The sequence below is a fragment of the Zalophus californianus genome, chromosome 2, assembly GCF_009762305.2.
Source record: "Zalophus californianus isolate mZalCal1 chromosome 2, mZalCal1.pri.v2, whole genome shotgun sequence".
Taxonomy (NCBI): Eukaryota; Metazoa; Chordata; class Mammalia; order Carnivora; family Otariidae; genus Zalophus; species Zalophus californianus.
This window is the reverse complement of record NC_045596.1, coordinates 165,210,301-165,281,838: the sequence shown is the minus strand read 5'-3', so window position 1 is coordinate 165,281,838 and position 71,538 is coordinate 165,210,301. Positions and strand designations below refer to the sequence as shown.

At 48.2% G+C, this 71,538-nt stretch overlaps 1 protein-coding gene across 1 annotated transcript; it reads right to left on the bottom strand.

Moving 5' to 3' along the window:
• Positions 1 to 16,782: 16,782 nt before the first annotated feature.
• SFRP1 (secreted frizzled related protein 1) lies at positions 16,783 to 62,219 on the bottom strand. Its single transcript, XM_027600354.2, has 3 exons — positions 61,423 to 62,219; positions 56,306 to 56,383; positions 16,783 to 20,659 (listed from the first exon to the last, which is right to left on the bottom strand). Exons 1-3 carry the CDS (start codon positions 61,964 to 61,966, stop codon positions 20,337 to 20,339), a joined length of 945 nt encoding a protein of 314 aa, XP_027456155.1. The 5' UTR covers positions 61,967 to 62,219; the 3' UTR covers positions 16,783 to 20,336.
• Between the last annotated feature and the right edge of the window lie 9,319 nt (positions 62,220 to 71,538).

Here is a 71,538-nt window from a genome sequence, read left to right as displayed (position 1 = left end):
AATGGCCTCAAAAAATGAATAGGGAGGGGCGCCTGGGTGGCTCAGTCGGTTAGATGTCTGCCTTCGGCTCCTGGGAGCCAGCCCCGCATTGGGCTCCCTGCTCAGTGGGAGGCCAGCTTCTCCCTCTCCCGCTCCCCCTGCTTGTGTTCCCTCTTTCGCTGTCTCTCTCTCTGTCAAATAAATAAATAAAAATCTTTTTTAAAAAAACGAATAGGGAAGTGTCCTTCCTCCTTTATTTTCTGAATGTGTACAAGATTCATATAATTTCTTCCCTAAAGTTTGATAGAATGTTCCCGCAAAGCCACCCAAGCCTGGAGCAGTCTTCCTGGGAAGGTCTTAAATTATTAATTCCATTTCTTTCATTGATTTGGGTCTATTCAGATTTTTATCCCTTCTGAGTAAGTTTTGGTTATTGGTGATTTTTACTGCACTGTCTCTTCTGTCTAGGATGTCAAAGTTGTTGGCATAAAGTTTTAAAAATAATATCCTCTTAACGATCCTCTCAATGTGTGGTACCTCTAGTGATGTCTTCTTTCCATTCTAGACGTCGGCAATTTCTGTCTTCTCTCTTTTTTTCTTCACCAGTTCAAGCTAGACGTTATCCATTTTATTCCCTGCAGAGAACCAGCTTGGAGTTCATTAAATATTTCACTTTTTTTTTTTTTTTGTCCTTTCTTTTTCATCAACTTAAGCTCTTTGCTTAGGGACTAACTTGCTTCTCTTTTTCTACGTTCTGAAAATGGACACTTAGATCCAGGATTTGAGACTGTTCCATCTTCATCTAAGTATTTAAAGCTATACCTTTTCCTCTAAGGACTTCTTTTGTTACATCCACAAATTTTGATAATTTGTGGTTTTATCTTCATGCTGCTCCAAACCTTTTCTACTTTTCCCTTGTGACTACATGAAAGTGTATCTCTTGTAGATAGCATAGAGCTGAGTTCTTGCTTTTGTATCAGGTGTAATTACCTCTGTATTTTGAGTGGAGCTCAAACTATTTACATCTTAAATAATTATGGTTAGGTTTAAATCTACCATCTAGGGTTTTTTTTATATTTGTTTCATCGTTATTTGTACCATTTTTTACCCTCCTTTCATGTCTTCTTTTTGATTAATTGGATTATTTTTTAATATTGCATGTTATCTCTTCTGTTGGCTTCTTAGTTATACCTTAATTATTTTGAAGATTGCTCTAGGGTTTATAATGTGCATCTTTATTATAGTTTACCTTCCAGGGATATCATAGCACATCACATAGCATGTAAAAGCCCTACAACAATATTCTTGCATTTCCTCCTTCTCATCCTCTGTGTGATTATTGTCATATATTTAACTTTTACATATATCTCGCAATACATTGTTGCTGCATTTGCTTTAAACAGCCAATAGTCTTTTTCTTTAAAAAATTATTTATTTATTTGAGAGAGAGAGAGCATGTGCATGCATGTGAGGGGGAGAGGGGCAGAGGGAGAGGGAAATAATCTCAAGCAGACTCCCCACTCAGCATGGAGCCATCTGAGGCTTGATCCCATGACCCTGAGACCATAACCTGAGCCAAAATCAAGAGTCGGATGCTCAACTGACTAAGCCACCCAGGCAGCCCCAGTCAATAGTCTTATTAAAAAATTCAAACCTGAAAGAAAGTACTTTTTATATTTTATCATATGTATACCATTCCTAGCACTCACCATGCTTCATGTGTATCCAAGTGTCTGTCCAGTATTGTCTTTCTTGTTCCTGAAAAGCTTCCTTTAACATTTCTGGTAATTCAGGTCTTCCCCCTACAAATTCCTTCAGCTTTTGTTTGTCTAAATAAGTCCTCATTTCTCTCTGATGTTGGAAGACGTTTTCACTGGCATAGAATTCTAGGTTGACAGACTCCCTTCTGCCCAGAACTCCACTGTCTTTGGACTTGCATAGTTTCTGACAAGAAGTCAAACTGAATTTTGCTCATTTGTAACTAAGGTGTCTTTTTCCTTTGCTGCTTTTTGAAGATGTTTTATCATGCATTCTCAGCAATTTTTTTTATGATATGCCTTGTTGTGCTTTTCTTTGCATATCTTTTCTGCTTGAGGTTCTCTGAGCTGCTTGAATTTATACATTTCTAGTTTTCATAAATTTCCAAAAATGTTGGCCATTCTTTCTTCAAGTATTTATTCTGTCCTCATTTCTGGGACTCCAATTATGTGTACGTTGACCAGTTGATACTTATTGTTTTATATGTCACTGAAACTCTGTTTAATTTTTTCAGACATTTTTCTCTTTGCATTTCATTTACTTTGTTTCTGTTGCTGCCTTCAAATGCACTGATCTTTTCTTCGCAGTATATAATCTGCAGTACTCCCATGTAGTATATTTTTCATTTCAGTTATTGTATTTTTCAACTCTAGAAGTTCTATCCAGTTCCTTCCTTTGTCTTCCATTCTTCTCATTATCCTCATATTTTCTACCAGATCTTTGAGCATATTCAACCTATTTATAATAGCTGTTTTATTTAAATGAACTATTCATTATGGAACAATTTTAAATTACAGAAAAGTCACAAAAGAGTACAAAGTTCCTGTATATCCAACCCCTAGTTTCTCCTAATATTAACACCTTACAGAACATTTGTCAAAACTAAGAGATTAACACTGATACAGTACTATGAACTAAACTCAAGACTTTCCTTGGATTTCACCAGCTTTTCCAATAATGTCCTTTTCTCTTCCAGAATCCAATCAGGATGCCACATTGCATTTAGTCATCATAAGTCCTTATTTCCTCTGGACTGTGACTATTTCCCAATCTTTTGTTGCTTCTGTGATCTTGACAGTTTTTTTTTTTTTTTTTTTTTTTTTAAGATTTTATTTATTTATTTGAGAGAATGAGAGATAGAGAGCACGAGAGAGAAGAGAGTCAGAGGGAGAAGCAGACTCCCTGCTGAGCAGGGAGCCCGACGTGGGACTCGATCCCGGGACTCCAGGATCATGACCTGGGCCGAAGGCAGTCGCTTAACCGACTGAGCCACCCAGGTGCCCCGATCTTGACAGTTTTGAAGAGTACTAGTCAAATATGTTTTTACGATGTTGCTCCATTAGTGTTTCTCATGTTTAGACTGGGATTATATGGAATTTTTTGGAAGAATAACACAGATGTGAAGTGCCCTTCTCATGATATCATGTCAGGAGATCAATGACATTAACATAGTACTGATATATGAACCTTGATTATTTGATTAAGATTCTGTCAACTCTCTCACTGTAAAATTCCTATATTTCCCATTCTATATTTTTTCTTTGGAAGTGAGTTACTCAGCTCAGCCACACTCTGGGGGTAGAGATGGGAAAATTAAAATACATTTTTGGCATTTTCATCATGTCTGTTTCCGCATGTTTCTTTTGAGTAATTTTTTTTTGTCCTAGTTGTGAGTTATGCATTTTCTTGATTTTTTTGCAAATCTGGTGATTTTGTGAATTTTACATTATTGAATGCTGGATTTTATTTCATGTCTTTCAAAGGTGCTGAACTTTATTCTAGAAGTCAGTTAAGTTATCTGCATATCAGTTTAATCTTCTGTGCTCTTATAAAATCTTTTGTCAGGCAGGTCTAGAGAAGGCTTTGTTCTAGATTAGTTAAGTCCTACTATTAAGGCATGTCCAATCTGGGGCCTTCGTGGTATTGAACAAGCTTTCTCCCCACAGTCTGGTAGAAGGATTCCCAATCCTGTGTGAGTTCTGGGAGTATTTTGGCCATAGCTCCTTAGTAATTATTCTTTACTTAGGAGCAATCTTCTCCCAGTCTCTTGAATGGTCTCCCAAAGACTGAGGAACCCTTATGCACATTTCTGAAGCTCCTTCTCTGTGTAACTCTTTCATCTCTGGTATCCACTGCCCAAATTCCAGCCACCTGAGCCTCTCTGAACCCCAATTTTTGCCTCCTAAATTCAGCATGACATTGGGTTCTGTTGGGGTTCCCCCACCCCCCTTGTACCACAGTCCAGAAATTAACTCCCAGCAGAAGCCAGGGAAATTGTAGAGCTTGCCCCTTTCCTTTTCCTCCTCTCAGAGATCACAGTCCTGAGCTGCCTGTTACCCAGGGTTCAACAATGGCTAATTCATCAATTGCATCCAGTTTTCTAGTTGTCTATGGCAAAGGGACCATGACAGATCTTCTTGCCACTTGTGGTGGGAAGTTCTTCTAAATTTTTACAATTTCTACTTCTTCCCTCAGTTCCCTGACTGGGGTGGCAGCAGGGGGTAGCTACTTACTAGAGTTACCTTAGTAGCTGGTTCCCTAATACCTTTGTAGCTGGTTTTGCTTTTTCAGTTCTCCAATAAAACTGGAAGATTGTATTGTTAATAATCATTTACATTATATTCGCTCCATTAAAATAATGTGTTTTCTCTCTTCTATCAGGACCAGTCACCTCCCTTTGGTTTAAAAGGTAAGAAAAAGAGAGGGGGGGAGAGAGTTGTTAAGACATATTTCTTGAAAGAGGATTGGTAGTTTGGTAATGGTAGCTGTGGATGTTCTCTGTGCCTCTCCCCACTTCTAGCAAAGGAGCACTGGGACCAGAGCAAAGGTTGGTAAAAAAAATTCTTAGGAGAGCATTAAAAAGTGTCCCCTGGAGTTGGAGGTGCCAAGGTCATGTGTCTGATTCTCCACAGAAGACCTCTGAGTGCAGAGGGTAGGTAGTTATGAGGAAAGGCACCATGATGAGAAGTTGCCCAGGGAGTGGCCTTCCAGGGCTTCACAGGGCCAGAGTGCCAGGTTTTCCCTCTGGGCCAGAAATGGTGGTTAGGCTGAACGATCTAAAGAGTACACTCACGAGAGCTTCCTCCAGGACCCTGACAGACAGCTTGGGTTATATACTTCTAGAAGCAGGAACTGAGGAGTTTGCTTATCAGTTGAAGGATTAGTGTTCTCCATTGGGAGGAGAAGAGGACTTCCAGTAATTCATGAAAATCCCCATGAGAGAAAGATCCTAGTGTTGGGCACCAGTGAAATTAGAGGGCACCTATTCCAGACTACTGTGATCTTGACAGTTTTGAAGAGTACTAGTCAAGTATTTTTTTGAAGTCACATTAGCTAAAGACACATTAGCTAAAGACAAGAACTTCACCCATTTTTGGCTCCCTTGACCCCACCCACTACTCCCAAAAAACAGGAAAGCCAGTGGGGGAGGAAGCAGGACCACCTACCCCTTCTCTGCTGTGGGTTGCAGTAGATATGGGGAGAGAGAGAAGGAAGAGTTTAACTTGAATAAGAACTTAAAATTTTGTAGACAAGTCTGTACCATCTGGTACATGAAAATGAGACTGATCCTTCCTACCTACAACGGACCAGAAAGCTATGGCAGCTACATGAGTTCTCAGGCTAGGGATCCAGTTGAGCAGGTAGGAATGGCAATAGTTGGAAAACAGAGAAGTATTTCATTATTTCAAGCCAAATCCAGTTCGTTCAGTAAATTAGGTACAAATCCTACACATGTAAAAATAGTTCATAGGAAAAGAGATGGGACTCTAGAGGTCAGAGACGAAGAGCAGGCTGCTGCCAGCCCTCTCCTAAGTCCACATCCATGGCGTTGCTGTGGTGGGACTTTGGTTCAGGTCCTCCTCACTACCTGTGGGTGTGTCCCCACAGGGATGGAGCCCGAAATACCAGCCCCTGCTCTCACAGACACCTTAGACTCCTGTCCCTGCCCCACTACGTGGGACTCCAACACCGCAGTGCTCTCGAGGTCCACCAGGAGGGAGGAAACAGATTAGTCTTCAGACACCAGGCCTCAGCCAACAGTGTGAGGCTGGAACACATGTTGCCAAGGGAAAATGGAGCCTTTTTCAGGAAGAATGGCAGGGAGAAGCTAAGGTGGTTGCTACTCAAATTAGTTGTTTTTTCTTCTTTCCTGTCTGTCATGGAACTCTGTTTTATAAAATACAATAAAAACAAATTACCAGAAAAAAATTGAAGACAAACAGAGCATGCAAAATACAAGCTCAAAATTTGCATTAGATTCCATAGACACAAAACAATTCCATTAAATTGCAATTTCTGCATGAATTTCATTGTGTGGATCATGCTGTGAGTGGCACTAACTGGGCTCAGTTAAATGGCAGCCATTGCATCTCCACGTGGCCTATCATTAAAACTTGCAGGATTTTGACAGATCCAGGCTGAGAGACCTTTAGTCTCTCCAGCCTCCTTGAGGCAACTTCTGATTGGGTAAATCTCCAAGCATCAACCTTCTGGGCCCTCCATCATCAGCTCCATGCCCTAAATCTCTCTCTCTCAAAGTTCATGCTACTCCCTGTGCCCAGCATACCCTCTTCCTGACGTGGCATATCCAGCCCTAACTGTTCTGTGAGGCCCAACTTCAGTGCCACCTGCCCCATTTTTCCCGTCCTCCTGGATAGCATTGCCCTGAGACCTCTCAAGGGGGCTGAGCCATACTTCTCTTAAGCACACTTCACATCTTGCCAACACTGTGGTGATTTATGTCCATGTCTCACCTTCCCTGTGAGACTGTAAGGTACTTGGGGACAGGACTCATTTCTCCTTTATTTTTGCAAACTTCATAATAGTGGCAGAGTGGCTACCTCATAAAGTTGGGCTTTTATCAATGATTGAGAACAACAGAACCCTCTCCCTCAGTCCGGGTGGAGCCGGCTGGGCAGAGATAAATAGCTGTTTGTCTGTTCTTCCTACCTCAAGTGCCAGGAAGTTCCAGGCCCTGATGGACCCCAGCCAGAGAAATCCCAACAGCACTGAGGAAAATGGCTGGTTGCTAAGTGGACCCTTTTGAAGGGCTCTGTGCCTCTCTAAGCTCTTCAGAAAATGAGGACACCAGCTGTCTCCTGTCTCAGGCAAGCAGGCGCTTCTTTTCATCTCTCCCAGGCCTCTTACTGCCCAGCAGGGTATCAGAGCCCAATGCCAGTTGTCCCAAGATGGGGAAGCAGACTTGACAGATGGAAGATAGGTTAGCGTTGTGTGAAGGGAAACCACTTTTGTTTAGACCCCCATGTGCATGGCGGGCACAAGGCTTGATTACGGGGTGAGGAGCTGTGGAAGGAATGTGCCTACCAGCTGGAAAACAATCGTGGGCTGTTTTTGTTCCTGCATCCCAGGGTACACCAGGATGGATGGCAGCAAGCAGGCTCAATGTGCCACAGTTCATACCTGCAGGAACCAAACCCACGTCCCTCCAGCCCCTTGTAGAGGCTGCCATGCCTGCAATTTCTCCACGACGTTCCTGCCATAAATCAGGCATGGCTACCCCCCAAGTCACCAGCAGTCTGAGCTCGGCAACTGAGAAATGTGAGGAGCAGGGACAGCCTCCTGTCTGGCTTTGCCTGAACCTCTACGGCAGGGACAAATTCCCTGAGAGGGTCTCTGAGCTAGGCCCTGCCATGTCAAATCTCAAAACAAGAGTCCCTGTGCCGAGGATTGTATCCAGCTATGAAAGAGAGCCGAGGAAGAGAAAAAGAAGGAGGGAGCTAAGAAAACAGATGCGGGTGTGGGGCTGGGAGGAGCCAGAGGGAAAGAGATGAAGAAAGATGGTTCTTAAAGAAACAAACAACAACAACAACAACAAAAAACAGAAAAGAGAAAAGACAGAAAAAAGTAAGCAGGGGAAAAAAGAGAAAATAAAGAAATCTTAAAAGCTGGGGAGAAAAGAGATGGCAAATAAGAAGTAATGTGAGCAGTAACAGTTTCGGAGAGCCTTGCTGATTGATACCAAAGTTTCTTGAATACACTTCCCCTCCAAGGTGGAGCCCTTGAAACGTGCTCCCTCTGATGGTGCCAGGAAGGAGCAGGGCCACCCAGGTAAAGCTGTGAGTCTCTCAGTGAAGCCCAAAGAAGTCCCTTCCTCTCGCTCCTAGGCAGCCCCAGTCCTAGGAGGCCCTGGGAGGTGAGTTCAGGGCTAAGCCCAGGGCAACAGGGAGCCTGAGAAATGGTGTCATCTCACGGAGGAGGTCTGCTGAGCTGCTGGAAAAGCTCCTGCGTCCGTGTATCTGTGCGTGTGCACGCCTACGTGCCTGTGAGAGAGAGAGAGAGAGAGAGTTGAGGGACAGATGAGGAGCTCGCCTGCCAGGGTTGGAAAATCTTGCCACTGCGAAGAGAGTTCTGATCACTTTTGATTTGGGTGTAGCTGTTTTCCTCTTGTAATCCCCAGTGTGGTGAGCAGAAGGAGGTGGAAAAAACCCTCCGTGAAGTCTTTTTCCATTAGGAGGCCACTAAACTGCGTAAGTAATTCAGAAATAAGGGTCTGCTGCACACAAAGCTTCCAACTCATATATTCCTGCCCTTTGAAGAACTTCTTTTGTCCCAAAATGCCCAAGAGAGAAGGGACAATATTTTTTTAAATTATTTTTGTGATAAATGCACATAACAAAGTTTACCATACTTAGCATTTTTAAGTGTACAGTTCAGTTGTGTTAAGTATGTTCACATTGTTGTGCAACCAGCCTCCAGAACTTTTTTCATTTTGCAAGCTTGAAACTCTATACCTATTAAACAACTCCCCATTCCCCCTCCTCCAGCGCCTGGCATCCACCACTCTACTTTCTGTCCCTATGAATCGGACTACGCCTGGCATCTCATATAAGTGCAATTTTACAGTATTTGTCTTTGTGTGACTGGCTTATTTCACATCACATAATGTCCTCCAGGTTCACTCATGTTGTAACATGGGTCAGAATTCCTTCCCTTTTTAAGACTGAATAATATTCCATTGTTTACCCGCTCATCTACCTTCTGGCTGTTGTGAATAATGCCTCTATGAACGTGAGTGTACAAACACCTCCTCAAGATCCTGACTTCAGTTCTTTTGAGTATATATCCAGAATTGGAATTTCCAGATCCTACTGGTAACTCTATTTTTAATTTCTGAGGACCTGCCATATTATTTCCCATAGCGGCCATACTACTTTGCATTCCCACCAACACCGCACAAGGGTTGCAATTTCTCCACATCCTGGCTGACCCTTGTTCTCTTCTGGTTTTTTGATACAAGTCATCCTAGTGGGTGTGAAATGGTATTTCTTTGCAGTTTTGATTTGCCTTTCCTTCATGATGAGTGACACTGAGCATCTTTTCCTGAGCTTATTAGCCATTCATGTATCTTCTTTGCAGAAATGTCTATTCAAGTCCTTTGCCCATTTATTAATCAAGTTGTTTTGTATTGTTTTTGACTTGTGGGGATTCTTTTTGTATTCTGGCTATTCTGTTATCACATATACGATTTGCAAATTCTTCCATTCCATGGGTTGCCTTTCACGGCTGATCCTGTCCTTTGATGCACAGAAGTTTTTAATTTTGAAGTCCTCCAATTTAATTTTTTTCTTTTCTTGCCATTAAGGAGCAGTATTTTAACCCAGCTTCAATACTATGGCTCTTCTCAAGCTGCCATTAAGAAAAAGAGCAAGATAAAACCCTGTCCCAATGAATGCAATGTGTATACCCCAATAGCTCAGACTGGCCCCAAGGGAGCAGGCATGGACCAGGTTAGGAGCTAACCTTACATTCTGTTTCTTTCCGTGTCAGAGTTTGTATGTGAGGCTACAAGAAATTCTTTCTTTGAAGACCCATGATGAATTTAGGGTTTTGGTTTTGGGTTTTGTTGTTTTATTGCTGCTAGCTGGGTCCTACAACAAGGAATCTTGAAGAATTCACTACACATAAAAGATCCAAGAAAATGTCTCAGGTTTTCTGGCCAGCTCAGATCTTCACTATTTTCAGCAGAAGGGAATCATCCTAAAAAGTCAATAAATGGTCCCAAAGGAAGTGAGCCAATTGTAGGCATTTAACTGTTCAGAAAGATAAGGAGTTGAAAGCATCTTATGAGAAGGTGCTCAGCATTCAGGGTTCTGCCTCTGTGCTTCATGAGCCCTAATTCAGATCCAGTGTCAGTTGTTGGGTCTTCTGCCAAAGAAATACGGGAAAACCAGCTTTTCCCTAATTTCATTGATTATGTCAGCCGCTGATGGACACCATCTGTGAACCCAGACCAGCCTTAACACATTCAAATCTACTGGCATGAATTCATTTTCCTCTTCTCATGGAAAAAACAAAGCTAGTTTGTTGAAGACACTTTCAACCCAATAGTGCCAATAGGGGATGAGAAAGGGCCTCGCATGCAGGGAGGGCAAAGCTGTTGGAACTCTGCCAACCTCATCACCTGGTAGCAGAACGTTCCTTTCTCCTGGAAGGCCCCACGTAGGCCACAATCTACAATGCTATGATGTCCAGTTGTTCCCCTCCATCCCTCTTCTTTCTTAACCAACCAGTCCAAGTTACTTGAGTGCAAAGCCATGTGCAAGGCACCATGCTGAGGGCCACGGCAGGGGCGAGGGAGAAGCAGACTAGAATTACACATGTATAATACTAGTAGAGTGTGTTGTAATACATAATGTGTATGCCACTAGTATTAGACTTCCTGGTGCCTACAGACAGGTTGAAGTTATTAAAAGACATCCCTGGAACAAGAGTGATCAATATGAGACAGACTTGGCACCACACAGCTGAATATTCCATAGTACATCAAGTATGGTGAGTGTTGCAGACGAGGGGTCTGTGAGGAGGGGAAATCCCAGTGGCCAGCTATCAAAGCCACGCCACGCAAAGACACCAACACAAACTCAAGCACACATATCCCCAAACCATCACCTGTACAATCTGACCCTGATATACACCCACACCCACACACACACATCCGTACACATCCACACCCAGAAAAGAGATGTGCTCTTCACACGCAAGGTCAAGGATAAATTATTTTTTAAGTTCTCCATGCAAGAAGTGAGAAATGGACAAAAGCCCAGGGCTCCCTAAAGAGGTTTGGTGACCAGAGAAGTCACTTGCAGCTGAATTTATAATGTCATCATCCTTTGCCCCATTCCAAACAGGTTTCATGTGCACCCTGTAAGAAAACATACCCCAAGTTCCTATAAGGGTTGGGTCTATTGAAAGAGTAAATTAGTGTTCGTGGGAGGTGGTTGCTGGAATTTCAGGTGAAGAGAAGAGGCAAGCACGGGTGTTTATCCTAGAATTCCACATGTTCTCCAGAGACATGCATTTATTTGTGTAAACAGATAATGGTCTTTTAATTGAGCTCTGGCTCATTTTCAGCACAAGTCAAGTTCAAGTGCTTTGTACTGTCTGGACAGAGACTGGGCCTTGAGGAAGTCCAGGTGGTTCTGCCTGAGACTAGAAGCACATGACTTGTCCAATGGAGAGCCCAACTGATTCCAGAGGTCTGTGTTCCTGGACTCCCAACCAAGTTTCATTCCCAGTGGAAAGCAGCTTCGTGGTTCAAAGATAAAAATCTTTGATTCCTTCCTCCCACCTACCCTAGTCACAAAAGGTCATAAGAAAAAGAAAGGCTGGCTTGGAATAGAAGCTCTAGCAGTTTATTTGGACATCACTGGCCCTTTGCAAATCAACTCAACGTTTGAATGAGTTAAGTGCACATGAATCAGAAACACAAGGGTCACATTACATTCCCTCTCAAATACTTGGGGTGCACAATGCACTCCAAATTTAGCCTAATCCCAAATTAGGAGTCAGGCCAGACCTTTGTTAAGTCCCCCTTGCTCCGATGTTTGGCCCAGCAACTGGGAACCCCAGCTGGTCAGGACAGGACTGGAGCTCCCAGCCCTGAATTCCTGTGGCTAGCTCGTGACAGCCGCCTGACGGCCTGCCTGGGGTTGGGGGGGGCGTTGCAACCGGGCTTCATAATCCATACCAATAATACCAAAGTCATTGTGATGGGTCTTCCCCAGCAGGCAGAATGTGAGGCAAGCGATAATGAGAACAATGAAAGGGTCTGACGTGGAAATTTCAGTAGGAAACAAGCAATTACATGAGAACAAACATTCCCAACGCCACTCACAATCATCAGAACACGTAACAGTGATTATAAAAAACGATAGCAACAAATTTAGACCCGGAGCAGTTTTGTGCTTTGGAGAAAGGAGTCCTGGGGTGGAGCTGTGACCTTCCCTGGCACATGTGGACAGTGTGTGTGTGTGTGTGTGTGTGTGTGTGTGTGTGTGTGTGTGTGTGTGTGTGTGTGTGTGTGTGTGTGTGCGCGCGCGCGCACACGCGCACCTTTTGGAACACATGAATTTCATTTGACTTGATTTAAAGCTGGATCTCTTTTCCCTGCAGTTGAAACCACTTCTCTTGAACAAACACATTTCCATCCACCGGGCAGGGAGGAAATTGTGAGTCAGAAAAGAGGACAGGCTATTCTCTGGACCTGCTGTATGTTCAGTCTGAGGACTGCTGGAAAATGTTCAGACCTGGAGAAAAGAATGGTCCCCTAACTGTAGAGCTGTGCTCTCCAGCCCAGGACTAGAGGGGTAGGGTCACAGTGAGGAGGGTCTAGGATGGAAATATCTTGCTAGGATCTAAACTGACTAGGTCACACCAGCTGTCCTTTTCTCATCGAGATTCATGTCACCATCGATCCAGTATCTATGGTTTTGAAGGTGAGTTCTTTCCTTCCGCTGGGTGCAAATAAATGCAAGTCTCTGGGTTGTGACGCACCTCTGCACTATCCCTGCTTAGTCTCCGTCGTGAGATGCCTTTTTCACCCATCTCTAGCCTCCATATCATAAACAGCCCTTGGTCCGGGCTCTGCAAGGAGGAGGCATCCAAACGTAAGGAGACAGCCTGAGAGAATCATGAAGGTATGCAAGGAGCTTACTCGTGGTGGCGGGTCCACAAATGGGGGGCAGAGCTAGGAAGGCTTCATGCTGACATTAATTACAGTTTAGGGCTGGTCTTATCTTTTCCTCTAGGCAACTACAAGCTGCCTCCTCCTCCCCTTCCTCCCCTGGGGTCTCCCCCAGGCCTGGCCCAGGTCAGGCCCCAATTCACCATGCTGGAGGGGCATACTGCAGCTAGAAGTCACGGAGTCACCTGCCAAGACTAGCAGCCAAGTTTCGATTCCCGGTGGCCTCAGCTGCCAGCCTTGGGAGGCGTGCTGACCCCAGAGGAATCCAGTTAATTCTGTGCAACCCACCCTGGCTGTCCATGGGCCACGTTGTGAAATCGGCACTTGGGTTTTGGCACGTGTCACCTTTATTCCTTCAGATTACTCTTCCAGGCCAAGAGGCAAAATTACTCAGATCTGCACAAACTCTCCAGAGAACTGGAGAGCCAAACTGGAAACTGAGGTCCTTACCCCACCCCCACCCCCCACTCATTCCCAGTACAGACAGTGGCAGTGGATGCTGGTGGGGCTTATCCAAACGTGCAACAGACGTGAGATCGTGTACAAAGCACTTCGACAGGGTCTCTTCTTCATGAATCTCTTTTTTGAAAGGAAATCTAAGAGACAGTTTGGGGTTTTGATTGCTTTGTCTTTCAGCCCTGACACCTAAGGAATCTCTGAGAATCCCTGGGGCGAGGGCGGATCCCACCTGGCTGGCCAATGAACAGGCTTCCTGAGCCAAGTGGTTCTAGGGCCCAGGACTCAGGCACCCCGGGGAAGGAGTTGATCTCTTTCCCCAGCAGTTGAAAGTTTGCTGGGATCCAAATGGCCTGGGACCCACCAACCGGTGCCCTTTTTTTTCATCAAGTCACAGCACCATCAACCCAGGTTTCTGGGTAAGAATTTCTCCGTGGAGCTCACACCGCCCACGGCGTCGCTTAGCTGAAATCCCAAGGACAGGGCCGTGAGAATTCCAAAGCCTTCACCTCCGCCCGCACCAGCCGGCTCTGGCGCTCAGGTGATGGGCAGGTCATCCTAATTAAAACCACGTGGTGGGGTTTCAGCTGTGGAAAACCGCTGGATCCTTTCTCCTTCCTCCCACCTCCTCTTTCTCTCCTTAAACACACACATGCCACTTTCTCTCCCTTTATTTAAGCAAACACTTCTCTCCATGATTAAATACAGTTCCTTCTTATCTAAATAGTCCACAGATGTATAGAGACACAGGAGCTTTCTGCTCCTATTTGGAGCTTGTTCTGGTACCCATCTTCTCCAAACCTACAAAAAGGCCCTTGCTGACAGAAATTCCTAATGCCTGTTCCTCAGTAAATCAGCCCGGCTCGGCAGGCTGTCCACAATTTATCAAAGAGGTGGGATTTTTCCCTCCAAATACTTCAGTTTTCCCCTTTTCTTGGCCTCTCCCATAACCTGAGCTTGAAACTGCCCAGATGTGAACAAATGGAACATGTAAAGTCCCGATTCTATTGTCAGATTCTGACAGGACTTCAGCAGCCGAGGTAAATACCACCAGTTGGTCAACCTCAATGACCCCTGGTGGCCCAGGCCTGGGAACTGAGAGAATTCGGTAGAGGGCAGAGGTTGGCCGTGCTCATGGTTTGCTGAGGAAGAAAAAAGGCAGGGATCTGTGAGTTTCCATAATGAGTGGAGTGTGTGTAAGAAGAACCAACCCTCAAGGCCTGGGACAAAAGTGAAATCGAATGAGTGGAGGGTTGAGAGGGTTAGTCCCCAGCTTTGGGTTTCTAACTGGGGCTCCCCCACAGACTGATTTTCTTTCCAACCCAGAGCACTGTTAATACTGAGTCCCGAGGAGTTGGGCTCTACATAGGGATCTCAGATGTGGCATTATTACAACAGGGAGCAAAGACACTGTTGAACCCCGCAGCCCTTCTCACTTGCCCCTTCCAGCCTCATCCTCAAAGTGTGCTCAGCAGACCTGTCGTGGGCCTCTCCCTACAACCAGGAGCCACCCCCTTACCCCATCAGAATCTGCATTTTCGGTCCCCAGTGGCTGGTGTGCATATCAAAGTCTGAGAAGCACTACTTGGGAAGCCAAATGTCCCTAGCTAAAGGAGAAAGGTTCATTCCTGCCCTCAAGTCTCTACACCCCTCTTTTATTGACTCATACCTAGTAAGAATAACTCAGAACTTTAGAAAGGGCTGCAGTAATATGGAATATGTGGGTAGGGCTAAGGGGATACCAAAATAATAGCCTGCCTGTCGTTCCCAGGCCACTTATGTCCTACAAAAATGTTTTGCCAAGTAAGATCCAACAGACTGCTGGCATCTGAGAAACCTAGAGCACTAGTTCAAAGTTCAAATCCCCATGGCAAATCTTTTGAATCCGAATTTACAGGTGGAAGTCAGAAACCGCTTGTTAGCAGGCTCTCCCTTGATGATTTATGCTAAAAAAAATAAATTTTTTTCAATGAAATTTTGAGGTTTATCTATCCCTGAAGGTGTGTTACCTTAACTTTCCCTTACACCGGGGAAGACGTTGGAAACTTCCTTCTGATTATTTTCTCTCTGAAGGGCATGGATAAATATCAGGGGCTTGGAATGGGCTGGATTCCTGGGGAAATAATGAAACGAACCCATACTCGCATTTCTTGGATAGTTCTGGGGATCTATGCTAAAATTTAAGAGTGATTCCATTTCCTTTGATTACTATTGGGTGATGGGTACAGATTTCTCTTCCTCAGGAGCAAAAGTGAATTGCTGACACTTCTGGACCCATTGTGGGGAGATGGTCTTAGAAGTAAGACCCACCTAGAGGCGCCTGGGTGGCTCAGTCATTAAGCGTCTGCCTTTGGCTCAGGTCATGATTCCGGGGTCCTGGGATCGAGCCCCGCATCGGGCTCCCTGCTCAGCGGGAAGCCCACTTCTCCCTCTCCCACTCCCCCTACCTGTGTTCCCTCTCTCGTCTCTCTCTGTCAAATAAATAAATAAAATGTTAAAAAAAAAAAAAAGAAGTAAGACCCACCTAACTTGGATAACGGTGTGACCCTTCATCTCTTTCTGCCCTTTAGTAGGAGAGCACCTGTATAATTCCCTGAAGAAGTGTGGAAGCTAATGAGCTTGAAGGCAAGGCTGCTGATCTTGGTGCTACCAGCATCTCTAAGGCACAAGGCATAAGCAGTCATGACCCTTGTCCCCAAACTCCAGTATGACTCCAGCAGCAGAAACCAAGATGCCTTTGTACATACTTCATTATCTTTTTGCTGATTTGTTAAAAAAAATTCAAAACAGCAATGGGAAATTATGGGTCGCAGTGATAGGGCTTCAGCCAAAGATGACAAAGACCTCTGCACCCAAGCTAAAAGACATTTTTTTCATTAACCATGGGGGAATAAAAAGGAAAATAATGCCGATATCTGCCTTGACTTGGCTAGTGTATCACTAGCTCACCAGTCATGTACATCAGCATGGGAAAATCTTTAGATACTAGGGCACAGCTTTCATGGAATTTTCCCAAGTCCTCACACCACGCCTGAGAAATGGTGTCTCTGTGCTTCCATGTGGTTTTTGGTGACCCAGGAGTACTTACTCACTTCTGGGTAAAACTGCCAGTTGTCTTAGGCTTGGAGGTGCCTTGTTAATCAGAGAATGACATCAAATGAAGTTGTCACTGTAAGTGCTTGCAGAATTAAGTCACACTGAGGAATTCCTTGGGCAAAAGGCATATCACCTAATATGAAATGGCTTGGGCTCAGCAAGTGCCACCCTCGGGGTCCAAAGAGAAGCTCGGCAGTCACTCAGATGTTGTTCCCACATGTCTAGCGCCTAGGAGCCCTGGGTTCCTGTTCCAGCGACACCACTGACCTGGGAACCCCAAGCTCCCTGTGAAACCCCAGCCATCCCCCATCTCAGCTTCTCCATCTTTTAATGAAACAGTTGGACGTGGTCTCCTCTAAGATCTCATGCAGGTCTAAGAATCCAGGTCCCAGAGAGTTTTCAAATTTTAGTTGGTAATTTTAACATGGAATTGGCTGAAGAGGAGAGAGCATCTGAAACCCAAAACATGGAAAAGAAAGGCAGGGTTGAAAAATACATTCTTTGTAGAACAAGTATGTAACCTTCTTTCTGGTCTGAAACACAGAGCTGAGAGAAACACTTCTGGAAGTTATTCACAGGAGCAGATGGTCAACATGGGATGGAGGTGAGGAGAGTCAGCGGTGCCTCCCAGGTGCACCCCCAGCCCACCCACGCTCAGTTACCATTGCAAAGCTGTAAAGCTAAGACCAGAAAACATCACTGAAGAAACTCAAGCAGGGCATGTAGAAGGTGAGTGGTCTATCATTGGGGGTGGGGCAGAAGGCACAACTCACATTATCATTGATTAACTGAGTGATTTTAGTCAAGTGAATATTGATACATGGCAGGAAAAGCATGAAAGTAAAATGAACACATACGGGAAAATTACTATTAACATAAGTGATAACATCAAAACATCTGGTAAAATGCAGTTAAAACAACAACACAAATGAAATGGAATGTAAAACATTTTCACAGTATTCAAAGCTTTTGTAAAAGATTTAGACTCTAAAAGAGGAGTGCTACGTGAGGGGACTAGAGGAAACAGGAATTTCACCCACGCCCTATGTATCTGCTGGTGACATCAGAATAGCCACGAAGCTATTCCCAGGGGTCACCCAAGGTGTGCTTCAGAAACAGATGGCCCGAGCCCACATCTGCGGAGTTCCAACAGAGCAACTAGTTACTTGGGAGTCTGATGAGAAACACACATTTTCTAGCTTTGGGCACTGGGGTTTCTATAATTTACAGATTCAAATGAAAACTGGAGCTGCGACCAGATTTTGCCTTCAGGAGCCTTCATTGCTAGGGCACCAGCAGAAGAGCCAAGTGTTACACGGGATAGTCTAAAAGTGAAGTGTTCTTGGGATTCTCATCTCACTAAGAGAACTAGCAATCTTCAAAGATTGAGCTTAGTTCTGCCAATGACTTCACAGGATTCCACCCAGAATGATTTTTAACCTTTACAAATACGACCTTTGAACTAGCTAGACCAAATTACCAAATCACATACAGACCTCCACTTTTGGAAACCGATGACCAAGCTGATAGTCTACACATTGGTTTTGTCGTACCCTTTGTTGAGAAAAACCAAGGTTTCTGATAAAAATGCAGCTTTGGGCCCATAGCCTCTCTTTTGTGCCCTCAAATTGCCGATGTGTTATAGACAAAGATAGTGTGTCTCTCAAATCCGCGTGAAGCTCACAGGTCCTGGGACTGTCTGGTTGGGGTAAAACCTGCAGCTGCAATTCACACTTCCAGTTTACTGTGAACTCGTGCTGCAAAGGTCACTTCCTACCTGAGAATTCCCACTTAGAGAGTTGCACAACACAGCCACCCATTCTTCCGCAGTCTCTCTGCGGTAACTGCGAATACCCCTACACAAACCCCTTCCTAAGGCCCTGCTTTGGACAGAGGCCTGTTGCATGATGCTCCCTCTCAAAATGAGCAGATACACATGAGCACTGAACTCTTGAGTTCATCAACCCAAGCAATCCAAACGAAGGCCCAGATCCATGCATTCATGAAATCATTTGGAATTTCAGTTAACAATAGGGAAGTAGAATATTTCTAAGTAACTAATATATATACACATTTTTTTTGAAAAATCATCCAAAATTACAGGCAAATCACTTAAGATCCCCAACACTTTATGATTAAAGGTCAGAGAGAACCAAAAACAAAAAGTGTTAAATAGGATCACTAATTGTGAGAAGCTAATTATATCAGGATAACACTCAGGTAGGTAATGAAGTTGGCATGCTGATTTGCAGACTGGAGTCTTCAGGAGTTAACAGAATCTACCGCTGTTTCTGTGTCAATCCAGGGTCCTCGGGGGTGACACCTCGCAGCATCACTGCAGCTTCCGGATTGGTATAAACATTTGCCCAGAGGGACAACCACTAACTCTCACCACCTTCAGGTGTTACAGAGAATGAAGAATCGGGCTTGAGGAGCAAATTAACATTAATTGCTTAGAGTGACTTCCTATACACTGAACAAGAGGAGTAAAGTTGCTTATGTGAATGAGTTTATATACATCACCTATCAAACGCAAGGGTTTTAAGAAGCATCTTAGGGCACTCAAGAAAACCCGCAGAGATGTGTTGCCTTTGAAACTCACTCCTTGGATGGGGACACTTTGGGCTTAACTTTCCCTCTGCAGAAATTAAAAAAAAAAAGAAAACTTTGTTTTTAAGTGCAGAGGACAGGCAGGCTGGTTGTTCTGAATTTCTTTGATCTACCAGCAATCAGGTTGAAAGGAATCCACTTCTTCGCAGGAAAGGAAAGCACGGGGAGCACTGAGAGTTTTGACTGGCACTGGGTTGGGGCCAGGGCAATCCAGAACGCCTCAGAAAAGGGGGCCACATGGTTACGATATCCGGCAAATCCACCTCACACCCCAAATGCCCAGTGAGAGAGCTGCCCCCTGGAAAGTAGCCTCAAATGCACCAAAAGACCCTCAGTCCAGTACCCCTTTCAAATGTCAATGTAGACTTAAAAAAAAAAAGTTGAAAAGTAAATAGGGTTTTTGGGGGTTGTTGTTGTTCTTAAAAAAAAAAAAGTGAAATGAGCGGACAGATGAAATTAGAACACTAAGCTCTTCACCCAATTACAATTCACACTAACTAGCAATTTGCGGGGCTGTTCCTAATGTTTTTTTCTTTGTTTTTTTTTCTTTAACTACGTTTTTTGAAAACCACTAACCATTGCCTTCTCCATCTGAAAATCATGGTCTCTCTCATGTCGTGGGTTTGGTGCCCACGGTGTTTCCTTTTCCTCACACAAAGGCAGGCACGTGCGGCCCTTCACACGTGCTGCGATGAGATCACTCCCGGAGGCCGATGTTAACTGCCATTTACACGGCATCTGACACTAGCTGATTCATGTCAAAAGATAATCACATGGAAAAGCAGAGCAGGCATGACCTCCCTATGTTTTCACTATTATATACTGTCCTTGTGCTTTTTCCCCTGCGCTGACTTTCTGGAATTGATCTCAAGTTGTAAGTGTGGTGGTGTGTTTCTGTCTAAGGCAGACAGAAAGAGAAGCTACTCTGGAACTGAAAGCAACCCATCTTACCAATAGCAGGAACATTCTAGTTCCAAAGGCCTGGATTAGCTGATAGATCCATAAGTAACTTGTAACAACACAAAGAAAGTTGCAGAACTGAGTTTTTGCTGCTGTCTCTCACTTTTTGTCCAATCTCGTTTTTGGTTTTGTTTTTTGTTTCTTTGTTTACTGGCAAAATTTTCTTTTTTAGTGGCTGTCTCTGGTTGAAATGGTTTGCATCTGCTTTTACTCAGTGGTGTGCTATTCCACGCTGTAGATCCTAAAAGATTTCCTAATCTAAATGGTTTTCCTTACCGGGGCATGTGGCTTTAAATACTGGCTGTACTGGGTCTAAAGCATAGCTATGGAGCGGAAGGCATGGGGATGCTGCCAGAGCAAAGGCAACTGGATTACAATGTCCTCTACCAACCGAAGGAGCAACTGAGTGTGAACCCCCAGCTTCCAGGGTTGTCTGCTCAGCCCCACCCCTCACCCCAACCCACGGCTCCCTCCCCAACCCACCCAGGGTGAATCACTTAAAGACTGACTGAAAAGTGGGACATTCGTGATTTTTCATTTTCTTCATGAAGTTTTTGAATTCCTTGTTTTTCTTGTCCCACTTGTGGATGGCCGTCAGCAAGTACTGGCTCTTCACTTTCCGGCCCATGATGAGGAAATGGTGGCTGAGGTTGTCCAGCTGGTGGCACGGGCAGTCGGCCCCATTCTTCAGGTACAGGACCAGCTTCTTCAGTTCCTTCTTCTTGATGGGTCCCAACTTCAGGGGTTTCTTCTTCTTGGGCACAATCTTTTTGTCACCATTTTCTTTTTTCACTTCTTTGATTTTCATCCTCAGTGCTAGAGATGGTGCAGGCAGAGAGGGGAAGAGGAGAGAAGGAGGGAGAAAAAGGATTTTAGAACACGGTTTTCCATCTAAAACAATAACCCAAACTTAGGGCTCAAGAGGAGGCTGAAATGAAAGGCAACTGGCAAGTCAAAGAAAGAAGCAGTTTTACAGATGAACACCAAAGTCTCAGTTCATCTCTATGTTCTGATTTTGCCCCCTAGTTCCATGGTGCCTAATGGTAACTCAGTATTTGCCCTGGGATGCCGTGAGAGTCTCAAATACATTTTCAGAACCAAATCATAGGGGCACCTGGGTAACTCAGTCAGTTAAGCATCTGTCTTCGGCTCAGGTCATAGTCTCAGGGCCCTGGGATTGAGCCCCGAGTCAGGCTCTCTACTCAGCGGGGAGTCTGCTTCTCCCTCTATGCTCTCCCTCTCTCTCTAATAAATAGATAAAATCTTTTTTTAAAAAAAAACCAAATCATATTTCTTTTTTTAAAATTCAGTGACTCAAAATATCATACATACAATGCTTTAAGAGAAGGGGATCATATATTTGAATATAATCCATATACTCTAACACTATAGATCTCAGGATTCAAAGAAAACTCACCCCAAGTTTTGCTTTGTTTTTTTTTTAAAGAGAAATCCATTGGTTTAGATTTTTAACATCCAAAGGACCTAAAATTCCTTGAAAGTTGGGTCCTGTAAACCAGACCAACAAAATCTATGTGTGCACATGCAGCAATGGGGAAATTTAAACAGTGCATCAAACGGTCATGCTTGAGTGCATCAAAAATCAGTGTCCAACTTCTGCACTGGAGAAATCACAATCCCCACCACTGCACCTGTAGGGAGTTTTGACAGCAGGTACTGCTAATGTTCCGTCCACCACAAAGCGACCACTGACGGGTGCCACAAATATTCTTTCCACTGGGTAGACTCACACAGGATCAAACTCTGCTTTGAGTTTTTGACAGAGAAATCCAAGTGAGGACCTCCTGGAGTCTGACACGGGACGTGGGCACAGCTCTCCGCAAGGAGAGAAACGGCCCATCCACCAAGGCGGGCTTCCCTTTTCTTTGTCTCTACGGACCTAAGTTAACATTATTTTAATGTGAACGTATGCGCAGGAAATGTAGTGACGGCTACACAAGGTCTGTCGGTGAAGATAACTAAATTCACGTGGAGGCATTCTATAAGATGTAAATGCACTAGAAATACAGCATCACTGGGACAATCAACATCCCTCTCAGGCTGGCCAGCCCAGATAGTTCCAAAAAAGAGGAAAATCATTCTCCAGATGCTAGTCACCAGATAATTTGTGCATCCTCTGAATTCTTCTAAATTCAAAATTAGTAAGCCCTCCTCTTTTTAATAACTCAAAGCTCCCACCCACACTTCATGAGGAAAGGCTTGAATCTGAACAGAATAGCACTAGCTAACAATTAGGAGAGCATATGGCATGCCAGGAAGTGTGCTAAGTATTTTCCATGAATTTCCTCAATTAAACCTAACAACTCCACGAGGAAGGTATAATTATTTTTCCCATTTAATAGATGAGAAAGCTGTGGCATAGGGGGTTAAGTTTACTTGGCCAGAGTCACTAATCCTCAACTTAAACCCATGTCTTAAATGTGCACTTTGAATCACTGTGCAGTCCATGCTGACTCTATGGCTGCAAAATTCTTTATAATGAACCTCATATTTAGAGGCCCGGCTACAAGGATCAAGAAAATAAGGGAGAGGAGCTCAGACTCACTTCCTGGTTTCACCCACATTTCAAAATGACTTCATTTACGAAATGGTAGAAGAGTTTCTCCTGCTTGAAAGAGCCTGCTCTGGCAAAGGGAAAACTGCATTTGCAAAGGCTTTATTATTTAGTATTTAGTTGATTAGAAAACACACCCTTGGATAACCCGAGAATAAGAAGGAGGGGGGAACATCCTGGAAACAAACCTTTAATGAATGTGTCAAAGTCAGTAAATTAAACACTCCCACTGCTTTCTTTTTCTTACAAAAAGAGTTCCAGATTTTGCAGTCTACTTAATCTCATATAATACCCTAGGCCTGGGATCCCTTAAGAAATGCCTCCCTCCCAAGGGCAGCAGAAAGTTCAGGAACTGGGCACTAAGCAGCAGAAGGCTCTCGTGGAGGATTAACCTTGACCTTTCAGGCTGGTCCAGGCTTCCCAGCACACATGGGAGTGAGTTGAGCACAGCTTCCCAAAGAGTTCCTTTCTTTAAGCTCTCCCTCACCCAAACCAGCCACTGCCCAGTGCTTCTGATTATGCTTGATTCCCACCCCCAGTCTGGACAGAGGATAGTGGGGCCCAGCAGGCAGGAGTGTGGCAAACAGAGCAACAGAAACCACCCGTCCAGGGCGTCACCCCAGACGTGCCTCCACAGGCCAACACCTGGTTTAGCTTCCCTTGTGGGCTTACAAATGTGGTGCCTGGTGGTTCACTTGGGAAAAGACTTCAACTGTTCTGGTCTGTGGCTCACTGAATGAGAAGAGTTCTCAGTGGGGTTGAATAAGAGACCAGCATGAGGAGACTCACTGCCCGGACCTAAGCGAAGTCAAGTATCCACCTCTGCCTCCCCTCCACAAAATGAAGACAGGACTGGGAGAAACCACGTATCAGAGAAAGGCAGGAAGGAATACTGCAGGAAGGTAAGCAGTGAGAACAATTCTACTCCTTTCACAAGACTCTCTAAATAAAGGCGCCCCACAGTGTTAGATGAATCCCAAGGTACCTCCCAAAGTCGAAGGCTGAGAACCAAGCGTTGCTATAGAAACAATCAATTACATCACCAGGTGAGATGAGTGCATGCCCCAACTGAGAATGTGGGTCCCCTCTTTTTTTAATATATTTATTTATTTATGAGAGAGAGAGAGAGAGAGAGAGAGAGAGCATGGGGGGGGGAGGGGCAGAGGGAGAGAGGGTCATAAGCAGACGCCACACTGAGCACAAGCCCAACACCGGGCTCGATCTCACGACCCTGAAATCAGGACCTGAGCCAAAACCAAGAGTCAGACACTTAACCAACTGCACCCCCCAGACACCACGTGGGCACCCTCTTCTCTGCAGATTAGTGAGCCATCAGTTTTCGAGTGCCAGACTCTACAGATGAGCACAGGATAGGCTGCTCTGTGCACAGCTCTGGATTTAATGCTCAGAGTAATCATGTTAAGAAGGCACCGTTATTATTTATTACAATCAAGAAAAAGGACTCAGGTTAAGTAATGACAACCCAAAGCCACAGTATGTAAGAGATAGACTCAGAATTAAAACCCACACTTAACCCCAAAGACCACACTCTTTCCTACTACACCATGACTGGGTTTAAAATGATATTGCTTCAGTGGAAACTATTTCACTCTTTTGATTGTGTTGCTTTTAATCACAACTCAAATCAAAAATTAATGTTCCTTTGCCATGACCGTGTAAAGGAATTTAGTTTACATAGGTGGGGGGACAGCGAGGGGAGAGGGGAAATCAAATGATGGAAATGTGTTATGCATTAGGCTCTTTATTTCTTGCCATTTGGCTCAGTTTCTTTTTTGAGGTGGGGAGAGTAAGGGAGGAGGAGGCACATATGGCCAGAAATTACTAACATCTTTCCATCTTTTAAGGGTTTATTTTAGGGATGCAGATTACCAACAATGTTTGGATAGGCGATTAGCCGTCCAAGGTTGATTTCTCTGTGCCTTGTGGATATGTGTACAGCCCCCCACCATACAACATCCAGGGGCTTCTGGGACAGGGGTGGGTGCTGGCCCAGGAGCAGCCTGGAACTGATCACCACTTCCTCTTCCCCTACCAGGCCTCCACCATGCAGACAGAGCCTGGACCCCAGAGATTTGCCCATAGACTGTGTTCACAGTTTGCAATGCAAATGGCGGCGTGGGCAGGCAGGAGAAGCCGCAGGAGGAGGCAGCTGGGACAAGAGCTGGGGCACTGGATAGAGTCCCGGGTCCTGGGTTCTAACTGTGTGACCACAAAATCTGGTTTTGAGCTCCCTGAGTCTCAGTCTTCCATCTGTAAAGTGTAGAGTGCTGCCTGCCTTCCAGCCTGGGCAGCACTACCATCCAGAGGGCCCATGCGGGGCAATACTGGGGAGCCGACAGATGTCCTCTCTGGCACTATCCTCCACCCTGTGCTCAATCTTCTCCATCTTCACATGCTCTTCTCACCCTGGGGGAAAATGCTACAAGTACCTTGGGCCCTTGATCTCAGCTACCTGGAACACCTGGACCCTGAACTAAAACAAAACAAACAAACAAAACACTTCAGTTTTTTTTTTTTTTAGCAACAACCTAACATCTTCTGAGCGAAGAATATTACTCCCACCTCTCACCTTGCTGGTCACTGCCAGCAAGAATTCAGAGACCCAGAAATTTTGAAAGCCCAAGTTAAGGTTGCGATGAGGGGTTGTCTGGGTCTCTCTCGTCAATCTTAAAATAACCCCTTATCTTCAGGTAGACCCTTAAAATTTCATTCCACTTTTAGTCACCTGAAACCACATTTTTTGCTCAGAAAAGATACTTCCTTGGTAGGCTTGGCCATAGTTCTGAGGCTAAAATGAGAACAGGAAACTCATTACACCCAATTCAAACTCACACTCTCTTCAAAACCATCTCTTCCTCCTGACCCTCTTATACTAATGGTGCCACCATGCGTCCGATTACCTACACAGGGTGCTTGGATGTATGGCAACCCTTGGCCAAGAGCTGGCCATTCATACAAACAATAATGTGGAATTGCTCAGCCGGAGTACAAGAAGGATCCGATGCGAAAGGTGGGAAAGCAAAGTTAGTGATCAGATTTGTGACTCGGCTGATGACAGTGAAGAGTCGAGTACAGAGAAAAGAGAGAATGAGGGCCCTCAGGGAGCACCATCACTGGGGAGAGAGGAAGGGTTATTGTGAAAGTCATCAGGGGCACATATGGAAAACCAGGCAGCCAAGTTTCTCAGAAAGCGCAGGGGGAGGGCATTTCAAATAGAGGAAATGCTCCTCCATCCCAAATGCTGCAGAGTTGAAGCATGAGTGTGAGACGAGATCATTCAACTTGGTGATTTGGGGGTCACTGATGGCCTGTGGGAGGGCTGAGGGTGAATTCTGGGGAGCTAAAAACCACTGGGAAGTGAAAAGAAAAGGTATGCCATACTGGCAACCACCAAGCTTCTGGAATGTTTGTGAAGAGTTACCACTGGCTACTTGTAGCCAAACACATTAGACTTGAGCACATACAATCATTTCCACTCCATTCTGCAGTCAGTTTAAAATCATAGTAAAAAAACAAAGTTATAGGGCGCCTGGGTGGCTCAGTTGGTTAAGTGACTACTGTCGGCTCAGGTCATGATCCTGGAGTCCCGGGATCGAGTCCCACATCGGGCTCCCTGCTCAGCAGGGAGTCTGCTTCTCCCTCTGACCCTCTTCCCTCTCGTGCTCTCTATCTCTCATTCTCTCTCTCTCAAATAAATGAATAAAATCTTTAAAAAAAAAAAAACAAAGTTATAAACACATGCAAGAAAACAAGAACATATCAGCATGCAGGATAATAGAAAGTAAATGGATGGTGAACCCTGGCTTGACAGGGAGAAGAAAAGCTGAAACCTAATGGCTTATGGATAGGGATGACACTGCAGGACCCAGAAATGGTCCTGAATGGGGGCCCTGGGTACTTCTGAACTCCATTACAGAGGTTGTATTGAATATAAGAATTGGCTAAAAGTCTGTAGAAAAACACTCAGATCCACTAGCCCTGGGCCATAAATCCGGTAAGAGCTCCTGACCAACTCCAGCAACAGCCAAGAGGTTTATCCTTTGTAGAAGGTTTGAACCAGACAGACTCTGGGCTTAGGCGCACCAGACTACAAAAAAGGGCAGGACTCCCTCCACAGGATTAAATGATAGTCTGCACACTAAACAGTGAGTCCCGCAGGTCTTAGAACATTGCATTTATATCTCCCAGAGAGGAGGATGGGTTTCTATCTAAAGAAACTAGTAGCCCTAAAGAGAAGACCTACAGCTCCCCCACCAGCAAAACTCTACACCAAGGCCCTAACAAGTTACAGGCCATGCATTCCACACACAGAGCTTCCAATTTAGTCCTTCACTCTTCGACTCGAATGGCCAGCCAAGGGTCAGCAAGCATTTAAACAAAGCCTCGAAGTGTGAACCACAGAGACCAAAACATAAAAAACAAACAGGCAAAAAGAGAATTCAGAGATAACAGAGACCACGTGGGGAACACAAGAAAACTTTTTACAAAGATAATATTAGAGAAGACGTTGTATTCACAAAACTAGAATGGAAAGCTATCAGAAGAAATGTTTGGAGAACAAAAAGTATTTGGATATTTAAAATGTAAGAATGCTAGACAAGTGCTTTAAGATAAGGTTGAAACAGTTTCCTGGGAAGCTGAACCAAGTGACAAAGAGATGGGAAATGGGAGACCGAAGGAAGCCACACGGGGTCAGCCAGGAGCCTCCACATCTGAACAAGAGAGAATCAAGAAAGTGGATGGGAGAAATACCAAAGAAATCATACAAGAAAATTTCCAGAAATAAGCATGAATTCCTGGATTCAACAGTACCCTGTTCAACCAATCATGACATTTAGAAACACCAACATAAAGAGAACTTTTAAAGTCCTCTAGGGAAAAAGAGATTATACATCCGGTACAGAGGATCAGGCAAGCAGAATGGCATTGGATTTATCAACAGCAACACTAGAAGCTGGAGGATAATGGGTCAACGCCTTTAAAATTCCCAAATTCAACCCTGAGCCAAGCTATCACTCAGTGTCTGAGTGTAGAATAAAGACATCTTCTGAAGTCCAATGGTCAGAAAAAAAGTTGTCCTCCATATGGCTTTTCTTAGGAAACTACTCTATGATGTGCTCTACAAAAGCGCAAAAACAAGTCACAGGATTCAGGAAACCAAAGATCTAACATATGATAGAAGCAATGGAAGTCTTAAAATGATTTTTCCAGAACAACCATGGGGCAGGCCTAAAGCTCAATCAGTCCACACTGAAACCGGACGAAAGAGGGCTAGGACAGATCACCTGCTGTATACCTGCAGAAAAGTTCCGGGCTGAATTCCTCTTATGAACATAAGGAACTGGGAACAGAGAATGAGACAACTGCTCTCCCAAAGGAAAACAAAAAGGTACACAAGAGTGGGAATACAAATGCAGTACACTACATGGCTCAGCTGCAAATCACATTTATTCATTGTAATAAATTAAATATTGAGTACTCATTTCACGAAAAGGGTAAGATAATTATATTGTAAAGAATGGGGACAAGTGGACACATAAGACAGATAAATTTTTTTCTTCAATAATACAGTATCAGTAATAACTAAAAATTAAAATTAAAAATTAATGTTTATTTGGGGCACCTGGGTGGCTCAGTCAGGTAAGCGTCTGCCTTCAGCTCAGGTCATGATCCCAGCGTCCTGGAATCGAGTCCCGAATCAGGCTCCTTGCTCAGCGGGGAGTTTCCTTCTCCCTCTCCCTCTGCCTCTCCCCCCAGCTCATACTCTCTCTCTCTCTCTCTCTCTTTCTCAAATAAATAAATATTTTTTTAAAAGTAATGTTATTTATTGACTCCATTTTGCTAAATATCAAAAGAAATAGCTACTTAATTCGAAAATATTACCTGTGAGATGTGGGAATTAGTGGTGGGAAGGCATCACATGGAGGACTGCAGTTTTTTGTTAGAAACCTTTTAAATGTCAATTTAAAAATGACTTTTTAAATTGCATTTATTTTAACTCAAAAACCTTAAGTTTAAATAAATTTTATAGCCTAGTAAATAACTTAAATGTATATAAACTACAAATAAATGACAAAATCTGAGATCTTAAACACAAAGATTACATTTCCAGGTCCTCTATTCTTCATTCGAGTGACGCTTGGCGTTAGGGCTTCTTAAGGGATTTCAGTAAGAATTCTGCTCCCTGCCTCTCCACCCAGAGCTCTCTGCTCTGTTCCAGAGCTCTTCCAAGCATAGATCAAGAAAGCAAGGGGATGAATGAGATCCTGGCAGATCTGGAGGACAACTGGGCAATGAAAAATCATCCAGGAGCACATACCACACCACACCCTGACTCCTCGTAACTTGCCTTTCGTCCTCAATTACTTTCTCCTGCAGAAAGGGCTGAAGATCCCAGACGATTTGAGGAACACGGGGATAAGACTGGAAAACTCTTTACAAAGTGACCTGTTCTCAGCCCCTTGGATCAGGAAGGCCCACAGATGAGCACCCCATGCATCAGCCCCATGGGCTTGGCTGACGCCCCTCCTCCAAATGAAAAAGCCCGTTCAAGATAGCAAGACCTAGCTAAGCACTTGTGACAGAGAGGACCTGATTTCTACTTCCTGGCCCCATTTTCGCAAATCCTTTGGGTGGGCGACCCTGAGGCAGCCAGGGCCGTCCCCAAATCCAACAGTGCAAACAAGATTTGGTAACAGCACTGGGTGAGGGTTTGACTGTGAGAAACCACAGCATCTTTCCAACCTGCAGTGGAGGGCCTGGGCGGCAGGGCAAGGCTGGCTTTGAGGCATCAGGGCCCAGATGAGTCCTACTGACAAGAGGCCCTGCAATGGCAGCCTACCAGACCTCTCTGTTCCCAGCAGGAGCCGGTGTTTGGCATCATTCATTCGTTTAGCAAAGAAAGAAGCTTGCATTTGGTCACAACAACTCGGACTTGATCCTCTAACCACAAACCACACGCTGAATACTTACGTGTGTTTACTAACTATAGGACATACGTTACAAAAAAACAAAGAACAAAAATCAATTGAAAGCAGCTTTCTTTTTCTCTCATTTACAAAAACAGCAGATGGAGAAAATGCTCCTGAGTGACTTATTTGGGGCAAATTATTTCGTTGAGGTTTTCCTGTTTTGTGGACCCCAGACATCGTGGGGAGGTTGGGGGTGGAGGTGTCAGGCAGGAGAGAGGCGGCTACCCCCCCAACACCCTCACAGAAATTCACACACAGAGCAAACCAGCAACCGTGTCAGCCACCCCAAATCCCGCCACCTAATTGCTTGATTTCACGGATCGCGTTAAACCCCCACTGATTTAAGCTAATGGTGCAAAATGAAAACCCTACTTTGAGAGCAAAGAGCTGCCTGGTGTGGTTTTATTTGGGAAGAGATGTGCACTGGCAGCCCAGGCAGCAGAGCCAAGGGCCTCAGAGTGGGACAAAGAAGAGCTTTGGCCCTTCGTCCCAGTAGGCACCGGCTCCGTGCACCCCACCCCTGAGCAGGAGGCAGAGGAGAATAGAATTGCTTAGATGCAGTCAATCTTTAGGTTTGATTGAATCTTGGCTCCAAGTCCCGGCCAACCTGCCAAGGCAAACAGTGTTTCCTGCTGCAGGGTCACTGGGTTTCCTGCATTCCTCTCCCTTCCACCCCCCAGTGTTCGCCCAAATGGCAAGGTGGGGTGTGGAATGGTCTCTTGGAAGGAAAAAGGTGGGGAGAGGGTCTGAAAAGCCACGAGCTCTCCCTGTCTCTGAGAGAGATTTAAGAGAGAGGTCACCAGAATCACCTGGAGCACTTGTTTAAAATGCAGGTTGCTGAGCCAGTGGCCGATTCAGTAGCAGTAGGACAGGGCCCAAGAATTTGTATTCCCATTTGGGAACACAAAACGTTCCCAAGTGAGGGGCGCCTGGGTGGCTCAGTCGGTTAAGCGGCCCACTCTTGATTTAGGCTGAGGGCATGATCTCAGGGTCGTGAGATGGAGGCCCGATTCCGGCGCCACCCTCAGCGGGGAATCTACTGGAGATTCTCTCTCCCTCTGCCCCTCCCCCAGCTCGTGTGCTATAAATAAATTAATTAATTAATTAAAATCTAAAAAAAAGTTCCCAAGTGATGTTGATGCTGCTGGTCTGGAGACCACAGCTGAGAGCCACCGGTTCAAAGGATTTGAGGGTAAGGCTAGGGTAGGCTTTCTGATTTGTCACCTTGGTTATTCACAGTGGTGCACTCTGAGGACCCTTTCTCGGATGGTGTCCAAACATCCTGGAGGCCCAACACGCTCCATGCCCTCCAAACTCACTGAAGTTCCAGCTGAAGTCATCAAGTTCAACATGGACACGTCCGAGACCCAGCTGACCTTGAGCAAGCTGGTCTGGCACCATTTTCAGAATCACCAAGGTCTCTGGGGCCCCTCTCCTCAGAGGTGGATCTTGCAACGTCAGGAAAACAAAGGCTTTGGTAGCAAATGGCAGCACATTTCAGTGGAGAGGCCTCCAGCTTCCAGTGCAGACTCCCAACACCAACTTTTTGTATAAACTTGGGTAAATCACTTTACTTCTCTGGTTCCCCATGAGGCCCACTTGGACCAGTTATTCTCAATTTCCATTTCAGTACTGGTAAAAATCTTTTTAAATCATCATACTTTCTTTCTTTGTCTTGAAATCCAATACAGAAACACTAATCATCCTAGGGAAAGGATCTCCCATCTCAGACGGCAACCGCTGCCCTCACCTGCTGACATCACCTGGGGACCTTGCTTCCGTCGACCGGGCCTACAGCGAACACCTTGGCACAAGAGTCCAGTCCTGGTGGTGCAGTTGCCTAAACTCAAAGACAGCCCCAGAACACAGCATAGGAAACGTAGTCGATGAGAGTGTAATGGTTGGATGGGGACAGATGGTAGCTACACTTGTGAACATAGCATAACACATAGAGAGGCTGCATCACTATGTCATAAGCCTGAAACGAACATGACATTGTGTGCCAACTAGACTCAAAAGAATCTTTTTTAAAAAGCCCCAGAGAATCTGACCCACTCCAAGCACAGGGGCCAGCACGTCTGCATGCTAGCGCCTTCGACAGATGGGAGAGGAGGCCTAGGGTGGACCCCGACCCCTTGGCTGGCCCTGGGCCCCTGGCTGGGATATCCCTGAGGAAGCTGTGAGCCCAGGCCTCTGGGAACTGGGGCAGGCACACCTTAGCTGGTTTCCCTTTAGTGTTTTCTTAGCTGACCCCTCTAAAGGCAGAAGGTGCACTGCAGGCAAAATTCATGCTTCTTTCTCCCCAACCTCCTGGCCTAGCTATAGCCCATCTTCTCCCTGAAGCCTCCCCAGGCCGGTCCAGCTTTGACCTTCATTGGCCTTCCCTGTCTGAACTAGGATTGAGCATAGCAATGCTAATTACCCATGAGTGTGCCCTATCTGTTCCCCTCCCCGTGCCGGGCATGGACCATGCTCATCTCTGTTCACGGACTAGCATCGTGCCTAACACAGCACAGAGCTCGGTCTAACATTTATCGGATACCCAAATGAATAAAGAGACAGAAACAGCAAACTCATTGCCTTGAAGTCCACAGCCTTACTAATGAGACCGGAATTAGTTGCACACACCTCTGCCTTAGGACTGACAACCACCACCGTGGCCAACAGTCATTGAACACCTGCCCGAGCCAGGCACCGGCCTAGGCGCTTTTACACATACTAACTCCGTGAATCCTCTAACAACCCTCTGAGGGAAATTCTCTCATTATAACCCGTTTGCTGATCCGGAGGCAGAACAGTTCAAGTAATGCACCAACGGGTCAACAGCAGAGCTGGAATTTGATCCCGGGGAGTCTAGGGCACAAAATGTGAATCATATCAGAGGGGAAGCTAACTCTACCGGAAGGGGACTGAGGCAAGGTCGTCATTGTCCAACGCCGCCAGCACAGATGGTGTTCGGAAAAGGGCCACATGAACAGGCAGACCTCGAGTGAGGCCTGAGCAGGCAACCGTTGTCCTCTGGGTCTCCCTATTTCTTCTCTTGACCATGCAAAGAATCTTCTCGAATAAGTTCACCCCAAACACTGTCCCTCAGAAGTACTAAAAGAGGGGTGCCACTGAAACTCTTGAATGGTACTGATAATTAAGATGATATTAATTTGATATGGTGAAGCAATTAAGTAAAACAATCTCCACTCTTAAAAAGCCTGGGATGAGGAAAACTGCAAAGTAATTTTAGGGATAGAAATTGCCTATAATATGAGGTTAAATGCAAAGAAATCACTCTGCAAAATTGTGTATATCGATGATGTAGAGGAGAGAAAGACAGCAAAATGTTATCAGCAGCTGTCTCCGCGTGCCGAGGGGATGGGCGACATCTACCCTCTTCATGTGCTTTTCATGATTTCCCAAGTTTCACGCAATAAATATGTATATTACAATAGGGAGGGCCGGGGGGGAAGGTCTCCAAAAAAGAAGTAAGTCATTTCAGGAAAAGATGTGGTCAAATGACATGTTTAAAACCTAACCATTCATGACTCTTCGGCTCATCAGCAGTGTTCAGAGGTTATTCTCTGTTCCTTGTTAGAGGTTCTGCTGCCTCAGGGGGGGAAGCAGGTTTTCACAGAAATCCCAGGAGACACCAAATTAAGTATCTACTGATCCTGTGTGTGTTTAACCAGGATTTCCCATCCAAAAAAAAAAAAGGTTTTTTTTAAGATTTTATTTATTTATTTGTCAGAGAGAGAGCACACACGCGCGTGCACGAGAAAGGGGGAGCGGCAGGCAGAGGGGGAAGCAGGCTTCCCGCTGAGCAAGGGAGCCCAACACGGGGCTTGATCCTGGGACCCTGGGATCATGATCTGAGCTGAGGGCAGAAGCTTACCCGACTGAGCCACCCAGGCATTCCCCCTCCATAAAAATGTTAAATTCCTTGCTACCCCATGGTTTCCAGGGGTGATCACCACAGAGACACCCTGGGCATGGGGTGGGGGACCAAGTGCATAATTGAGCTTCCGAACTAGGACACTTTTGAGACAGAAAGAAGGTAACTGATTATTATGCCGAGACAAAAGGAATAAACTGGACTGTCCCAGGCCATCTAGAATATTCGGTCATCCAAACAAGAAACCGGCCCATATGTGAGGAGTGTGTGCCTGTTTTAAGGATGTGACTGGTGTAGAGCCGGTGAACAGGAGGCGACAGAGCCCTGCCTTCTCCCTCTCTGGGCTCCCAAAGCTGAGCAGCAGGTCCACAGGTCAGAGAATAAGGCACACTTTGTCAAACCCAGGAGATCCCAACCCTTCCAAAGCAGTGAAACAGACATCCCCGACTGGGGCAAAGCAGCGTCCAGTAGCACGGAACCACCATTCAGCTGGTAGGAAACTTAGGACACAGCCCAGAAGTTCCAAGCTGTCCCCTCAGTTTAGTGAGGAAACTGACACCCAGTCAGTGATTTGAGGCACAAAGCTGTTTGGGGTATAATAAGCAGAAGAGAAGCACCTGTTCTGGGGTGTCTGCCTTCCACTGTGGCAAGCTGCTTGTCAGGTGTGAGGTGAGGGAATGTTCTCACTCAGGACTCACTGTCCCCCTTTTCCCTCCCAAGGGCATTCTAGGTATAAAAGGACTCAGAAGAGAGAAGCACCTCTCTGACTCATCATAGACTTCTCCAAAGTACCAAGCTAAGAAAGCTCCAAAAAAAGAGGCCTATGACCAAAAGATTCATTCTGGGATTTGCTCTGAGGCAGAAACAGAAGCCTCATCTCAAGACCTGATGCCACCCTTCCCCTGATATTAGGTGCTTCTTAGTCACTCACATTTCTTTCTGATCCCGCATATCTACCCAACTTCCTGTGCTTAAATTTTCTGTTTCTTCCCCCAAGTGCCCCATCACTCTAGGCTTTGTGTAAACAGCAGAGAGGCCTGGAAGACCCAGCTGACCTAGCGACCTGACCAACTGTGGCCCTTTGCAGGCACCAAGGTCCAGCCCGGGCCCGGGCCCACGGTGCACACCTTCCCCACCCATCAGCTCTGTGAGCCTAAGGGGAGCACGTGGTGCAGGGAAAATGAAGGTGGGGGGCACATATGCTCCCCCAACTATGCTCCTTTCTGTTTCTTTGGGAATGCCACTTACTAGAAAGAGACAATACCAAAAACAAACAAACTTCCCCATAGCTATAAGGCTGTGGTCCCCTAGGGCCCCAGAGAAGGGACAAATAGCCCCAGCCCAATGGAGATCCACGTGAAGTCTGGTGAAAGGGCAAAGACTCAGGGTACTGCGGAGACAGAACACAGCAAGAAACAGGTGTCTGGACCACCTTCTGGGGCCACGCCCCCAACTCCCAAACACACTTCTACCATTCGGGTGGCAAATGCTATCTGGGTATTTACCAAGTCCTGGGCAGGTTTTCTTTCCATGTGCCCCAATACTCTCTACATAGATGCATCCCTGCCTACTGAACACAGTCAAAGCCCCAGGGGTCAGGGGCTGGCTGAGAGCCCCGTGGGACAGTGCTGTCAATACCCAGCTCCCCCAACAAGTGTGCCCATTACAGAGGGTCAGCAGCGCTGACCCAACATACTGACTTTGCCTAGTTCCTTTCCCGGGCTCCTGTGCACCACCCAGGCAGCCAGAGGGAGGCCTCTCCCGCAGCTAGCTCCTCCCCACCCTCTCTGGGACTGTGCCCCGGGCACTCATCACACCACCGCCCACACCCCGCCACCGCACAGGCCTCACCAGCAAGCTCTGCCCTTGTCCAAACCTGGAAAAGTCCGGGAGGCTAGGCCGGTCTTTCCCGGACTTGCTGGAGAAACGAGGTCACGGCAGAGAACGATGGATGTGACAGCAGAGACAGGGGAAGATGGAGGACAAATGTCCCCTTGCCTATAAGCACAGCTCGAGCACTTGCACAGTCACTTCGGTACACAAAATGTCTAAGCTCCTGGCTCCCATCCAAAGATTTCAGAGAAGTCGGTAAGTGGGAATGCGTCTTGTCAGCTGTCGGGTGCTATAAGAACACCAGTACCAGTTTATATCTTTTGTGGACGGATGTGCACAGAAAGGCACCACAGAAATAACGCAGTGCCAATCTATAAAAAGTGGAGGGTTTGCTGTGAAACTATCCTTAATCTGGCAAGCACGCTGGAGCTGATTCTGATCAGCAGCCTGCGTGGCTGTGGGCAGCGGTCGGAGGAACTGACCCAGTGATGCAGTCTCCAGATCTAGGATCCCTGTGCAAAGCTGCTGACCATTTGCTTGTGTTCAAGTCTACCCTGATCATGATTCCTCCACGAAAAGGCAGCTACTGTGCCTAACGTTCAACCAATACAGTTTTTCAAGGGTCTCTATTTTTCTGAAGAGCTTAACCTGAGCTGCTGGAGCAATGTGTTAGAGAGTTCCGTGCCGGGGGCACGGCTTCCTGAGCACGTTCTGGGGAGCTGAGACTGCCCTTCATGTCTGGATGTGACTCTCCCAGGTTGGGTGGCACGGCAAATGTCACCTCACCTCAGGGGCTCTGTACAGCGTACTTCGTGGCTCTCAGCTCCATTCACAAACATGCCCATAATGTTAGCAAGTAGGTCTTACAACATCCCCTGTCTCCAGCAGCTACACATCAGAGCCACTGGCTCTATTCCAAGCCGCTCCCTGCCTCCCAGGGGCTACCAGGAGCCAGGCCCTGCCACGTGGGATGCAGCACCCCTTGGGTTCCCATCTCAGGCCTGAAATTTCCTCTGCCGAGCCTAGCACTCCAGACTGACAACGCTTTCTTCAGTGGAAACCCCTCCCAAGATTCACACATCAGTACCCACTGCATGAAGCTGCCTTTGCTTCATGTAGTTGTGAGTTCATAATGCCTCTGACGACCACCCTCGACGGTCACCTACCAAGTCTGCCTTAGGGACCCCTGGTACCGACTATCAACGCCTTTTAGTTCATCTTCCCAGCAACCTAATGAACTAGGGACTACGATCATCCACCTTTTCTTTTTAGAGAGAGGGGGAGGGGCAGAGGGAGAGGAAGAGAGTCTTAAGCAAGCTCCATGCCCAGAGATCTCACGACCCTGAGATTGTGACCTGAGCTGGAATCAAGAGCTGGACATGTAACCCAATGAACCACCCAGGCACCCCTTATCAACCACCTTTTAAGACAAGCAGATTTAGGCATATAATTTCCCAAAAGACACCAACTAGTGACCTAGAGCCAGGATTCAATCTCAGGAAAGTTGGTCCTAGAACCCTATAGTGAGCTGAATAGAGTTTCCCCAAAACACCTGTCCACCTGGAACCTCAGAATGTGGTTTTTGAAAGGTAGTCTTTTGCCGATGTGATCAGTTACACCTTGCCGTAACCGGATACCTGTGCGGGCTGCCCTGGCTGACCACCAGCTCTGTTGTGTGACCTTGAGCAAGTCACTTAATCTCCCTGAGCTTCATTTTCATCAACTTACAAGAAGGGATAATTGCATTTTCCACACATCATAGGGTCATTGGTAGGTTCAATATAAAAATAAACTCATGTATAAGAAAGCAAACTGTTCCTGTTACTTTTAAATCTCTACTGTTTTGAACATTTTTATTTTATACCATGTGAGAGTATATTGCCATTTCAAAGCTGAATTACATATTCAAAAATAAATTATATGTTTAATTTATATATTATATGAGTAAGTATATATGTATAGAGTAATGATTTATTTATACTTCATTCATTCATTCACTTGTTTTATTCCCATGAACTTCTCAATTTTCAAGCACCCCTCTGCCTTCAGGAGAAGCAGAGAAGTGCAAATATGGTTTCCTACTGTGTTTAGGCCAAAATAACTCTAGCTGTAGAATTTTGATTCTTTTCCTTATGGTCTTTTAAGAAGCTCATTGTAAATGTGTATGATCTCATGCTTCTTCATCCCACTCCCAAAGCCTGAAGATTCCAACTATTTCACAGATAGAGCCCTGCTGAATTCAAATTCTTGCTTTTTATGGTGTGACCTTAGACAGCACGGGTCCCCTGCCCTGGTTCTCCCTCTCTTTCTGTCATCTAGCTTTCTATGTCTTTATCTCTTGAGTGTCAGGACACGGCCACATCTTTGCTACAACAGAAAGTACTTCTCCTTGACCTGTTGGAATTAGAGCGACTCCAGGAGACTGTCACATTTATCTCCCCCTCTGTGTCCCCTACAAAGTTTGTGGGTTCTCCACTTGAAATGGGAACGGGATGATCTCTAAGGCCTTCTCCTGGGAATATGTTGCATCATCCCTATCAGGCAGACCTGGTAGCTGGATAGGAAGCCCAGGAAAACCATCCTTGGAAAGACGACATGCAGGCACCAGATCGCTTTGTTCAGCCATTCTCAAGATTTGCTTAAAGACAATCCAATGGAGGGAACCAGAAGGTCAGACCAAGATCAGCAGGTGAGCTTATAAAGCCTCCCAGATCAATACTACTTCTTCGAGATGGAAAAAACAATGCATTCCTCCAATTTTCTTGTATCTATTGAGTAGTTCAACTAATGCACAGAGTTGATTAGCACCTGTTCCTTTGCTCCATCCAGCCTATCACTGTACACTGGTGTCCTAGCGGGGCCAGAGCACAACTGAGAGCTGTGCCTGCCACCCCCCCCCCACCTCACCCCTGCGCCAAGCCCACCAACATCGCCTCTTCGCAACTGACTGGTTACATGAGTACATGGAACTTCCTGGAGAAAATAAAACACTAAGTTTCTTAGTGAGTGAGACCCATATATAAGCAGGCCCATCTACAGGCACTGCCAGGAGCCACCATCACTGAGGGAGGACATGAAGCCACTGGAGAAGTCTAGGAGGAATGAGTGTGGCTCATTAGCACTGACTCAGAATCTGGATCCAAGGGGAGGAGGGAATTGTGGCTCCAGGTACAGCGCAGGGGCTCTTATGTGGATCAGCCTCACGGTGGGGAAAAATGTGCTATGTAAAGATATCAAACAGCTGCTCCACAAGAGGCTGTGACACATTAGGGCACATTAGGGCACAGCAAGGGTGGAGGGCCTTCCCCCTGAGAAGCCCCTCGGGCCGAGATGAGAGGAGAGGAGCCCACGTTGGCTCTCCAAGAGCCGGGAGCCTCAGCCTGACATGGAGCTGCAGCTGAGCAGAAGCCGGGCTGGCCATGCCCCGGGATTTCCAGTTCAGCCAGCAGCAGCAGGGACAGCGGGCCTCAGCCTGCAGCCTAGCGGGCTAGCACGGTTTGGATGGCATTGTCATCATTTGTATCCAGAGGCTGCTGGGCCAGGGGACATTTGGTAAAGTCCCCAATGGTCCATTCAGGAGGAAAGTAGAGCCTGAGTGTCTCTTTGGATAATCTCAGCCCTTCTTCCCTGAGGTCAGACACCCTGCCCCAGACTCCAGTAACTTCATAACAGAGTGCGTGTCCGATGTGCCTCAGGAATTTGTCGTGGCCACGCCAGTCCTCTCCAGGTCCCTCCTCTTCCAACCCAGCAGTCTGTGTTGACCGGTTCGGGGTGAGGCTTCCCTTGAGGGGAAGGTTCTGCTTCATGGCCTGGTGTGTGTTGGAAGAACACTAACTTGGGGCATAGAAGCACAATTCTTAGAGTGGAGGGGACCGAAGAGGCCACGCAGCCCAAGTCTCGCTGCAGAGGCCGGGAGGAATGAGGACCACAGTGTCGGCTGTCAGCAGCTGGTCAGGCACTAAAACCGGAGCCGCTGTCTCCCCGGGGCCAAGGCGGCTCCCCTCCCCTTGGCTCCCACGCACTTGCCCTCGATTTGGTCCCTTTGCACACCCGGTCTCAGAAAGACGGCCCCCAGCCCCTCCGGTTCCAGCCCACGGGATCATGCAGCCTCCCTTCCGGCCTCCAAATGCAAGCAACCCGATTTCAACGCCAGGACCAAGTGCCAGAAACCAGAAAACTGAGCTCCATCCAGGCTGAAAAAGTGCAACCCCAGCTCACTATCAGATAAGTCCTTTTCCTGCAAGAAATGTGGCTGTGGTGAAGGAGGGAAGACGGGACCAGAGGCCCCTCTGCCAGTGCCCCACGCCCATCAGGGAGAATCGAGGAAACACACTGCCCGGTCCTCGTTCTGGCCCAGGGCTACCGATGAGATAAAACAGCGGGCTGCAGCCCAGCACGCCATCCCCTCATTCGGGAAACTTACTGAGCCATCCCGGGGCCTGTCCAGGTGAGCCCCTGACCTGCCTGCCCCTGAGGAGCACTCCGAGATGAGGCAGGGACTAAGACAGATGTGTGTGCTCCCATGAGCGCACTCGTTAGAGAGCACACCACCAGACGACACCCCCAGCCACGTCCGAGGTAGCTGTCCACTGGTGTCTCGTGCCAGAGTTTCTCGGGGCGTGGGCCCCACAGGACCATCCATATGCCGAAGGCCCCATAGTAGGAAGAGGCTGCTTTTCAACGGCATCCGGGGTTGCTCATGCTAAGAAACCTGGAGGGCAAGGAAGGAGCACAGAGGGTTTTCAGCTGGCCCGAACTAGATTCTGCTCACCAACCGATTCCCGGAGAGCATGAGGAGAGGGGGATGGGGTGGGGATGATGAGCAAAAGAAAAGTGCCGAGTTCTTTGCTAGGCTTGCCTGCTCTCTACTTTGAGTAATCATTCAAAACAAGGAAATCTGCCAGAAGACACATTAAGTCTGTAAGAAAAGAAGGCTCCAGGCAAAGAGCTGTCAGTCACAGAGAAAAATCAACACAATCTATTGATTCTCCTTTCCCAGTGAAGGGGCAGCTTCACGTTCAACCTTCTCACCGCCCTCCCCCATCCCACACAGTTACACGACTGTGAAGGCAGAAAAGGATTTTGTAAAAAGTCACCAGGAAAACTGATACCAGGGAGTGGGGGTGGACCAGATGTCTCTGCTTGTATGAAGGAAAGGGCAGGAGAGGGAGGCCCAGGCTGGGGTCTGCACTTCATTCCAGCTCCATTGGTCCTCCCTTCTAACAACTAGAGGCACGTTCCCTCGGAGTCATAGCCATCTGAATGCTCCAAGCCGTCTGGGCCTCCCTGCAGACACACAAGTCAGAATGACCTCGAAGTTGAGTTTGCACACCTAGAAGTTGCCCCTTTCCTTGCTGAAAAGGGGGCCTACCCATGACTGAATAGAAACAGATCTCCAGGGGCGCCTGGGTGGCTCAGTCATTAAGCATCTGCCTTCAGCTCTGGTTATGATCCCAGGGTCCTGGGATCGAGCCCCACATCGGGCTCCCTGGTTGGCGGGAAGCCTGCTTCTCCCTCTCCCACTCCCCCTGCTTGTGTTCCCTCTCTCACTGTGTCTCTCTCTGTGAAATGAATAAATAAAATCTTTAAAAAAAGGAAGGAAAGAAACATATCTCCAGAGTTCCACATTGCTGGGTGACCTCACGAGCTGGGGCCCCAGTTTATTCCTCCCCCTTCCGCGGGAAAATCATCTGATGGCCTCACGAGAAAAGAAGTTCACGCACCACGGCAAGAGGCCATTTAGCCTTTGAATAGCTCCTGTGGTTGCGACCCCACTACTTTGTTGATCAAGGTTTTACTGCCTCAACAAGCCGGCTTCTACCAGAGCTACACAGAACATGTCTTCCCTTTGCTGGACCACACAACCTCAGCGCTCTCATCTCCTGGCCTCCTGACACCTGTAGTCCTAAGAAGCAGACATCTTTAAACACACAGACTTGTCCAGTTGGAGGAGGATATGGGAAGAGAACTGCCAGGCCCCTTGGAGAGTGGGAAACCTCCAACTCGACCCCACAACACCTAGGTGCAATGGCCCGCAGCTCACTTTCCCCCACTTCACAGCTCCTACCTGCACAAAATATCTGCCACCGGCCACCCCAGGCCAAAGGGGTGCTGAACACTCAGTCTCTGTGCTGGCTTCGGTGCAGAGGAACAGCACAGAGAGTGCCAATAAAAGTCACTCTCGACTGAAGGATAGAGGTTCCCAGATGTGCCACATCTGCTGGGGCCACCATCCCCTTTGGGGGCAAGGCTGTCATGAAGTCTCAGGCCTAGGTTTTCCAAGGGTCCTCTCCCACCCAATGCCTTGGACTTCGGTCTTCAGTTAATATTTGCCCCCCTCGTGAGCCCAGAAATCATCAGGGGTTACATCAGCCTATATTTTAATAACCTCCAAAACTCTTTCTAAGCCTCTCTGAGAAAAATATCACCATTACTATCCTGGTTCAGATTTGATATATCTGTAAACCGCACTCGCCCTTTACTTTTTTCTTTTTTAAGGATGTGTGGCTTTGTGTTATGAGTGCTTTAGGGAAAATATGGCCATGCTGGGCATGCTGACAGCCCCCACTTGAACAGAAAGCCTTTCCTGAGGTTGCCAAGCTGAACTGCAAGATGGCACCTGTGACCAGGGGTGAGTAACTGGTTAGATGTGAATTTGCACCTGTCATTTCCAGGACTTTTCAATACGATCTCATGAGGTCTACACACCAGTTCTGACAAGGATGCACAATTATCCCTGTGCGGCAGGTGAGAAAATAACAGGACTGGGCCAAAGTCTCATGGCTAGTCAACTGTGGAGCTGGCCTTACAACGTGAGGCTGAGGTCTAGAAAGCACATGCTCCCCGCTTCCAAGCTGCTTTCCCATCATGCTCTCCTTCCCCATGCAGGCGAAGGGGTTCCTGTGCCCTCCGTTCCTGGGTTTCCGAGGAAGCACAGGGAAGAATGAGAGCCCTGGGAACGTGGTCAGGAGAGGGATCCCAACACGGGACCAGTCCAAGGAAAGGCTGAGGTCAGGACGCCCAGCAGCCACCCAGACCCCGTCAAGGAATGCTGACCCACGGGGCAACAATGCGCTGCCCTGTGCAGTAGGCTTGCAACCCCAACTCAACTCTTCAGTTCGGGCATCCAACACACTTTTCATCTGCTGCACACTCTTAGGCACAGTCTTCTCTCCCACGCATGCCAAAGATGAAGGCCCAGTGTCCCCAGTGCACATGCCTGGGGAGCAGGGAGGCACTGATTAAAGATATTCGATCAGGAAACCCAAGTCACGGAGTTTTTGAGGAAGAAAATAGTGCAATTCCAGATCTGGAAGAAGCGTTAGAGATCACCTCAGGTAATCCCTTCAATTTGCTTAAGGAATAGGCTCAGAGGCTTTAAGGAACAGGCCTGAGTCACAAAGTTACGAGTGTCAGTGTTGGAATTAGAACCTGGGACTCCAGAAATTGTGTTATTTTCTATCACATCACATATTATCTCCTTGCACAGAGTTCTTATTTTTGTTTTTTTGTCAGGTGGCTAAACTGAGTCTCAGAGAGGTTAAGTGGCTTACTTGGGTTGACACAGTAGGTGGTAGAACCAGGCCTTGGACTCAGGTCTGTACGACTCCTAAGGGTATGTGTGCTCTTTCCAATATATTTTTAAGATCCTTGAGATGACACCATGTCCTTTATGATAATACCTGCTAACCACTCGAAACTGCTAAGGAAGTAACTCCTGCCCAGAGAACCAGCAGTTCTAAACGGACTTGTGGCAAAAAAAAAAAAAAAAAAAAAAAAAAAAAAAAAAACACTAAAAACCTAAACAAAAGAGGCCTAGTTGGCGTTTGAGGTAATAAACAAAACACCAAGACTATAGGAGTGTTCCCCAAACTTACAAAGATGGCGCCGGGTTTGCACAGAGACAGGCTGTGGAGAAAGCCCTTCTAGATGTCCCTAAAGCCTTCCCAAGGTGGGGAAATCAGTGGCATGTTCTCAAAGGCCTCTCTCTGAAGTGCTGGCAGAAGGGGAAGCCTCTGAGCTCACCAGTGGAGACTAAGCTCCTGGAGACGCCAGAGTGGCTGTAAGAGGCAGGCTGCTCTTAGCTCTGCAAGCTGCTGACTGGCGTGGCCGTGCTTGCCCTGCAGATAAGCTGTGCATACGATGACACGCGCACAGCCCCTGGTGCCCCACGGCTTCACACGTGCATCTACGCCCACGCCTCAGACCTAGCCATACACACACAGGCGTGAACACACATGCGCACCACTCACGCACCCCATCTGTGGCCTCTCCCCCTGTCCCTAGTTGTAGCTACAGCCCCTCTCACTTCCCTCCTCTAGAAAGCCAGCCCCTCGGGCTCTGGCTAATACCATTCCCAGTCCAGCGATTACGGGGCTGGCTCCAGAAGCACTGCGTTTGCTGCCTGCCTGGGCCCCTAACAAGATCTGGAGAGAAAAGTCAGGGCAGTTTATGACAGCTCCTAATGATGACTGCTCACGGTAATGACCAGCTCTGCCGCGACCCGGGTCTGAGCTGATTACAGGCTCTGGCTCCCACTCCGCACGCCCAGAACAGAGGTTTCCCGGGGGGCCCTGACCGCAGCAGATGCCCGGGCCGCATGCTGACTTCATCAGGCCAGCCTTCAGGGGCTCCTTCAAGTGGGTGGCCCAGAGCTGGCCCAGGCCTGGCCGGCACTGCTCTGGGCCCTCTCTTAAGGATGTGATTTGAGGGGCGCCTGGGTGGCTCAGTCGGTTAAGCGACTGCCTTCGGCTCCGGTCATGATCCTGGAGTCCCGGGATCGAGTCCCACATCGGGTTCCCTGCTCAGCAGGGAGTCTGCTTCTCCCTCTAACCCTCTTCCCTCTCGTGCTCTCTGTCTCTCATTCTCTCTCTCGCAAATAAACAAAATCTTTAAAAAAAAAAAAAAAGGATGTGATTTGAGGGCCTCCTCTCTTGCCCCTCCTCACCCTTACCCGCAGACTCGTCCATCCAAAATATCTTGCCTGAAGTTCTGCCGTTAGCATTTCACTGCTTTGGATTAATGAGTACCTTTTCTTTCCAGTCTCCCTCCCTTCCCAAGGTCTTCTTTTAAAATAAAAGTAAAAGTAACGTTCCAAAATAGGTTTCTGATACCTCTCCAATGCCAACAACACAACTGTTCTATTCCTTAGCATGGCATTCGAGGCCCTCCGTGATCTGACTTTTGCCCATTTTGTCGATCTCATTTCTAAATGTTTGCCTCCACACACCTTATAAGCTGCCTGCGAATAGACTCTCTGCTCCTCAATATGTAGATAATGTCATATCTCCATGTCCAGATCTGTACTGGGCCCTCCACATAGACCATTCCTCCCATGCCCATCTTTTCAGCCTGGCAAACTACCAATGCCTGGGAGAACACCACAAGGTATCTCCTCTCTGGAGTTTTCTCTGACCCCTCCTTGTGCTCCCGCAGCCCTCACTTCCTAGCTATTCGAGGAACTTCAGCATAGGATGACACGGTATTACGTGTAACTGTTTCCCCCTCTGTATCCCCTCAGAAGGTAAGCCCTGAGGGCAGCAGCCACATCCCAATCATCCTGCCCAGCCACTCTTATATGCGCTAATCAGTGCTGAGGCTGACATAGGTTGCATCCTCAATCCAGGCATTTATTAAACCTCTACCACTCACATGCAATTAGCCCATGGAGGCACCTCCACCTCAAAGGCAGGAAATGCCATGTGGAGCAGGCACACAAGGGCCGGGTGCCAGGCGTGGGAGGCAGAAGAGGAGCACCTTCGGGAAGCCCATGGCAAACTGGAAGTTTTGGCCTCCAGAGGGCCCCAGGAATGAGGCGGGGGTAGGTGCCCCAGGCCCCCACGAGCTCAGCCACAGATAGACCCCCACCTCCACCTCCAAAACTCACCAGCTCCTACTCCGATGGAGGCATGACCAAGTGGGCTACTCTCACCTCATCTGGAGGCTCTGTACAAGGTTTCTCACTTAGGATCCAGCATAAAAGGCACTACAGGATAGAATTGGGCCCACTAAAATCTCCCCTTGCCTGTACTCATCTGCACGGGTATGAGCGAGCTTCTGGCCAGCTAAGGTTTTACTTCCTTGCCAAGGGCTCACTTCAGAGCTCAGGAGACCTACGGGGAGGAAGAGACTGTCTCTTTGGCTTTGACTGTGGGAGTCCCCTCTTCCCAGGCCCTGGGAAGAAATGATCCAAACACTTCTGTGTGCATAACTAGAATCTCCTTGGGTGTGGATCCCAAAGTGAGCATATGTAGTACAAAGTATTAGCAAGGCCATGTACTCAGTACATGTTCAACCACTGTCTGTTGAATTCAGTCTGTGCAAGAGCACATACCTGCTGCAGATAGATTTGCAAAAGAAAACACACACACGTACGTGCATCACACACCCGTTTCTAAATGAATATGGTTAAGAGTAAAGAAGCTGTAACCTAAGACACTGGATACCACTGACCAGCATGTGGCACCTTGCAGGCATCTGAGCCCCTTTGCGCCTCTGCATCTCAGAATAAAGGTGGTAACCCTTTCCAGTTAGCCAAGCTCCCTCTGGGTGCAAGCAGTCACAGCTTACGTGGGGGTTAGAGGCTGCCCTCATCTGCTGCCTCGTCCTTCTACTTTTCAGCATCTTGCCCAGAGCAGATGGCAATACTTAATGACTGACCTCCTTTCCTCCTGCAGCCATGAGCGGCCTGGGAGGTGTCTGGGGCCCATGGCCACACTGGATGGGTAACCACTGTAACACACCTGCTCATTCCAACTCCTCCAGGAGCTGGGGACCCCACCCTCCCAGCGAGGTACACAGACAGCACAAAACCCAAGTCCTTCCAACACATCTCAGTTCAGGCTTTGTGTCCCCAAGTCTTTAGCCAGGGCAAAGCTCTAACACAGGATGCTGACTCAGTTGTGAGAGCTGACAAATGATATTCTCTACCCATATTTGTTTACCTGCATTGGGTTTTGTCATTTAAGAATTACTACTCTTTGTTTGGGTTCTCAACTCCTTTCCCAGTCCTTGTCTCTTGACACCAGGAATTTCCTTTCTCCATTAATCTTAATTAATGGATTAATTAATCTCCAGTCTTTACTTTCTCCATTAATCTTAAATCTGAAGTTAGAATACTCATTCCTCCGGTCAACTTCCCTGAATTTCTCCAGCCCCCACGGAAGACCCTCCCTCCTCAGGCCTAAGAACTTCTGAAGCTACCAGAGAACAGAGACAAACAAGCATGGCCAAGGCCTGCCTCATCCACCAGATTCTTAAATTTGTTGAGGATGAGAAGCAGGTTCTTGGCTCAAAGCTGAGACCAAAGGAAGCCTGGAAGGAGCACAGGCAAGTCTCTGGGTCCAGGAGGTCTTCGTGGCAGGCCGGCGCCACCTCCCCCCAAGGGACTCCTGGAGGAGGCCACTCACCCTCCAGGTGCAGCTGTCTGTTCGGGTCCAAGTGCCAATTCCAGGCCCCCGTTTCTAACTCTGCTGCCACAGACACAGAGATAGGGCTTTCCTTCAGCTCTAAAGCAATTTCCAGAAGCTGAATGGATCTGTTGTGGAAGACACACCCGCATGAATGAATTTTCAAAGGGCTCACAAAGAGAAAAGAAGACATCTGAGGTTCTTACAGAAGGATATGTCCTGGAGAGCACGCTGATGAAGGACGAGAGCAAACCAGAGAAAGCCGTTCTCATAACCCTGCCCGAGTGAATGAGAACACAGAGGAGGAGAAGCTGGTTACTCATGTTTCCCCACTGTCAGAGCACTATTTTGGCATCTTTACAACTCACAGACATCCTTTCAGAATTTGTAAATGATTTCCCTTAATTCCTGCCCTAAAGAAATACCATATTTATTCCCCTAAATATCTGCAAGTCGGTAAGCACCTGCTACCTGCACACCCATCCCTCAAAAGCCCTCAGAACAGCCTGGCCCCACACACCCGCAGCCCCTCCCACCCCGAAAGACCAGCACCAGTTACTCTCAAGACTTAAACACCAGCACGGAGGCTGTCTCTGCACTTGAGCCCAGACCTCCATCCCAAACGCTTTCACCAAGGACACAAACATCACCTCTTCTCCTAGGTCCCGGCTTCCTCTCCCTGACCCACTAAAGAAGTCAGGATGAGAGGGACCCAGGGTGAGGCCTAAGTTACAGGAGGTCCCTAGGAACACCTTTAAGCTCGGTCCTGCAATAGGGACCCCACCCAAGGCCAGGGTGATCTAGAAGCTCCAGACTCCTGGACCAGAGCTGTCCAAGAACAAGCTGTTTATAATTCAGCCGTCCCTCCCCGAAAAGCCACTATACACGATGACCACAATATCTTCCTTTGAAAGACCTAGAAGGCTTTCTTTCATCTCTTTTCTTTTCTACCACCATTCATGTGTTCATTCAGTCCCTCTCTCAAACATGTCGTGGGCACTGACAGAACCAGACCTGCCCTCTCTCTTCCAGAGGATCGCTCACCAGCGAGCAAAGCCAATGGCCCCAGGGACATGTCGGCAGCACTCTTCACGCTACCATTCAAACTCAGGAGAATTCACCGCCCCCGCGTCCCAGTCCCAGCCCCCTACCAGTTTTGTCCAACGAATGTCTATTTTCCAAGAAACCTAAACTGGCTGCTTCAAGCTCACGTTCCTCCTCACACATCACAGGCTGTTTGTGGGATGCTGACATCCTGAGGCTCGCCCCTCTGAACCAGGAAGGCCCCAGTGCCAGCACCAAGTGGCACTTGAGCCCAGGGAGGCCCACCCGGCACAGGAGGCTCCTGCACCCACGGGCCTGGCCGGGTCTTGCTCCAGGCAAGGCTGCTGTGCCAAACTCTCGGGGGCCACGGTGGGAGTGACAGTGCTAGTGACAGTCCCGAGGCCTCTTACACAGCAAAGCTATCGCTCAAATATTTAGTGTATGTGTCTGGCTTTCACACGGAATTTGCAACCTGCCAATTACCAGTGTTTACCTTGGTAGAAATTCACGGGAAATTTTAGTCTGAACAGGCCCAGAGTTTATTTTACTGCCAGATAAACAACTTTCTTTGATAAATCATCCGTGTGACAGTGTTCCTGAAAGACTAAACAAAGATTTCAAACGTAATCTATAGGCCTTTGAGAAGTCTTCCAAAGCTAATGCATGTTTAATTGGCTGCTCTAAGCAGGGTAGGGCAGGGCAAGGGCCTGACATTTCTTTGGCCATTTGTTCTCCTTTAAAACACACACACACACACACACACACACACACACACACACACACATATAAATTGGAGCTTCTGGCTCATTTCTGCAAAACTGGATGGCATTTACCAATATTTAAATGCTTGCTCGCTTCTCTGAAATTAGCCTGTTTTTTGGTTAAAGGGAGTGCATCTCACAAATACCACAAGGCCATTGTTGGAAAAGAAGCAAAGGCCCTGGAGATCAGCTTGAGAAAAAGAGTGCGGAGAGCAGTATAACACACAGGGCTTTAAAACCTCTCCTAAACGGAACCCAATAAATTAGGAGTAGAAAAACACGTATCAGGAATTAGATTTCTGAAAATCACATACAAACAAACAAATAAACAAAAAAAACACCTTCAGGAGGCACATCCTAAAACTGCATACGGTCAGTTCAAGCTCCATGGGCACAGTGCTTAGGGTGTCATCAAACTAAAACCCAGATCTAACTTCTAGAAAGAATACACAAGGTTGTTTTCTGTTAGGTTTGTTTGGGTTTTGTTAACTATGGCACCTTGAAGCTGCATAGAGCTTTTCAAGTTTTTCCAAATGAGCTTTTAAAAAGCCTTCTTCAGTCTAATCCTCTGTTAACCAGAGAATTAACCAGAACATTCCATTCCATTTCCTAAAAATTTTTTGCCAAACAAGCTGATTTCACTCGTGCCAGAATCCTCCTACCTAGTCTAATTTCCATCCTGAAACTATTCTTTCCAGTGAGAAGAGATAATCATGATTATGGACTGAGCTGCGGCCATATTCCCGGAACCCCACACACTTGACTGAGTCAATTCTCCCCATAACACAGTAACACAGGAATCACCACTCATATTTTGCAAGTGAGGAGACAAGCTCAGGGAGGTTCAGAGGCTCTCTCGTGGTCACTCAGTTCATAGGGTTGGGATTTAATCCAAGTCTCCCTGGCCCAAACTTACATTCTTTCTACTCTACTGCACTGTCTGCCTCCCCACAAAGAAAGAAACCGATGATTGCTGAGCTCTTTCCCTGTGGCAGGCACACCTACTAGTCCATTTCCATCCCACAGGGCCTGAGAGCAGTGAAGGAACACCCTATATCCTCTTCCCAGGGAGCTTCCCCACCATTCCTGGCAGGGGGGGACCTTGACAGCATGGGAGTACGTGAAGGACAGGTATGAAATCTGGACCAGGTGCCCAGGGAAGTGCTGGTGGGAACAAAAACCTTAATGTATGCCAGGCAGGGCAGACTTGGGCAATCACATGACTAACTCCTTTATCTGAGTCTTATTTTTCTCAGTCTGTGACATGAGTCCTGGATTGGCTGATCTTTGAGGTTCCATCCAGCGCAGCGTGTCTTTAGAATGACAAAGGGATACAAATGAGCAATGTGGCACCCAAAGACATGGGCCGCCTGTGCAAACTGTGAACAGCCCCCATTTCCCAAATTATCCCTTCCCCCCACCTTTCTCCACCCACACCCAGAAAAGCTTCAGACAACAGAGGTGAAGCTGAGGGTCAGTCCTTCTCAGTCCCCTTCTCCAGCATAGTCTATCCATACATCACATGAAAAGGGGGACGTTTTGTTAAGTGAAATAAGCCAGACGCAAAAGGACAAATATTGCAGGACGCCACTTACGTGAAGTACCCAGAATCGTCAAATTCATAGAGACAGAAATGAGATGGTGGTTTCCGGGGGCCGGGAGGAGGGCGGATAGGGAGTTAGTGTTTGATGGGGACACAGCTTCAGTTTGGGAGGATGAAACCTCTCCAAAGATGGATGGTGGGGAAAAGTGCGTGACAACGCGCGTGTATTTGATGCCACTGAACTGTACACCTAACAGAGATGGTAAATATCATGTTATGTATATTTTACTACAATAACTTTACAAAAAAAGATAAGGAAGCTTAAGAAATGGGGCAGGGCCACTCCTAATCAGAGAATCACCAGCTGGAGAGGACCTCACAGGATACCCGACCACACCATTTGGCCACTGACTGTCCCAAGGAGTCAGACCTGGACTTGGCCACAGGAGGGGAAGTCGTGTGTCAGCCAATCCTGAGCCAATTGCACCCGCAGCGAAATCACTCTTAGGACAAAGAAAAGCAGCCACTCCGGCGTGATGCAAGGAGGGGACAGGGCTGAAAACAGAATTAGGTTTGGGAAAGATTTCAATAAATAGACTGAAAACAGAGGACAGAGAGCTCCCAAGATGAACCTCTCATTTCTCTGGGGAGAGCCACAGAGGAGGCCCGGGACAGGTGACCATCCCTGAAAGGGCTACTTCTGTCCCTGGAAGGATCAACCGCAGTGAATGTTTAGTGAGTCCGGCCTGGGTTCCTGACACACCATCTCTTCTTCTACTCCTCACCAAAACCTATACCTGGGTCTATGAAATAGAGGGAAACTGAGGCCTGGACCGGGGAAGGGATTTGCCCAGTGTTGCAGGGCATGCACATAGGAGAAAAGGAAGGACTGAACTCAGTTCCAGGGAACGCCGTGCCCCATCCACAGATCCTCGCTTCTCTGTCCTTTCTCATACTTAAGTATACTTTCACGGGCTCCACTATGCTAAAGCAGAGTGATTCTCACCGAAATTTGCTTTACCCAAGTGTCTTCCTGCCTGCTGGAGCCGAGAGAATTAGGCATGGAGACAGGGAGCACCGCACTCACCAGAAGCGGAAATGGGGCTCTTTCCCACCTTTGCCCTGACGTTCCTTAGCATGGCTTCAGAGTGCAAAGTGGTCCCCCTGTGACCTCAGCCCAAACTGCCCAGGGCCTGACTACTCTGGCTAGGACCCCAGGTTTGGGGCCTGCTCAGACAGTCTCCAATCTGAGACCACGGGTGAGCAGGGAACAGACATCACTACCAGCCCAGCCAACCAAAGGCTTCAAGGCTTCTGGGTCAGCCACGGCCCAGGCACCGGACAGCAGGCCCCCGTGCACGGATGGGAAGGCTACTCCAAACGGGACCCGGGCTGCGAGCCGTGGGCTATGCTTCCCGTGGATGAAAGCGCCAACCCCACGTTTTCCCTCACATGAAATGCCTTAACAATCCCTCCCAAGTATTTACAGATCTGTGGGTGGGAGATGTATTTCAGGGGTCTTCAGCCTGCCAACTCCACTCCAGGAGCTGTGTGCCCTCTCCCCTGTCTATTTAATTTTACTTTCACTGAACTAGATTTCTGGATGTGAGTGCTTTTGTTCTGTTTTTAACATACATGTATATATACTCAGTCACCCAAAACAGAGTGTAAAGTTTTCCTTGAAATTAATAAACATGTTGTACATAGTCACTGGAAAGGAGCTTTCTCCTTTTACTTAAAAAAAAAAAAAAGGCAGTCCAAGTCCAATTTCCATCTCCCCTACCATCCCATCTGACAAACTTTTATTTCATGCCTACCATGGGGAAGAGACTGCTCCTGGGACTGTTTGAGTACAAACAGGCCTTGTTTTGTTCATTCTAAGACACGGATTATCTTCACATTTTCACGTGAAGCATGCTTCCTTTGTCACTGCTACAAAACGAACAGCGCATGTCATGATTAGTGGGCATCTCACATTAGGTAAAATGGTGCAGATTAGAGACCCTGCTCCCCAGCAGCTCACAGATGTCGCAATTACTGCGCTGGCAGCCAGTTTTCCTCACCTGCAGGAGGAAACCCAAGGTTTAGCTTGGAAAGGCTGAATCTACATTTTGCAAGAGATCAAAGCGCCCTTCAGAGTAAAACACTGTGCCTCCAAAGAGCCGCACAGCCAAGGCACCTTGAAAGACGAGTTAAGGCAGAGCAAGAACAGATTAGTGAAGTTTCAGGAACCTCTGAAAAGACTTCTTCTAGGAAATACTCCCAAATGCTAACAATGAGAGCTGGTTTCTTTCCTTTCCTATTTGACTCCTTTTGGTATTACAAAGTATGGTTTTACTCTTTATGAGGAAATATATAAATGGAAAAAAAAAAATCCTTCCAGAAGGCAAGGAAAATTTCTGGGGGCAAAGAAATCTTTTTTTCCACAGCAAGAAAATACTGGGATAAAGAAGTTGCCACCTGAACTCTCAGGCTCAAGAAACTGGAGAAGCCAGTATGAGAGGAAGCTCTGAACTCTTAGCAGAAGTAGATCATCATGCACATTTCTAGCAGAAAAGCTTAAGGGTGTTTACAGATACTGGAGAAGCCAGAGAGACTGGCCGGAGGCGGGGTCCTAACCTCCCAGCAATTATAAATCAGATCTTAACACCCGTGGGATAAGCTAACGTGAGGGAAAGATGCCTATGGGCACCGAGTTGTTACCAGCAGGATTATGAGTGGGGCAGCTTGCAAATACGATATTGGCATGTTGAAGAGAAAGGAGCAGCACCCTGTTGTCACATAGCAGGAAAAGCCGAGAGAACAAAAAGCAGAGCAGTGAGTCCCAATTTCAGCACAGCAGACAGGCTGGCCACCATGTTGAATTCAGAGACTTTGCGCCATCTAACTTTCGGCTTTCCCACATCTGGTACTTGATCCAGGCTAATCCACCTGCATTCCTGAGTATCAGCACACAGGTGTTTCTACTGATGCTTTTCCCTGTTGGGGAAAAGAAATGCACTCGGAACTGAGGGGCAGGGTACGGTGCAGAGGTAGAGAGACTAGTGGCCAAGCAGACCTGCCAGAGGTTTTAAAATGTACCGCCTGCGAAAGAGGTGACGGGCTGTGCACGCCCAGCTCCACAGAGGCTGCAGGAGTCTGAGGATGCATTGGCAGGAGGGCGAGTGTGTGCACTGACCCAGAAGGAATGCACCCCCTTATTCCTCGAGCTCACAGAAAGCCTTCCAACAACCTGATGTCTTCCCACCGGGGATGTCAGGGCCACTTAATGCGAAGTTTGATCCCTGGAGTAGAGAGTAAAACATTCTTTTTCTTCTCTGTTGTGTGTCAGCTTGCATTGCTGAATTTCTTTGTTTCCTAACTGAATCCCATCAGCGTGGCTGACTGCCTCACTTACTTGAAATGAACTGAGCTAAGAAACAAGTTTCTCAACAAGGCTGCATTCTCCAGGATGCTGAGAAGGGCAGCGTTAAGCTCAGCCCCTGCAGAGTGGGGGGGGGGAAAAATCCGATTTATGGCCTTATAAGAACATTACAAACAAAAAACTAAAAAGTCTCTCTTGCACCCAGTTCAAAAAAGCCTGGCACACACCATACCCATGCTGAGGGGATAAATGCCTCTGTGGCAAAGCCCAGTGGCTGTTCATCTTCTCTTAAATGAGGAAGGCAGCAGGCCAGAAAGTAAAAGAACTCCAGGTGGCAAAGTCAGATTCCTTATTTATGAAGTAAGTGGACTTGATATGATGACCTGTAGGGTCCAGGAGGACCTCAGAAATTCTCTGAAGCCAAGAAGAAAATCAGCTCAGGGCAAATGGAACACAGTCCCAAACAACTCATCAGTCAGATCTGCCAAGACCTGACTGGCTATTAAAACGAGATCTACCCCTCCCTCCCATAAGCAGTAAGCAGGTGGCTTGCTGACTTAGTAGGCAGCTACTACAGCGGGGGCAAGGATAGCTGTCCCAGGGGGGTTACCTGAGCACCCTCTAGAGCCTTACCCTACACCATAAGGTCAACCTTCCACGTTCAAATTCTTTCCCAAAGCCTGCCTCTTCGGCCCACTTCCAGGGAATGTCTCTAGTTGAACTAGTTGCCACAAAACCCCCAATTACCAGAACTTTGATGAGTAAGTGGGAGTGGAGGGAGGAGACCTGATGACAAGTTCAGGGTGGTAAGTTCCAAAGACTCCGAGCATAAAGACACGGATTCTCTTCTCACACCTTAACATTAACAAGTCCTTAACATTAACTTGGCCTTGAGTTCCCACAGCCCCCTTCTCAGCTGGTGAGTTATCTCATGACTCCATGACTCTCTAGGAAATCACTGATTAGTGTTTGGTCAGTGTTTAAGAAAAAAAATTTTAATTAAATTGTAATTTACTCTAGGTAAGTATTTTTGAGTATGGTGTCTAGCACAGTGCTTTGCCCTCCAGAAATGTTGAATGAATGGATATGTGACTCAATGAATGACCAGATACATTGAATTTGAGCTCCCGAATAGGAAGGCATGGTCAGTCAATCACTTCCTTCATACACTGAATTCCAGAGTTTTCCATCACTCTTCCCTCAGGAGTTGAGCCTGATAGAAGTCACAGGAGCATAAAACATCAGCTAATATATTACCTTCCAGAGTTCACTTTAATATGGATCCTGGATTTGTGCAAATATCAGGGGGCCAACTTCTAAAAGTGAGTGGGCTCATTTACAATACCTGAAGAGTATCAGTGAAATCCAAACCGGGGCCCCTCAGTTATCCCTCGAAACAATTCTTTCGGATCACAGCCTATCTCAACAGATTCTTCCTGCCCCAGGATTTCCGAGAGATTTTTTTTTTCTCTGTCCCAAATGCATCTTTGGGAAGGAATCTCAACCCCATTTGTGGAAGAAAAGCTTGTTGCTAATGCAGCGTGGGACTGTGCACCCACAGACTCTACAGCAGGAGACCTGCCATGCTCAGCTGGGCTCTTGGCACCCCCAGTGAAGCAAGGAGGTGAGCATCAAGAAACAAAAGTTACTACCAGATGATGGAAGGGTCAACACAGTCTGCACACATCACCTCAGATGCCCTCTACCATTTCCTTTGGGTTCATTTAAAATGGCAACCAGAAAAAAGGATGTGCCTCAAAGACAGGCAGGAAAATGCATTCTAGACCAAACTTCCTAGAGGTCCCGCAGGCCCCCACCAAGAACAAAGGAGGCAGAGATGCCTAGTGCACAAACAAAACATGCAAGGCATATCCACCCTCAAGAAGCTCTTTGCATCAAAGGGTCTGAGTTCTCCCACTTCTGTCCTCAGTCACAATGACAGTCCTGAGAATATGTGTGTCACGTGTATGATTTCCTTCCATTTGCGTGTACAGGTCATATTCGTGTGACGCAGACACAGCCCTTGACCAGTGGAAGCCCCTTCCTTATGCTTTAATATGCTTGGTTAATGAAAACATGCAGTTGGTCGCCCTGAATGGCCAAAGACTCCCATTACCTACCATTCTGCTTTTCCTGGTAAGAATTCTGCACGAACTGCAGCCTCAGGGACACGAAGCAGGAATTGTGAAAAATGCACCTCTCAGTGTCAGGCTGAACCTTCCTTCAGCAAAGCAGGCCTGGCCTAAGCAGAGCCACTTCTCAGCATCCATATGAAATAGAAGGAGTCAGCCTTCCAAACGAATGTGGTTGACGTTTACCTTTCCCAGAGAAGACAGGCTCAGGGCGTCTGGAGCTGTTCAGGTCTTCTATGAGGCTGACTACAGGGGGCATCCCTAAAAGGCCCCCTGAGATCTGCTCCCCAGGCCACACCCAGCCCTTCTCTTGGGGCTCTAAGGGCTGATTTGGAATTCTATTTTAACCCAGAGTGGTTTGGGAAGAAGGGAGAGAATTCTTGCTACTGGAGGGAGGTCAATTTCCTGTGCCAGGAAGGACCTGATGGGGGGACCATCTGAATGCCCCCAGCGGCTGGACTCCACCTCCCCAGCATTTCAGAGCCTGGGTAGAGTGGTGCTGACACCTAGGGGTGGATGGAGAAAGCGCCAGTGTGGAGGGAAGGAAGGCCCGCCAAGCAGCTGGCAGGACCTCCTGGGTGCACCTCCTGGGAGCATCCAAGGAGTGGTGTTGCTCCCTAACTCCTCCCCATCTGTCCTCGAATCTGCCACCCTCCACATCTAGTGAAGGTCCCCAAAAACCTGTCCAGGGATCCTTCACACAGAAGGGCAGAAGGCAAGTTTGACTTTAATAAAAAGGAGCCAGTTCTCCACCCTATCTAGATTACCATGGGCCTGAGAAAAGCAACCACTGGGGGAGAATGAAGGGAGAGAATATGAAGCTCCAGAAAGAGGCATCCACAGGCTCTCTGTTCCCCAGGGACACAGACCAGGAAGAAGCAGGGACTATGCCAAACCTCCCAGAGGTGGCCAGGGGTGCTTTCTTACCAAACTCGCTCGCACAGAGATGTTCGATTATGGCTTCAGATTTCAACTCATTGTCACACGGAGGACACACGGTTGTGCCTAGGAAGGGAAAGGAGGAGAAAAAGGAGCTGTGAGTGACAGGGATAGGGGTTCTGGAAGGAGCTATCCCTGGGACCAGGCTGGAAGTAGTTAAAGGTCTTCTGGAATTTCTGAAGGGCAGCTGGAGAATCAAAGAGTCCTGGAACCTTGGACCTAAAGCCAACAGACACAGTTTCTTGAAAACCTGGGGGCTAGAACTGTGGAATACGGCACAACCACGTAAACCAACCTAATCTGGGGCTAGGCAGGGGCGGGTCTTTGAACTGTGGCTTGATGGGGAGTGCGCATCTATTCCAGGTGTTTGTTTCTGGTTCTTTCTCCCCTCGCCCTTAAATATCCCTCTCTGATCCCTGCCCCCTTCCCATTCCCAAACTCCCAATGGGATAGCAGATCAATCTGACCTGCTCTCTAGGAGCCAAGAAGGAAACTCAGACACACCAGCCCTAGCCACAGGCCCCGAACACCCCTCTCCAAAAGGGCCATTGCAGTGCGAGTTCCTGCCTGCGCCGGGTGGGGGGAGGCAGGGCCAGCTGGGTGGGGGCTGGGGGCAGCACCAGCAAGAGCTGCCAAATGGGAGAGGGGAACCCTCCGAAGGCGTTTTCACAACACTGTGAAGTGCTTTGAAGAGGAGGTGTGTGTGTGGTAGGCATGAGGGCCACTGCCAGGCACTAGGCACAGGGGGAGGAGACTTCTGAGGCCAGAGCCAGAGGCCTCCTCCAGGCCTAAATGCTGCTGGAGAGGACCCCTGGGAGGTGGAGTGTCTCTGTGGGAGGCCAGCGAGAAAGCAGGACAGTGGAATCCCCGGACGGGTGAGGTGGCCTATCATCATCACCACCATCCCCACCATCATCCATCAACCACGAGGAGTTTAATCCATGATCTAGGAAATCTAGCACATTCGAAGGGCACTCTGCCCCTGGCAAAGCACCGGGGTCCAAGCCAGTCTGGCGCTGAGGAGCAGAGGGAAGTCACCCAAGGTAAAACGGTAAGATGGAAGGCCCTTTGTCCTGCCCTTTCCAGTGGCCTCCGTGGCAGAGTCTCCTGCCTGTGAGGTCCCCTGTGGCTCAGTGAAATGGGCCAAGCCTCCCACAGTGGAGACGCTATGGAGAGAGCTACACAGCCCTGCCAGGCCAGCGCTGCCCCCAGGACATCCTGGTCCACAGCCGGTCACCCCCACTTCCACGCAGGGACCACACCCCTTCATTGTTCTTCAGATTCCTCTCCCACATTCACTCTGTACCCAGGGCCAAACACCATCCAGATACTCAATGCAGCAAGAACCACAGCCAAGCAGAAGACTTCTCCAAGGTTCTCCAGAACCTTCTCCAAGCAGAAGACTGTGTAACTGTCTTTTGGCCCAGAATTTGGAAATTTGCTTTTCGGCCAGAACTTGAAATTAGGTTCTGGAGGTAATGTTTCTGACAACGGGAAAAACTTACCCAGAATTTCGCATTATGGTTCTTGCTTCCATGGGGAGAAAAACAGAAAGAGTCCTGAAATATGGGAAGGACCATGTTACCTATCCCGGGAGAGTGAACCGTGCTTTGGGGTTTTCCTTGTTCTCTTATTTACTTTTTTTAAGTGGAAGCTATCACACTGGAAGTTTTTATGAATATAATCTTGACTGAACAAGTAGCAGGGCCCGGGCAGTGAGAATATCAAACACTGTCCCCTTGGCACACTCACATCATCCCCTCTGGACCCTCTGAGTTCCCTGAGGGGCTCTGTAGTCCACGGGGCCATGTTCCTCAGGCCCACCAATGAATATTTGACCTTCAGCACTTCTCAAGGTAGAAAGAGCTCATGGGGTGAGCTAACCCCTATCTTGACTTTTCTTTTGGCCAACTCTGGAGCAGCTTGATCCAGGGAAAGGAGGAATGTGTAATGCAATATTCATCTATGCCCCCCCTCTGGTGTGTCCTTGGGGCCCTGCAGGCCGCCTCAGCGGGAGAAATCCACCATCCGTCTGAGAGGTAGAACTAAACTGCTGGTCTAAGGTAGATTTAAAATAATGTTTAAAGCAAAGGAACCAAAAACTGAAAGGTTTTGTGTTTCACTAATATTTTAGGGGGAGGAGAGGAGACAGTCTAACACTAGAGGCACAATGAAGTGATTTTTTTAAAAAATCCGGACACACATGGACACAGCTGTCTCTCCCGCTCTTATACAAACACACACACACACACACACACACACACACACACACACACACAAAATTTACACGTAAACTTTCTCTCTCACACATACAGCAGGTCTTCCCTGGCCAGCTCCTTGACACCCCGAGACAGACCCTCTGGAGGCTCTCAGGACATGTGAGGGCACCGTGGGCCCTGCAATCCGTGACTAGAACGGCCAGGCTGATCTAACGCATGACACATCTGAACAAAAAAAATAAAAATAAAAATAAAAATATATGCTCATTCATCCAACTTCAGTCAGTGAAACCTGGCTGGAAGGGGAAGCAACAATGTACTGGCCTGGGAATGGATAGGTCTAATGTAAGCGTGAGATTTAGAAATAACTTTCCTGGAAAGTTGATAAAGTTATGCCTCTCCTGTAACAGATAGGGACAGATGCTGATGTAGCTGGGGCATCAGCCTTTTGGAGGGAAAAGTATCTTTTGACTTCTCTCTCATTATCAAGTTGATCTTTACTAGCACATGGCCCCTAAGGTGTGCCCAAGACCCCAAAACATGCCCATTTACATGAATAGCACGCAGAGATATGTGTTGCCTTGAAAATTTGGCTTTAATTTCAAAGACTAAAGAGAAAGAATAAAAGCAGTGCCTGTATATTTATTCTTACCCCAAAGTACCAGTTCCCATTCTGGAGCCACTAGCCATAAGGTCATAAGGACTGGTAGTTTGGTCTGTCTCAACCTGCCCCTGCAAACACACACACACACACACACACACACACACACACACACACACACAGCCTTCCCACCTCCATGCTGAGCTGACAATGGCCATGCCACCTCAGACGATGTCATGTGGGGCTCCTGTGGGGCTCCCTCCCACTGAAGGGCTGCAGTGCTGGGGAGGAGTGGGTGCTCTCTCCTCTCTGGCCAGAACCTCTCACCAAAAACAATGAGGGAAGAACCAGTTCCCAAGCCCCACACCTGACTGGTCTTCTCGTGGCTCATCTCTACTCGGCAGCTGGCCTTGGGAGGGTGCCTGCCTAGGCACTCCTGGGCTAGAGGGGAGGACAGAGGGGGATGGTACCAAGGCCCAGACTCAGGAGGAGGCAGTCAGGTAAACAGCAGCCCAGGGGTCAAAAGCAAGACAGCAATTATATGATATCCCCCACTCCACTCCAGCCTTTGAGGGGGTCAGTTGGGAGGATTCTTCCCCCTCTATATGTAGGCACCTTGGCCAGTCCCCCATCCTCCCCTCAAAATGTGTTCCCCCAAAGGTCTCCATGGGCATGGGCTCTTCCCTAAACACAACCGGGAGTGGAGTAGAGGCCTCTGGGGCAGAGCTGGGCTAATCTCCTAGCCAGCCAGTGGCCAGCCAGTGAGGAAGGGGAGAAGGAAAAGCCTGGGGGCTGCCTGCCGGGGATGGCTCCACACCCGCAGAACACAAAGTGCTTTGTTTGCTCTAGGTAATTGCTGAGCTCTTGCTCCCAAAGGGCCGCACTTCCCCCAAAGGTTAACCCTGTGCAGACACCCAGGAAGGGGCGAGCAGAGGTGCCCTGGCCAGTGCAGCCAGACTGCTGTCTCTCCCACACCTGGCAGGGGCCCAGGCCACCCAATGCCGGTCACTTTGGACCAATCTCCTCCCTCCCTAGAATAAGCAGGAGCATTGCAAATTCGGGACTCCCTTTCCCCATACTACCACCCTCACACTGGAAGAGTAAACCCTTCAGAGGACATTTCTCTTTTAGGCATCACTTCAAGATGAACTAAGTCAGCCAAGAGCCGGTCCCCCACCCTAAACCCCCTCCTCAGACCCCCTCCGGACAGCGCCCCTGTGCTAATCGCATCTAGGTATGGCTCCCCATCCCGGACTATGGGACTTTGGGCACATCTTTCAGCCTCAACTCTGCTCCTGAAGAATTCGTTCCTATAAAAGTCAGGCCACCACGCTGGATTTTTTGTTTGTTTTGAGTTGGCTTTTGCCTCTCCGGGATTTTTTTCCCCTCCCACTCAAGAGCTGCCCTTTAAGTGGGAGGGGTTCGAGAGGAGGCTCAGGGTCCTCCGTGGAGCTGTTCAGAAAGTCTCCAATTTGTGCAGCCCCACTCCCCAAGGAGAGATGAACAATGAGCTAATTGCATTTTTATCTTTCTAATTACCTGAGGATTTGTGTAAATGGGAAAAGCAGGGGGTATGCAAGAATGAGAGTACACACTTTCCAGCCCCCAGCCCTCCCCCAAGCAGTTACCTGAAAAGGGTGGAAAAACAGAAATCCTGTTTCTAAACTTTTTTTTCTCAACCAGCTCTGCAATCCTCCCAGAGCTACTTGGCTGAATGACTAGCTAAGGAAAGCTGGGGAAAGGGGGGGGGAGGGTGGATATTTTTTTTACTCCTCATCGAACCTATGAAAATAAACAAAGCTGCGCCTTAGCATTTCCTCGGCCTTTCTAGGCTTTCTACACTTTGGGTTTGGGTTTTTTCCTCCTGGGGCATCCCGTCTCGGGTATTAAAAACTTCCACGGGGACTCGGTTCCCTCCCAGAGGGAGAAGGGCTCTCCTTTCATATGGAGGATAAGGCTTTGTCTCAGGTATGGAAAAAGCGAGCCTGGATCCCAGAGAGCCGCTCCAGGCACCGCATCGAGCTTGCTAGGGGCCGAGGCGCAGCCGCCGCTGCCGGCCGTGCACCTGGGTCGGTAGAGGTGCTAAGCGACACCTCGGACGGACGAGAGGCTTTTAAAACTCGTTCCGCACAGCTTGAGAGCAGCCTCCAGGGAGCACGTCCGAACTCCGGGGAGGAGCGGCGGGGCGGGGGTCCTAGTGGCAGGGGCTTTCCCCGCGGCGGGTCCCCTGGGTCCCCGCCCGCCCGGGTTGGGGGGCTCGCGCGCGTGGAAAGGGCCGACCTGACCTTGGGGCTTGGAGGCTTCGGTGGCATTGGGCGGGGTCATGGCGATGCAGACGTCCCCCTCGGGGAACTTGTCACACTTGAGCATCTCGGGCCAGTAGAAGCCGAAGAACTGCATGACGGGCTCGCACGAGTCGCGCACGGCTTCGCAGAGCCAGCGACACGGGTAGATGGGCCGGTCGAGGCAGACTGGCGCGAAGAGCGAGCAGAGGAAGACCTGGGTGCCGATGTGGCAGTTCTTGTTGAGCAGGGGCACCCAGCTGCTGGCCTGCTGCTTCACCTCGGCCATGGTCTCGTGCTCCAGCAGGTTGGGCAGCACCATCTTCTTGTAGCCCACGTTGTGGCACAGCCGCAGGTCCACCGGGATGTCCACGCACTGCGGCGGCTTGGTGTAGAAGCGCCCGCTCTGGTAGGAGCCGATGTCCGACTGGAAGCTCACGTAGTCGTACTCGCTGGCCGAGCCCGCGGCCAGGAGCCCGGCGGCCAGCGCCAGCAGCACGCCCGAGGCGGCCCAGCGGCGGCCCCCAGCGCCGCGCCCGCTGCCCATGCTGGCTCGGGGCACTCGCTCCCGCGACGTCGGGGCTGCCTCGGCCGCCTCCCCGCGCGCGTCCCGCCGCAAACTTCCAGGGATCTCCAGGGACAAAAGGCGCCGTCCCCAGCGCTGCCCGGCTCGGCGGCCGCGCGCTCCTTGCCCGGTCCTCGGCGGGTGGCTGCCCTCGGGCTGCGGCGGGCGCCGCGGCTGGAGCTCGCGCGGGGAGAGGAGCGCGCGCGGCGGCCCGAGTGCTGCCCCGGCTCCCGGACGCGCGGCGGGCGGGCGGGCGCGCGGCACCTACTCCTGAGGCTGCAGGACTCGAGTGCCCGGTGCTCGTGTTGCAGAGCCCTCGGAGTCTCCCCGCGCAGCCAATCAGCTCCCGGCGGCTGCGAGCCGCACTCATTTAGCATGTCAGTCACCGGCGCAATTAACCAATCGCTTCACTTGCAAGGGGGTTCGGTTTACTAGAACTAAACCCAGGTCAACACCCCTTAAAAAACAAAACCAAAAATAAATAAATAAATAAATAAATAAATAAATAAATAAATAAATAAATAAATAAATAACAGAAGAAGTGGGGAAAGGAGAGGAAAAGAAGAAGAAAAGGACAGGGAGAGAAAGAAGGAATAGATAGAAGTGTGGGGTGGATAAAGAGGGGAGTTACCGCTGGTCAACTTGAGTCGGCCAGAAGAGAAGCAAGAAAGCTTATCAGTACTTGCAAATCCACGCGATAATGAAGACTTTTTATTTTTTACGCTTTTTCCTAATTTCAAGCAGCAGCCCACTAGACAAGCAGCCCACCTCTTGGGTTTTGTCCTCCGCAGCTGCAGTACCAAGGCAGACGGTTTCGGACAAGCCCAAACCCGGGCTCATGAAGGCTGAACCAACCGAGATCTGCTTTTAAATCCCCAGCCGGTCCGGCTCGGGTCCCGCAAAACCAAGGGGGAAGGTGCAGTTGGGGCTGCTCGCTGGTTTAAAAATGCAGCTCCTTCCCAGGTGGGACAACCAGACGGTGGCCCTCAAACACACCGGAGGGTGCTGGTCATTGTTGCAACGCTGCTCAGTGTGGAAGGAAATACTACTCACAAAGGTGTTAGCTTCGGGAGGACAAGAAAAGAAAAGACAAGAAAATTAAAGAAAACAAAAAGACCTACCCGAGTCCCAGCCTGACGGCACATCTGTGTGCACACACATATACACATTGACATGTTTGTGGTGGAGAAAGCCAAAACATTAAAAACACATGTGCACTTATCAGTGTGGCTTGTGTAAATATCAAGCCCCTCACTCAGGCACACATGCCCCATTCAGAGCTGGCCCAGGAACCTGAAGTCAAAACCAAGGGTCCCCATTAAGGCAGAAGGCGAAAAGAGTGTATTAGCAGAAACAACAGCCAGGCCTTCTCCTGTAGGCAACCCCCTCCCCCAAAGAAACAGAAGTTTCCCGCCCTCAGAGTTCCTGGAAAATTTTTGTATACTTTAAACATCACCCTGAGAGGAAGGGTCAAGCTCCAGAGAGCTGGGAGTATGACCATGACTGACCCCAGGGACAGGTGGCAACAGCAAGCAGCTCATGAAGTTGGCTGGGCTTCCACCCTGCTTGAAGTGTGGGTGGAGGGAGGCCAAGGATACTGAAAACCCACATCTGAGCAGTGTGATACTACCCCATGTGGCAAATGGGCCACAGATCTCAGAGCTCAAGGCAGATACCATAGGAGGTGCTGCCTCGCTGGGCCAGCTTGTTTGTAAAGCTCTGGGGAAGCTTGCTTTGGACTCCGCAGACCTAATTTCTTGATGGACAGATTCCAAGTAACATTACTAGAGTTTGTGAAGAAGCGAGGCTCTTTTCTTAAAGCACTCATGCCCATACAGAGATTGTGATTCTGCACTGTTCACCCTGGAAGCATCTGCAATCGGTCAGCCCCACTGTCATTTCGGGCTAATGAAAGGTGCACCAAAGCAAGAGGGGCAGAATGGAGTGAAAGAGATGAGAACCATAGAGCAAGACTTTGGATGGCCAAGGGTTAATCCCTAAACAATCGGTAAAGCTCAGCCCGAGAAGCTGGGGTAGACATTCCTCACAGAGAATAGACTGCAGGAGACCAGGCAACTGTGTCTCAATTCAAGGGGCATTTAGAGAAAAAAATGCTGTTTGGTAGGGGGTCTTTTTCTTTCCTCCAGCCAGGCCCTCAGTCCCAAGCCAAATGTGTCTGTTTACTCACTCATTGGAAAGAGTTGTGTTTGTAGATAACATCCTCTCACCTCTGAAATCCAGGCTTAGCTGACCTCACACTCATGTTTGCAGTCTCCCCAGATGGTGGGAAGACTTGGGTCTGTCCACCATTAAAATTCTGGAAAGTAGCCCAAGTGACTACACCTCCCCCAGTCTCGGAGGTCTCAAGTCAGGAGTAAACCTCACAGTCCCACTCATGAGAGGACCTACCCCACACCTGGTTGTTCTTTGTGGACTTTGATCACCCCCAACTCCCCATTCCCCACTCAGTCTTACTGCTTGAGAGAGGGGCCTCTTGAGCCATGCCAGGGACCCAATTGTCTGGAGGATAGACAGGGAGTGTGGGTATAACCAAGAACCCAGAATCCTAAACCCAGTAGTATGCTCCTGGCTCCTCCTTTTTTTTTTTTTAATTTTTTTAATGATTTTATTTATTTCTTTCTGTTAGAAAGAGAGACATCGAAAGAGGGAACACAAGCAGGGGGAGTGGGAGAGGGAAAAGCAGGCTTCCCGTCGAACAGGGAGCCCAATGTAGGGCTCAATCCCAGGACCCTGGGATCATGACCTAAGCCGAAGGCAGATGCTTAAAGACTGAGCCACCCAGGCACCCCTACTCCTGGATCCTCCTAAGGCCCAGCTGGAAAGGAAAGACTGACTCAGTCTCAGTACCACTGATAGACTTGAAACCACACCTGAGATTTTGGAGAATGACGGCCTGCTGCCAATCAGTTCATGTACTATATAGCAGCACCAGGCAGAGCAGACTAAAGAGCGCATTTTAGAGGGGCCTACGGGTTGTTGTTGGCTTGTTGTTGTTGTTGTTTTGTCCTTTTTCATATTATCAAAACTTTGTGCTTCAAAGTCCCATCTCCCTTTCCCTAATGGCAAGAATGTGTGTATGTAGAGGAGAAAGTTCGAGAACAAAGTTTCTTTAAACATGCTATTGACATGACAGAGCTCCCAGAAACCAGGGTTCTAGAGTGGGAGAGCTGTGAGCCAGGAGGCACATCTTCCCCCCTTGAGCGGTTTGAATGAGCAGGGGAAAAATACAACTTTAAACTTGTGTTTTTCATTTCAAAAAAGTTCTGATTTTTCCACACTGCCAGATGCCCATACATGAAAGTTGGAAGTGCATTCCCTGTTGCTTCATAACACGAGCTTAAGGAGGCATTCTTTCTCTTCCTGTTGCCCAAAGCTGAATGTTGGGCCCAAGCAGAGCCACAGAGGGGCCTCCCAGGTGCCTACCTGGTGGCCTCTTCCCACACACAGAGCTCCTTCCTGCCTGTTCCTAGAAAAAAAAGGCCAGGGGGGAGCGCTTTTCAGTCTCTTCCTCCTATTCTGTCCCATTGTCCTATCATCAGTGGTTTTTCTGACACTCCAGAGCTACACTCAGCATCCTCTCCATCAGCCAGGAGCAATGCAGTAGGGCAAGAGGGCGTCCTGCTGTGGCTGGGTGGTGGTGGGTCTGGTGCAATGCAGAGAAAAGCATTTTAGCCCAGGGTCAGGAAATACAGAGTAATGCCTTGGTTCTGCCTCTCACTAGTTGGGTGACTTGTACTTTATCCCTCTGGCTCTAGAGCTCTCATCTGTAAAACAGAACTATTAATGCCTGTCCTGCTACTTTGGAAAATAAAATACGGTATCTGCTTTTTAATATTTTTAGTATAAGTATGTCCCAATTATTGCATGGGACATACTTATACCATAAGTTATTCCTGTTTATGTGAAATTTATTTTTTTTAAGATTTTATTTATTTGAGAGAGAGAATGAGAGAGAGAGAGCACATGAGAGGGGATAGGGTCAGAGGGAGAAGCAGACTCCCCGCCGAGCAGGGAGCCTGACCTGGGACTCGATCCCGGGACTCCAGGATCATGACCTGAGCCGAAGGCAGTCGCCCAACCAACTGAGCCACCCAGGCGCCCTGTTTACGTGAAATTTAAACTGAACTCCCATGTCCTGTATTTTACCTGGCAAGCCCACTATCCATCCTTCCAGCAGCTTTGCCTGACCTCTCAGTCCATCAACCCCCTTCTCCACTCTTAGTCAGATGAACCCCTCTCTCCTCCCTGCACCCAGAGAGACCACTTGTGGACACTTCATTACAGCACTTGCGTGGACATTTTAAAACTGTTTGCTTTGGGGTATCTACTATATGACTGTGAGCCCTTGGAAGGCCAGGATCTCATCATATTGTGTCTCACATAGGCATTCCTAGCATCTATCACTGTTCCAGGCATATAACCAGTAAGGATCTCAATAAGACCCTCTGTCACAAAAAGAGCACAGGTATGTAGTAGAGGGAGGCAGATATGTGAAAAACCCAAGCTGAGAGAGGCATTACACCTGAGCATTGGTTTTGCACTGCGTTCCCCGAGAACCAAGGCAAAAAGTAAGCGTGAAACACTCACATGCTCTCTTTGCCGGCAGGAAAGAAAAATCTTGCTTAGATCTGAAGTCTAAGGGAAATAATCATGAGCGCCTTATACAAAGGCTGCAAAGAGAGTATGGGACTTTTGTATTGGCTCTCCTCTCGTGCAAATCCAGAGCCGACCTGATGCACAGATGCCACCGCAGGCAGACTCACCTCTCTCTCCCCAGGGCACACACAGAGTAGGCTGCACTAGAGGATGGCCAGGGCAGGGGGTGGTGAATGTCGAAGCCAGTTCCAGGAAGAGAGCAGAACTTCCTGTAAATCCTGCATGGACATGGACATGGCAGTGAACACTGAGCCCCAGGCCCTAAAGCAATCCTGTTAAAAACAGGGGCTGGGGGTGGGAGTGCCTGGGGGGCTCAGTTGGTTGAGCATCTAACTCTTGGTTTCGGCTCAGGTCATGGTCTCAGGATGGTGAGATTGAGCCCTGTATTGGACTCCGTGTTCATCGGGGATTCTGCTTGAGATTCTCTCTCCCTCTCCCTCTGCCTCTCCCGGGGCTTGCACATGCTCTCTCTCTCTCTCTCTCCCTCTCTCTCAAATAAATAAATCTTTAAAAACAGAGACTGGGACCAGAAGGCCAGGTTTCCAGAAGCCTCTGACACCTGGGAGTGGGGCAGGGCAAGAGAAGCTGGGAGGGGCTCTAGCCCTGTGACACCTGGTGCCAGGTCCTGACCTCAGAGCTCAAGGCTTCACTGGGACACCACAGAGTAGGAAAAACAGGGCTTTAGTGACTCCTTCCCCTCTCTCCCTGGGAGGTGAAGTGGCCCATGCTTCCCTGGCAGCGGGCCCGTAAATCTGCCAGGACTGCCCCAGGGAGGCCAGTGCCCCAGCAGCAGGACACATTCCCTGTGCTTATTTACCTAACCCTTCGTGGCAGGCACACCAGGGAGCTCCACCACCTTTCTCCAGAAGAACTCGGATACACATGAGGTGCTGGGGGGAGGAGCGGGAGAGCGCATCATCACACTCCTGCTCCCCACTCCGGGAGCCTTCACCTCTGTCCAGGGCTGGCTGGGAAAGCAATCATGTCTGAGCCTCCCTGGGGGCAGAGGGGGCAGCCTCCCTCCCCTCCCCCCCACCAGGCTCCCTCTGCTGGCTCAGGCACAGCCCAGTAGAGTGAGCTGTCTTCCCACTGTCTTCCCCAGGTGCATCCTTCCTGCGTTATGGCCTTAGAGCCTCACAAAAAGCCTCAGGAGCTGGGAGAGAAGTCCATTATCCCCATTTTACAGAAGACCCAGAGCTCAGAACGGTAGACCCCTCCCCACCAATCCAGCCACCACGGCACTGTGGTGCAGGACACACTCAGATCAGGAACACAGATCTTTGGATTTCAATCCTGTTGACTCCGCACTAGGCTCAACTGCCTTTGCTAAATGCTCATCCCTGGGGAGAGAAACCTGGAGAGCCTTCAGCTGTCCTCAACATCTTATCGTGAATTCATTTATCAGACTCTTCCAAGGGGCCCGCTGGAAAGAAAAGATGGCTTTGAAAGAGTGGGGAGGATGGAGAGCTAGGTCTGAAGGTCTGGACAAGGGCATGAGGTGTTTTCCTATGTGATCCCAGGACACAAAAAGAATAAGATGGAGTCATGAGTACATACAGGCATCTGAAGTGGGGGCTGGGAACTACTGCAAGGACGGTGCCCTGGCCCGTCCTCAGTTACAGATTGACCGCAGTGCTCTGTGCAGGCAGCTGCCCATAAGCATGTACAGTTGGCCTGCCATCATGGGGATGCCCAAAAGAAAGGCTCCAGGGAGAAAAGACTTTGAGGCATGCCAAGAGAGAGAGCTCGCTATATACCCATGAGAGGGGGGTGCCTTTCGGGTACAAAAGCTGATCCAGGCTGTAAGGCAGGAGGTCTACCTATGGTCCTCTCTAGAGCCTAGACGTTTCCAGAGTTCCATGATCATTCCAGGAGTGATATTTAAAACTTTTAAAACCTGGGGTGGCCAGACGCCTGGGTGGCTCAGCCGGTTAAGCGGCTGCCTTCGGCTCAGATCGTGACCCCAGGGTCCTGGGATCGAGTCCCGCATCGGGCTCCCTGCTCCGTGGGGAGCCTGCTTCTCCCTCTGCCATTCCCCCTGCTTGTGCTCGCTTGCTCTATCTCTAACAAATAAATAAATAACACCTTTAAAAAAAAAAAAAAACCTGGTATGACCAAGAGGATGGTATGTCACATGAAGATCACCTGTGCGGGTGGGTACCAGCTGGCCCCCAGCACTGGGACAATTCCAACAGAGATGTGAGTGGATACGCAGTTCCCAGGATGTACCATGCTGCCTTGTGTCTCTGTGCCTAAAGCTCATGCTGCCCCGGCAGGCCTGCCTGTCCCCCCAGCCCCGATCCAAGACTCAGCTCTCCACCTTCTCTTGGGCCATTCCCCGGAGCCTCCCAGCGAGAAGGGGCCAGGGCAGTCCTGTGTCTGCCCCCTGGGTCCCACAGCTATCTGAATACCTCTCCTCAAACACTCTTTGCTTGTTTACATGTCTCTAGAAGCTTCCTGAGGACAGAAACCATCTTTTTGTCCCCCTATCTCCAGTACTTAGCTCAGTGCCTGCCACAGAGTAGGCGCACAGTGGACGTGTGATTACCAAATGAGGCTGGTCCTATAACCCACCTCTAAGCATTGAGAATCAAGGGCAGGTTGGTAAGTGGGGCATCCTGGAAAGCATTTTTTAAAATAGACAACCTTAGAAGGCACGCAACTTGGCCTTTCCCTCTTCTTCCTGCTTAGAATTCAGGTGTGATACCAAGAGGTACAGCAGGAATCCTGCCACCATGAGGATAAAGGCACACACGCTCGGGTAGAGGAACAGAAAGATGGAAAGAACCTTGTTTGTAAGAAATGACCTGATGGCCTGCCCTGGAATTCTTGTTAGGTGAGACCTACAATCTCTCTCCCCCACTTTTTGAAATCCAAAGTCATTTGGGTTTTCTCTTTCATACAGCTAGAAACAAGCCTAACTGACACAGAGCTGTAGTTTAGGGACTCTCCAAGCAGACAGAAAACTCAAAAGCTTCAAGTTCTAATTTTTACTGTCTCCTAGTACTTTACTATTCAAAGGTCGGTCCCCAGACCAGCAGCATCCGCACCTTCTGGGAACTTGTCAGAAATGCGAAATCTCAGGTCCCACCCCAGACGTGTCCGATCAGAATTTACATTCTAACAAGATTCCTAGGTGACTTTTATGCATATTTAAGACTGAGAAGCACCATCCTAAGAAACTCTAACATGTGCCTGCCATTCTCCTGTTTTGACTCCTATAGTAGCAGAGCACCCTATCTCGAAGTGTCAGGGTTTGTCACACACGTGCATCACATTTCTCTGCACCCCTCAATTTAGCATCCCCCTGGAAGGGCCCGCTTTTCTGAACAGGAGACTTAGTCACAGACAAGCTCTTCAGCCACCCCACGGGTAAAGCATTCAGACAATCCTTTAATAACGAAACCCGGTTCTCCAGCAGGAAGGATAGACAGGCAACTCTCTTTCATAAGGAAGCTGCGCTGCAGGGGCCTTAGCAAGTAAAGGGCATGCAGCGAAGAGGTGCTGCCCCTTGGCCCCTCCGAAGCTGACTGCAGTGGCCAGGAGTGAACAGACCCTGCTTTCTTCCCCACGCACTGTAACTTAAGCAGCTGTGTATCCAGAGGCTTCTGCGATCTCCCAGCAGCGCCACACTCTATCATATTTAATATCTGTCACTATGCAAACACGGCCTTCTAGCAATCCACCTAACACTTGGAGTGTTACAAGAAAGCCATAGCCCCCACCCCTCAGAAAAGCATAATTTGTCCACCCAACCCTTTTGTTCTTTATTTTTAACTATAGTCTAGACCACCAAATTACTTAATACACGGTTTAAAGCTCCATAAATAACAACTCCCCAAGTAGAGCCACTCAGCCTTGGAGAGCTTCCCAAGTTCTGCATTAACTCCTCGGGTGTGAAGCGTTTCCAGCCATTTCGGTCCATAAATATATAACTGGCTCCTTCCTAAATTGCCACATAATCCTTACCACCATCACTTATATTTTCTTTTATTGCCATTATCATTGGAGCCTTGACAGGAGAATAAATTATTCTTTCTGGAGTATGAAATGTTCTGCATCTTACACCATTTTAACTCACCCACACTCCCAGATATTTTATCTTATTTCCATCCCCTCCCCAAGGAAATTGCCTCCTTGCAATTAGCAGGGATTTCCGATTGGGGAGTTTATTCCATTCTCCCTTTTCTCCTGACATAACCTTTGCCCAGGCTGAGTCACATGAGAGAGGCCGTCTAAGATGTATTCTCAAACCCCTAGAAGCATAGAGGTAAGAAAGAAAGACACGCATCAAATCAACCAAGGGGGCAGTTTGTGCAGAGCAGAGAGTTGGGGAAAGGGGAGGTGTGAAGAGCCCAGGCTGAGGAGATGTCACAGTCGGTCAGGACAGCCTGCTTCATCCCCGAGCATTCGTCTGCCCACTCCTTGTCCAGCACCTCGGAGAAGCCAAGGGCATCCCGGGGCCATGACCCCAGTATGAGCCCACCAGGAACTTACCTCCCTGTGGCATTAGGCACGTGCAGGTCCCCATAGCCGCCAGGTCTAACACTTCTGTCAGATTGGAAGACAATTCTCGTTCCCCATCATTTTGTTCACATCCCCAGCTCTGGCCCTGCCCAAACCATCCTAAACAAGTAGACTCTCGGCCTTCTGAGAGCTTTCCGAAGGTTGGGTAGTTACTGTCATTGAGAATAGGTACACTTGCAGCAGATTACCTAGGATGGCAGGTAGGAAGAGCCAGGCAGTGCTAAGGTCCAAAAAGGGGAGAGAACTCTGAAGAATGAGCTCACCTAGCCCCGGAGCCAAGAAAGTCACACTTGCAAACCTCTGTCTGGTTGGGAGCGACGCCTAACCCAGCTGGCCACACCCTGCCTTCC

Coding starts and splice junctions, on each gene's coding strand:
- SFRP1 (XM_027600354.2), bottom strand. CDS start 61,966: ATGGGCAGCGGGCGCGGCGCTGGGGGCCGCCGCTGGGCCGCCTCGGGC. Junction 56,384..61,422: donor CGAAGCCTCCAAGCCCCAAG/GTCAGGTCGGCC, acceptor TTCCCTTCCTAG/GCACAACCGTGTGTCCTCCG. Junction 20,660..56,305: donor TCTCTGTGCGAGCGAGTTTG/GTAAGAAAGCAC, acceptor CACCATCTCTAG/CACTGAGGATGAAAATCAAA.